The sequence below is a fragment of the Saccostrea cucullata genome, unplaced genomic scaffold (assembly GCF_032062105.1).
Source record: "Saccostrea cucullata isolate Sc308-1 unplaced genomic scaffold, CSIRO_AGI_Scuc_v1 ctg286, whole genome shotgun sequence".
In the NCBI taxonomy this organism is placed as follows: domain Eukaryota; kingdom Metazoa; phylum Mollusca; class Bivalvia; order Ostreida; family Ostreidae; genus Saccostrea; species Saccostrea cuccullata.
The window spans coordinates 1-51,887 of record NW_026929666.1 but is presented as its reverse complement, the minus strand read 5'-3'; the positions used below and the strand labels follow the sequence as shown (position 1 = coordinate 51,887).

General features: G+C 32.8%; 3 protein-coding genes across 3 annotated transcripts; all 3 read left to right on the top strand.

Annotated features, from left to right (window-relative positions):
* Positions 1-11,617: 11,617 nt before the first annotated feature.
* LOC134281686 (uncharacterized) lies at positions 11,618-13,701 on the top strand. Its single transcript, XM_062764120.1, has 3 exons — positions 11,618-11,651; positions 12,329-12,428; positions 13,480-13,701. Exons 1-3 carry the CDS (start codon positions 11,618-11,620, stop codon positions 13,688-13,690), a joined length of 345 nt encoding a protein of 114 aa, XP_062620104.1. The 3' UTR covers positions 13,691-13,701.
* A 6,446-nt stretch (positions 13,702-20,147) lies between these two features.
* On the top strand, positions 20,148-28,761 carry LOC134281685 (multiple epidermal growth factor-like domains protein 10). The gene is made up of 3 exons (XM_062764119.1): positions 20,148-20,453; positions 28,466-28,518; positions 28,631-28,761. Exons 1-3 carry the CDS (start codon positions 20,356-20,358, stop codon positions 28,759-28,761), a joined length of 282 nt encoding a protein of 93 aa, XP_062620103.1. The 5' UTR covers positions 20,148-20,355.
* A 10,626-nt stretch (positions 28,762-39,387) lies between these two features.
* LOC134281678 (uncharacterized) lies at positions 39,388-41,684 on the top strand. The gene is made up of 3 exons (XM_062764113.1): positions 39,388-39,495; positions 39,790-39,827; positions 39,963-41,684. The coding sequence occupies exons 1-3, from the start codon at positions 39,461-39,463 to the stop codon at positions 40,580-40,582; spliced, it is 693 nt and encodes a 230-aa protein (XP_062620097.1). The 5' UTR covers positions 39,388-39,460; the 3' UTR covers positions 40,583-41,684.
* The last annotated feature ends 10,203 nt before the right edge of the window (positions 41,685-51,887 follow it).

Here is a 51,887-nt window from a genome sequence, read left to right as displayed (position 1 = left end):
AGTTTATGGTTACCAGTTTCATACGAAAATTTACTTTTTGAATCGGAGTATTCAGTTGACAGATGACAATACAATGACTGTCAATTGACCATGAGTTGAGTTTTTGCCATGCAAATGCGGGAGCTTCAACTCATTTGCATAAAGTAAGCTTCAGGTGAAAAAATCCTATATTCTTTACTGTTGATTATTTGTTGAATATTCCTCCATACTATTTGCAGTTGACCATTAGTTGAATAATCTTTTTACTTTACAGTAGACAATTACTTCAATACTAATATATTTCTATGAAGCAATTAACCTTTAGTTGAATGGTCTCTTTTTTCCTTACGGTAGACCACGAGTTAAGTACTCCTCTTTTATTAAAAGTTCATCATTAATTGAATACTCCACTGTTAACTTTGTAGTTGACGAGTAGTTGAAAACGTCTATATATTCTGTTGAATATTTTGTCATGCTCAATTAGATAGTGCGCATGCATGTTGTATTTTAGAAAGTGGAGGGAATTTCCAAAATCTAAGGCAAACAGAGCAGAGGTATGGAAAAGCTCTCGTGTTTCTTGTGGATTTTGCTAGAAGCATTGACTTTTAAAGTTGACAGTTTACTTTGACATTTCAACCTGTATCATGTACGGAGCTACAAAATTAATAATCGATAAGAAAACCTCACAGGCTGTCAAGTGATCATAGGTATGGTACTAGGGGCACTTGCACGTGAAGGTCGGGAGCTGGGGATAGTGTGGTTGTCGTTTTCTTCAAGGGTAACTTATTTGTGCTTAGAAATAGTTCTATATTTTGGTTTAATTGAATGTTGAGCCTCACATTTTTATATACACTGTAGTTAAAAAGTGTAAAAGGAAACTGTAAAGGTTAGCGCTTCTCGCAAAAGCCAAAAAAGGCATACATGTCTATAAAACGAATTCCATGTCGATATCGACGATATCGACAATATTGTGTCGATATCGTATCGATATCAATCGTGATCAGCACTTTTAATTGGAAATACCTGGTGCCATATTTGAGACTCTTTATTATGACGATGTCGTCGATATCGACAATATCATGACGATATCGTATCGATATTGATCCTATCTGCACAATATATTTTCACAATGAGGTATAACATAATTTTACAAAGTCACAAATGAAGTCAAAATTGATTCATTATTGGCATGAATATGAAAATAAATTATGATTAAGAAAGTATTAGGGTTGTTATTGTTTTAGATCAGATTTAGAGTAAGATGTTGGATTAGGATGGCAATTCTTCAAAATGTTTTAACGACCATGATTCGATATCGATACAATATCAACTGTAAGGTTAACTAATTAAAACACAGAAGTGATGTAAAAATAAAGTTTTTGTATTAGGGTGAAGGTTGGTAAAGTAATATGCTTTCAACAATCATGATTCGATATCGATACGATATCGTCGATATCAACGATATCGATGGAAGGTAAAATCTTTGTAAAAGTAAAGTAATTAAAGATAAACACATTTAAAGTAACAGGGAATGTATTTACCAAGGGCTGAGCAAACATTATTCGATATCGAAGCGATATCGACGATATCGACAGTACAGGGAAAGTTTTATAAAGAAAGTTTTAAGTAACAGTTGTTACAAACACAATATTAAGGATGGAAACCATAAGTCTTGGAACATCCATGATTCGATATCGGCACGATATCAACAATATTGTCAGTAAGGAAATAGTCTTAAAACAGGAAGTATTGTAATAAACACACGTGAATAGAGAAATACTATAGTATTATAGAAAACTATATAAAAAAAGTAATGTATCGATAGCGTATCTACATCGTGTCTTGGACATAACTCCAAAAAGGAAGACAGAACAATTGGGCTACTAAATGTTATACATAAATATTTCCATTTCCAATTATTTTCCCTATGATAAACACTACAAAAGTGAATCTTGTTTATTTCGCTGTGATTCCTGTGGCATGTAAATTTCTCTGTAGATTGAAATACTACTGAAAGTTCAAATATCAAACTTGCATGGATTGGCGTATAAATATATTGAAAAAAAGATGTTTTGTTTAATTGTTTACTAAGTAATTTGACATGATAATTTTTTGTACAAACAAAATAAATAATGAATTTTCTTCGGATCAAAAGCAAGTCACTAGTGCAACGCTGTCCACTATCGCCGAGGCCTCGTGAGACCGAGAACTTCACTTCCGTAAGCATGATGGTAAACAGCCCATCTGAACCACGTGGAGAAATCAGCATTGCCACATAGATCATCCGATACAGACATCGTCCCTCAGTCATAACCATCTAATTTCTTACGCAGTTCAACGTCCTCTGTTATTTTAACACACACAATTCTGTTTCCTGACCATGCTGACCAACTCCTGTTTCATCAACTGCAACATTGCATTCAATATGGCGGCGGAGAAGTGACTTAGTGCCTATACACATGTTCTCGCTTCCGACAACCTAAATCTAGGTCACATATATAATTAAGGTTAGCAAGATTGCTTTGATCGTAATACAAATTTTTTTGGTTTATTTTATAAATGTTGATATTTGACTGCAGTATAATTTAATAATCATTAAGATTGTTTCGTGTTTGTATGGGACTATTTTTTTATAGTAAAATTTGACGTCACAGGTCGGCCAATGGAAAATAATATGGAATGCCTTGTGTTTTTCAAATCTACTAAATTGGACGATTACAAAAACAAATAAAATGAAAATATAAGGAATCACTGTCTAGTTTTGAGAGTATGCCAGGGCTATCAACAATAGTGGGAAACATAGGATAATTTTAGCAAAACGGGCTTCACCCGTTATGCAAATTATCCCATGTTTCCCACTATTGTTGATTCCCTTGCATACTCTCAAAACTAGACAGTGATTCCCTAAATAATTAAATATATATAATGCATTAAAATATATTGAAGTGGTGCACTCTCATATGCTGCTATAATTAAGGTGCATTCTCTATCCAGAGTTGTAGTTCCCGCTACGCTCCTACATACACCTCTGTCAACGCTCGTTGTACAAGATTCTTGTACAAATTTTAAACGGTGGAAATTTGAAGTTAAAATAGTAATTAATTATTGTAATTATCAATGACGATGATAATTTATCATTTATTTTATATCTATAATCCCTCACAACGACTTATTTTCAAAGTTTTAAGGGAACTATTATGCGGAGTAAAAATTAAAATCTTAATGAGAAAATAGTTTTAAGGTGTAATTAATTAAAATGAATACCGTTTTCATAAGAAATATGAGTTAAACCAATTATTAATACAACTTTTAATCTTTCACAATTTTTCTAAGAATCTTGTAAAAAAGCGTTGACAGAGGTCTGTGGGAGCGTAGCGGGAACGACAACTCTGGATAGAGAATGGTTAAGGTGCGCAATGGAAATATCGACAATATTTTGTAATTGAAAATTTATTAATAATCAGGATGCGGTTATTTTTAATACATTATGTATATCGGATAATTGTATTTATGGTTAATAACACCGTATTTAGGACGATAAGATTTTATAATTAGAATTGTCACATGATGCGGCAGTCACGTGATTTTAACACATTTACCTGAAGTAGTAATGTTACCTATAAATTTCACTAGTGCAAGGGCATAACCAAGATAAAATTCAAAGTTTATGTTATAAATATTTTCAACACGCCTTTTAGTTTCTGAAAAGTGCTTCGAGCCTATCTAAATTCTGCAATTTCATTGTTAAAATTATATTTGTATGACCGAATGCTGTATTTTGTGCTGGTCAACGGCATGAAATATTGACATAATTAAATTATTTTTAAATTTCATCAGGATCGCTGCACTTTTCAGATACCTTATTACTTCCAGAGTTGAATTGTAAAAGCTAACTATGATCCATTGGGTGTATGCCCTTGCACTACATCGATTTATTAAGACCCCCGCATTACCCTCGGATGTGCTTGCATACAAATATACGACAGTGTCAATTAAATACGTAAAATACAAATAAATATATTAATAAAATCATGAAGAAGACATTGAATCCAAGTTAATAGCCTAAAAAAATATCTGTAAATAATATTTTGTTTAATCATAGAATACATTTTTCGTTGAGAAAATATTACGTCATCTGCTTCTCACAAACTAAGTCATGTTTTACGAAATGACGTCACATTTACAAGTGAATTGCAATCATTGACTTTTTTATAACTTGTTATGTGGGATTTAACTGATTTTGTATGATGTCATAGTTTTCCCGTACAGGCTTCGCCCCCTTTTTGTAACCTTTTACTGTGCTGCGTATGCTTCCTTTATTTTCTGTCTGGAAAAAGTAATTTTAGTCTAAATAAAGCAAAGATGTACACACCGAGGATCTTTATCTGGGAATCATAGAACTAATACTTCATAGTCAGTATAAATAGAATAATTGTTTTACCAAAAGCACAATAAAACACTTGCATGACAAATAATCGGAAATCTTTTAAACAGGTCCACAGCAGTATGGACCCATACTAGCTTCAATATTCAGTATGATATCGTTCTAATATCAATATCTTTGAAATAAGATATAAGGCAAGAAAAATCTTTTAAGTTTACATCTTCATGGATTGCAAAAGCTTAATTTTGATCAGGAAAAGTATTATTTCAATTCAATTTCCCCCTTTTTTTTAATTCTACCTTGATATAATTTGAGGTTCAGGAAAAACCAAATGGACTGTTAGACCGCCCGCCAAGTTTCCAAACAACCCTCTTATTGACCTTAAGAGTTCGAAAAGTTCGATTATATAGACAAGTTCATGTTTTATTGTTTCCCTCTTAGTAATAGAGTAAAATTGTTAAAATTCAGAGTATGTACCTTATTTTTCATTAAATGATTTCTAATTACTAAAATTTTCAGAAAGGGAAACATCTGTTGTGATGGTTACTATCAAGAAAACGGGATATGTAAAGGTAATTAAAATTTGAGAAGAAAATTTTTACATCAGAAACTATAATTATACCTAACAACACATTCATTGTGCAATAATTGCACTCTGTTTCTTATTTTTGATAACAGTTTGTCCAAGAGGGTGGTATGGCAAACATTGCACAAGAATGTGCCCCCAAAACTCATATGGAGAATTATGTGGTGAAATATGTAAATGCACATTTGAGGAAAAATGTGATCCAGTACAAGGATGTATGTTAAATTCATTTTTTTCCATTAACAATCTATGATTCATGTCGAAGACACGAATGATTGGGTTCTATAAGTCTTTGTAGTATAATTCTAGCGTATTTTCTTTATTTAAATCAGGTATTCCAAGAGGAGTATGCACTGGTGTTGACGGGTAAGAAACCTTTCTTGGTATTCGTATTTATTCTGAATTATCAAATGATGCAAATTGTAGTTTTTTTTTTTTACACAGAATTGATTAACGTATAACATAACTTCATCATTTATCATATTCCATCTTTTTTTAGCAAATTCAGATGCTGTGTCAACTACTATCAAAGAGTAAAAAATGAATGCACAGGTGGGTTTTAAAATGAGTAACAAGAACAGGTACTATATCAATATATGAAAATAGACGGGCTCATTACATTCAAATATGTTGATAAGACATTGTTTCGCTTTGAATTGTCGGTGTGTGTGTGTGTGTGTGTGTGTGAGAGAGAGAGAGAGAGAGAGAGAGAGAGAGAGAGAGAGAGAGAGAGAGAGATTCAAATGAAACTGAATGGCAGTTTATAAATAAAAGCAAAAATAAAATTATGTAACACAACTTTCTTTTATATCTTCTCGAGGATAGATAAAAACAGCATGCTTTTAAGAAGATTCAATACTTGTCTCTGTATCTCAAGTTTCATTGTCAAAAGACACCAATGCTTGATTTAGAATCAATTAATCCTCCTACGCATTTGATATTTAACCTCTAGTGTTTGAATAGGTCATTGTTTTTGCGTTGTTCTTAATTCAGTTGCTTAACAATCACTGTTCCTTATCTGTATATTTTACATTTTAGTAAGATTACTCTTTTTAAATATCTGTCTTTGAACATTTAAAGTATGTTTTCCGGGCACGTTTGGCAATAACTGCAAAGAAATTTGTCCAAATGGAACATATGGTTATTTATGTCGAGAGATGTGCAATTGTGGCTCAGGTGTTACCTGTGACAAACAATTCGGTTGTGTTAATCAAGGTAATTTTCTTTTGATGTTAAAATAATTTTTTGATGAATCATTGATTGATTGTATGCTGTTTAACGTCCCATTTGAGAATATATTTTTACACGTATAGAGACCTCAATGAGTGGCGGTGATAAGCTTCAATTTTTTTTTTGCATCAGAGTCATTAAGTAGCAAGGGATTTGTTTTATCGTGCTAACCTTTTATCGCTAGAATGGCAAAAATTTGACCTGAGAATCAGGCGTTGAAAATGGCAAAGAACATAGTTCTTTCGCTTAAATCTTGGTATTGCTGAATATATTTCACCGTAGAAATCGAGATGCATGTGATATACATGTCAGTCTTGCTAGATGTAACTACAAGACCAGGGTGTTTTAACATTCATGCGTTACTTTTTAAAGGATTATCATCTTAGCACGCATTCTCTTTAAGCACCAAAAAATCTTAGACACGACATGTCTCGGATTTTGATGAAATTTTCACCATGGGTGTGTCTTGATTTTTTTATGAATTTAAAAATGAATACAGTCCGGTAAAACTGATTTAAAATTATAGAGAATTGATAAAAATGTTAGCACGTATTCTCTGTAAGCACCAACGAATTTACTATAGGGCTTGGAAACGACATGTCTCGGATTTTGATGAAATTTTTACCATAGTTGTTTCTTGGTACAAAACTAATAAATATGGTGTCGGAAGTTCCACACGTGCACGTGGTTGCCATGGAGACGGATCCATTGAATTCGGCCATTTTTGGCCCATTTTGACTAAATGAAAACATGAAAATTGAGGAATGTAAATGCCTATTTATCGGTATCTTATACACTCTAACAAAAATCATTGGATCATATGATAACATGACATTTTAAAGTACACAGGGCATATAATCGTTTATTCTAGAAATATTCTTCCTGTAAAAAAAGGTCATGCAAAATTACATGGTTTATAAAAATTTGAAAAATGGGGAAATTGGAATTTTTTGAGAGCTTTGAGGCTAAATAAGAAAAATTGTCCGCGGAAATTTCCCAAATCTTACATGGATTATTATACTTGGGAATAAGTAGTGTCATTTCATGAAAAACATAAGTGGGCTTTTGCTCCTATTTTTAGTAACATGTATCTAAAAATAGATATATTTTAGAAAAATGTGAAAAATCAAATTTTGGCAAAGTTTAAATTGTCATTTATGCATAATTAGAACGTATGTTGTAAAATTTGAAATTGAAATGACAGGATCTGGATACCACTAGGTGGTATCGATAACTGATGAGGGGAATTCCCATTTCTATTTTAAGTATAAGGTGCCTAAATATAGAGATGTCTCTGAATATTAGAAAAAATGGCATTTTTGTTCTAATAGGAAGCTTCATAAAAAAGTCCTAACAAATATAAAGCTTTCTATAATATGTTTACAGAATGTACATGTGTTTGTGCAATAATTGCCATAATATTGAGGATGGACTCTTGTTTCATTTTATGGCAACAATGACCTAAAATAGATTACCCAAATAATTTGAGAAAATGTAGATTATTGCACCCTTTCAGGCACTTTTTAGATGTAGTTGCTGCATAACTGGGAAATATTTTGTAAAATTTTAGATGTTAATGACAAGATCTGGATACCGCTAGGTGGTATGGATAATTGTTGAAAGGAATTCAATTTCTGTTTTTAGTATCATGTGGCTAAATATAGAGATGTCTCTGAATATTAGGAAAAATGGCATTTTTGTTCTAATTGGAAGCTTCATATAAAACGTCCTAACAAATATAAAGCTTTCTACAATATGCTTTTAGAATGTACATGTGTTTGTACAATAATTGCCACAATATTAAAGATGAACTCTTCTTTCATTTCATTTCAACAATGGTCTAAAAATAGATTATTCGAATAATTGAGAAAATGTACATTATTGCACTTTTTCAAACATATTTTAGATGTAATTGCTACATAATTAGGAAATATTTTGTAAAATTTGAGATCGATGTTAATGACAAGATCAGATCTGGACACCACTAGCTGGCCAGGTATGAATAATGGTTGAGGGGAATTCCTATTTCTATTTTTAGTATCAGGTGCCTTAATATAGAGATGTTTGAATACATGTATTAGGAAAAATGGCATTTTTGTTCTAATTGGAAGTTTCATATAAAAAGTCCTAACAAATATAAAGCTTTCTACAATATGCTTTCAGAATGTACATTTGTTTGCACAAAAATTGCTACAATATTGAGGATGGACTCTTGTTACATTTTATGGCAACAATGGTCTAAACATAAATTACTCGATTAATTGAGAAAATGTAGATTATTGCGCCTTTTAGGCACTTTATAGATGATATTGCTGCTTAATTAGGAAGTATATTGTATAATTTGAGATGTTAATGACAATAGCTGGACACCATTAGTCGGTGTAGACAATGGTTGAGGATGTTTCCCAATTCTATTTTTTGTATCAAATGGAGAAATATAGATTTGTCTCTAAATATTAGGAAAAAATGGCGGTTTTTTGCTAATTTGAATCTTCCTAGAAAATGTCTTAAATATAAAGCTTTCTACAATATGCCTTCGAAAAGAACACTTGTTTGTACAGGAATTGCTACAATATTTAGGCCTGACCCTTTTTTTATACCAACAATCGTCTAATAAGGTTCCTAGAATAATCGAGAAAATATGGGTTAATGGATCTTTTCAGGCAATGTTGGAAAGAAAAATCAATGTTATACCGTTAGTCTGGAAATTTTTGCTGTAGATAAATTTTTAGCAAATTTGCATTCGCAAAAATATTTTTCTTAAAAATAAATTACAAATAAGGAAATGTTAACAATCAGTGGTTATTCACAAAATTTTGATACGTAAAAATTAATAAGCACCATTTTGACCTTAATTCGCAAAATAAAATTGACGTAAAAATTTCCAGATTTACAGTAGACGTTGTGTGACTGAAAAATAATTCCAATCTATTTAGTGAAATGCACACTATCTGAACGTGGGGCTTTTTTTTCTTCTATTTTTAGCACATCCACTTATATATAGCAACTTTTCAGCAGAAGAAGAAAAATGACAAAGGATTAAAGGAGCTTCATTGATAATATATTTACGAAATATAGTGCTGTATTCAACATGTTCAATATGTTATGAGTATAATAAAGTTTTTCTAGTAAAATAATTATGTGACAGATAAGTATAAACTATATGTAATATCGGTAGTTACCGTCAATTAACAAGCATAAAAACAATGATGATATTCAATTCTACTTATATTTGAAATATGCGAAATCAATGAGGACTTCCAGTTCTATTTATAGAAACAAAGAACAAGGTACAGTTTCAATGCAAAATATTTAAAGCTCTATATTTTTCTAATATATGAAAGTGATATAGGAAATCAAAATTCACTCTTTCTAAATCATAAGAATTCCCTGCAGTTAAAATACACAAATCGTTTTTCTTATATGACCTCCTAATTGCTAATTGTGACGTCATTAACTTGTGTATTTTTCCATATTTTCTTAAAAAGTTGCAGAAGACATCAATTTTTAGTGGAATATTTTCTTTCAGAAGACATACTCTGCCACTCTCGCCCAGAGAAATTTTTAGATAACCGAAATGTAATTTTTCATAGCAGTTTACATAATCCAAAAATTAAAGAGGGCGACGGTGGCTAAAGGAAAATCAGCACAGAAATGAGTCATGTTGAGGCTTTTCTGCATTTAACTTAAAAGTGTACCAAATTAATGACGTCATATATCCTGAACGACTCCCTTCGTGTCATTTTCTTTAATGATCTATCATATTCATCTAATCAATGATTGTTAAAACCAGTTTCACAACTTTTTAAGAACATTAAATTTTTAGGGCACAATAAAGCTCAAACCGTACCTTCTTATAAAAGAGACCAGAGGGCATCAACAGTCATGAGAGTAACCCTGTAACAAATCAGTGAAATGACATTTTAACAAGGCCTTGTTATTATAGATTAGATTCCCTAGTGTCTCTTCTTGTTTAAAGAGAAAATCCCTATGTTTGGTACATTTATTAAAAATCCTTAGATACTCTGCGACAGTTTTGACAAAAAATTACAAAAGGTTCTTGAAATATGGTGACTATAAAAAAAAAAACAATGCAGACCACAGAGACTGTCATATAGAATATGCTCTTTGAGTCTTCGTCTAAAAAAATGAAAAGTCTTTGGACAAAATAAACTTGTAGATGAAAATACAGGTACATTGTCAAAGACTAGAATTAGGACAATCAGAAATTATTTTACAGAAAATTGAAAAGATTTTTAAAGTTTTCCTATAAATGGCCTAAATATCTGTATTTCGCCACGTGATACTGAAAATAGTAATAGGAACCCTCCTCAACTTTTGTCCGCACTAGCTAGTTGTGGCCAGCTACTGTCATTAACATCTCAAATTTTACAATATACTTCCTAATTATGCAGCTATGACATCTAAAAAGTGCCAGAAAAAGTGCAATAATGTACATTTTCTCGATTATTCCAGGAGTCTATTTTAAGACCGTTTTTGCTTTAAAACGAAACGAGTTCATCCTCAATATTATAGCAATTATTGTACAAACAAGTGTTCATTCTGTTGGCATATTGTAGAAAGCATTATATTTATAAAGACTTTTTGTACGAAGATTCAAATTAGCATAAAACTGCAATTTTTCCTAATATTAAGAGTACTTTATATTACGCCACGTGATACTAAAAATAGAAATGGGAAACCCCCTCAACCATTGTCCACACCTGCTAAATGTTGTCATTAACATCTAAAATTTTACAATATACTTCCTAAGTAATCAGCAATGACATCTATAAAGTGCTTAAAAAGGTGCAGTAATCTACATTTTCTCCATTATTCGAATAATCTATTTTTAGACCATTGTTGATATGAAATGAAACAAGAGTTCATCCTCTTGTCATTTACATCTAAAATTTTACAAAATATTTTCCAATTATGCAGTATCTACATCTATAAGAGCCTGAAAGGGTGCAATATTCTACATTTTCTCAAATTATTCGAGTAATCTATTTTTAGACCATTGTTGCCATAAAATGAAAGAAGAGTCCATCCTCAATATTGTAGCAATTATTGAACAAACACATGTACATTCTGAAAGTATATTGTAGAAAGCTTTATATTTGTTAGGACGTTTTATATGAAGCTTCCAATTAGATCAAAAATGCCCTTTTTTTCTAATATTCAGAGACATATCTACATATAGCCACCTGTTACTAAAAACAGAAATGGGAATTCCCCTCAACCGTTGTCCATACAAGCTAGTGGTGTCCAGCTCTTGTCATTAGAATCTCAAATTGTACAACATACGTTCTAATTATGCAGTAATGACAATTAAAACTTTGCCAAAATTTGATTTTTCAAATTTTTCTAAAATATATCTATTTTCTGATACATGTTACTAAAATAGGAACAAAAGCCCACTTATGTTTTTTCATGAAATGACACTACTTATTCCCAAGTATAATAACCCAGGTAAGATTTTGGAAATTTCCGCGGACAATTTTTCTTATTTAGCCTCAAAGCTCTCAAAAAAATTTGATTTCCCCATTTTTCAAATTTTTATAAACCTTGTCAGTTTGCATGACCTTTTTCTTACAGGAAGAATATTTCTAGAATAAACGATTATATATGCTCTGTGTACCTTGAAAGGTCATGTTATCATATGATCTAATGATTTTTGTTAGAGTGTATTAGATACCGACAAATATCCATTTACATTTCCTCAATTTTCATGTTTTCATTTAGTCAAAATGGGCCAAAAATGGCCGAATTCAATGGATCCGTCTCCATGGCAACCAAGTGCACGTGTGGAACTTCCGACTCCATATTTATTAGTTTTGTACCAAGAAACAACTATGGTAAAAATTTCATCAAAATCCGAGACATGTCGTTTCCAAGCCCTATGAAAATTCGTTGGTGCTTACAGAGAATACGTGCTAACATTTTTATCAATTCTCTATAATTTTAAATCAGTTTTACCGGACTGTATTCATTTTTAAATTCATAAAAAAATCAAATATGTGTAGTTTACTGCTTGTGTTGAATTTTTTTTTTTTTTTTGCTGAGAGTTTAACTAAGTATGAGCAGGAGTCCGTAGCTAATAAATACTGGACACTTTGTATTATGTTTGCATAAAACATTTATTGCAGATGAAAAAAGTATAAACTTGGAAGGAATCATCTTTGCATCTGTTGTGGGGGCTATCGGGATTGTTGGTGCAATAATGGTAATCACAGTATTCAGAAAATGGTATGTATTTAATAAATAAAATTATCCGATAATATTTTTGAGAGTGTCTTCAAAAATTCTGTTTGAAATTTCTTTGCTCCTGTACATCTAGGAGCCAAAGGCTTGGATGTGCATATTAACTGAATTAAAAAGGAAGCTCATCATAGTAGAAATAAAAAAAAATAAGACAAGCTTACTAAATCTTGTGCATTGTAAACAGTCACCCTTGGAGTTCTCTTTCTGGAAATAAGACACTATTATCTGTTTCATATCATTAGCACCCATTCAAAATAACCATATATATATATATATATATTTACATCAAACTTCATACACGTCTCCATATGAGTGAAAAATTCTCGAGAGGGACGTTAAACAATATACAAATCAATCAATCAATTTTGTTGTAGAGTTTAGATGAACTTAAACATCAAGGTACAAATTTAGTTCTCATCTGAATATATATTCTCTAAAATACTTAGATCAGTATAAATGGCAGTTATGAAACTTAATAATTATACCCCCCGTTTGAAAGGCGGAAGGGTTTATAGTAATCGGTATGTCCGTCCGTCTGTTACACTTTGGGGTACCCATCTCTTATCCGCAACTCCTCTCATACCACTGAATGAAATTTGATGAAACTTTCACAGAGTTTTTATTACATATTGCCATTGTGCACCTCCTATTATATCCGACACATATTTTGGGTTTCCCACAGCAAGACATTGACACTGTCATTATCTGGGAGGCGGTGGTATCCTTGATTGAGCACAGTGCTCACAGTACCTCTAGTTTTGTAATACTGTGCTTGTTACCTACATGTATCAATGTTTGTTGACTTAAACCCTGTAAGAAAAATAAATTTCTTTTCTGAATATCGAGTATATAAAGTCAAAAACAAAAAGAGGCCTTTATCATGTTTATTTATTTATAAACCGATAAAAATGACTTTTTATATCCGAAATACCTTCTTGCTAGATAGAAAAAAATTACGAAGTATTCATTCACATTGACCCTTATTTATTTCACATACAAATTTAGGAGTAATATTCAATTTATATTTTCTTTTTAGTTCCAGAAAGGGCCGTCCAAACATATATGACCAATCTATCAATCTCAGTAGAGAAGCCAATGAAGAACAGTATGATTATGAAGCACTACAGAAAAACAAGGAGCATGAAGAAGGATACGAGGAACCATTGACTGGACGAATAGACAATAACACTGAAACCACACAGCAAATAAATAATGTACCGAATGTATATATTGATATTTGTGGCTAATCAGACTTCCATGACATGCTTTTAAAAATGTTGTTCTAGTACATCGTGTTCTTGCTTATATATGTACCAAAGCTGTATATGAATAACTTCAGTCTTGGAATTTCAATATTTATCAAATATATTCATGTAGGTTGGCTATAAGTCTTTAAGTTTAACAAAATTGTAGTGTTACGTAAAATACAGATAATTAACATTTTAAAAGACGTAAATATTTGATTATAATGTAACATTTCCATTGTTTGCCAAAATGTAATAAAAATGAGTAAATAAAGTTATTCTTTGATCTTTTTTGCAAATAATAATTAGAACTGTATTTAATATTTGTCTTTTGAATATGAGAGAATGAAATTGTACATTAATTTTAGAATTTATTCTTGATATCCTACACATTATGCTATTTATAAATGGCCATTGACAAATTTTGCATTTTTTTCCGGCATGCACTATCCATGAGTTGTTTTAATTTGTACAAATCATCAGTATTTTCTGTCTGAACCTCCATATAACAGTTTTATAAGAATTCAAAAATGGCAAAGAGTCGAGATAATAAAAAAGGCGATAAGATAAAAATCAAATTAACAAAAAACGAATATATATGAATGTTACATTAGTCCGAAATATCTGACGTTTTCTAAGCTTTTTTTACGATTTTGATATTTTAAACGCCAGGCTATATAGGAAAAGGCAGAAAAACTTTTTTCGAACTAGAATTACACAAATTAACGAAAATGAAATGTCATAAGCGTTACTATAATTCAGTATGTGCCATGCATCAGTACCCATATGCTCAAATCTATAAACCAGTTAGCAAATCATTTACTAGAAAATTTTCATGAAAGATTTCATTAAACCATATATTTATAAATGGATGTTTTTTTTCTGACTATTTTCGATTAAATTTCCACTCTGAGAAATTAAAATACCTAAGACGTAGGTCATTGTTTTGAATTCAAAAGAATTAAATTTTCCAAAAGTTTATTCGTTGGAATGTGAATTACTTCAAGGTTTGCTTAAATGTGACCTTATTGATAATTAACCGGTTACCATTAAGCATCTATAAGACTTCTTTAATTCATTATTGAGTTGTATTTAAGCACCAATGTGGACTTTGCTATGATTTCCTAGTGACTTAATGATGATGGCTAATTTCTAATTACCAATAACTAATTAAGTACATGTAATAATTGATAACTTACTGGTGCTTGAAAATGTTTAATCGGCGTGTAACAAACTGATGACTATTTTATTCTCCTTGGGTTTTTTTTTTTGATACATAAATCAATATTAATATGTTTCCGTCGATTTTAATCAATTTGTTATTTCTTAACTTGCAATACTATATTATATTTTCGATATGATCAGCTTATTCATGTTCATGTGGATATTTGCAAAATCTGTCCTACCCGAGAAATATTTCCGTATATGATATATATAGTTTGAAATAGTTCCGGTCCTAGATATGTAAATACTGGTATATTTATTTCCCGATATGAGTCAAGTACATAATGATTTGAATATCACTAAAGAACACATTGATTCTAAAAGCTGCCTTATCTGATGTGAGATACATCAATTCCTTGGGGTCAATTTTAATTGCTAGAAAGATTAATACTTGTACTTTGTACTGACGAAAACATTTCTGAAAATATGCCCATGGTATGAGCAACACGTATTCATCGAAATTTGATTTTCAAAAAAAAAAAAAAAAAAAAATGTAAAAGGCTAAAAGCGTATGTTTTTATGTCCTGATTCATATGATTTATATACTTTATAATCAAAGTACTGAAAGCACTCATGGGAGTTGAACATGGTGTAAACAAAATATTTGATCGGGAGGTTAAGTGAGTGAACAATATTATATTATTTCAAATACAGACAACTGTTTCACATTTTTTGAGTTGCAACAATCTTGATCGAGAAAGACATTCAGAGACATTGAATAGCAAAAACATGCATGGGCCATAATGCTTGCCTGCGTACTTAAGTCCTTTCTTATACCCCCTGCTTGAAAAGTGGGAGGGTATTTATTAATCGGGATTTCCGTCCATCTGTTTGTTACGCTTAGGGTATACCCATCTCTTATCCGCAACTCTGCTAACATCACTGAACAAAATTTTCATAGAATCTTTATTATGTTCCCCAAAGGAAGTTGGGGAACATATTGTTTTTACTCTGTTTCTTCTTCTTATTATTATTTTTCCTGGGAAAATCTTTTCTGCGAGTGATCTTGTAAACTACACATCCGACTAAGGTGAAACCTTTTTAGGGTCAGTAGGCATGTTATGTAGATTTGCGGAACGAAGGTCATTTTGCGCGCACGTGCTTGCAAGAGCGTGAACGTGCAACACGTGAAATGACCAATATAATGAAATTTGCCGTAACTTTTTTAATTTTAGATGAAATGTTTTGAAACTCATAATATGAGGATATATTGGTAGCATACACAAGATGACATGGTCAAAATAGCAAGATCTTACGCGCATGCACGTTTGCTTCACTCTGATTGGCTGAAACAGAAGTCTCAATATCTTTCTTGTTTTCTGATAAAATCCTTTGAAATTTTGAATACAGTCATACATAAGGGAGATCTACAGCCTGATATAAAAGAATTATCATGAAAGAATGTGCAAGCACGTGTGCTTGCAAGAGCGCACACGTGCAACACCAGAAATGTCCAATATAATTGATATAGACGTAACTATTTAATTTTTTTATGAAATGTTTTAAAACTTATAATATAAGGATATATTAGAAGCATAGACTAGATGACATGGTCAAAATAGCAAGATCTCACGCGCATATACGTGCGCTTCGCTCTGATTTGCTGAAACTTAAGTCTCAATATCTTTCTTGTTTTTCGAGAAAATCCTATGAAATTTTGAACATGGTTATACATTATAAAGATCTACAGCATGGTATATAAGAATCATCATGAAAAGCATGCGCATGCACGTGTGCTGCAATCTGATTGGCTGAAAATTTAAATGTCTATAATTTTCTTAGTCTTCAACCAAACGGGATAAAATTTAGAATATGAATAGGTACAATGGATTCCTACATAATGGTACTATCAAAATTGAATGCCCGAACATTCATTCATGCATGTGCGCGCGCGAAATACGCAAAATGGCTAATATTTAAAAAAACAACAACATTAAAATGTATATTGTAAAGAATTTTTTTATTTATTCTCACAATATAATATTATAGATATGTTAATTGTTTAGACAACATGCTATGATCATCTTGCATGTACATGCAAGTGCGTGCTCGTACAATGCGCTAAATGACATATAGTTGATATCATTGTACGTTTTATGATTCTTTGATGAAATCCTTCGATACTGATCATATTTTTTTAAAAATGTCTTAAAGGAATTAGGCACAAAAAGGGACTTGGGGAGCGTTTGGGGAACATCTGTAACGGTCCCCGTTACAATTAGCACTAGTTACATATTGCCGTTGTGCTTCTTCTATTACTTTTTCATCCTACACATATTCTGGGCTTCCCATTGCAAAACATGGACACTGCCATTATTTAAACAATAAAATGCTTTCTTTGTTTGTTATCACTGGAATTAACGGAAGCAGCTGTTGCAGAAAAAATACATAACCCGCGGATGATCATTTATATCACTGCTAACAGTCTTCAAATTTGTAATATATTTTTCCTTTGCACCTTTACCCATGTGTTATGAACATTTCAGTTTGGCAGGGATGATATTAATATAAATGTTGATACCATGATTGCAAGAAATAAGGAAAAAGATGTCAAAAACTCTAATGCATCGAATGACACTACAAAATGTGATCATAAAATTGTCATCATCAACATACACGTGATTTTGTTTTTTTTTATCACTTCCCCTATGTGACGCCATGCAAACATGGTTAAGTTGTTTTGACAAGCGATTTTAGTGCAAAATAACAAAAATACACATATGACCAATTTTCATAATTTTCGGCCACAAAGTCAAAAAGTTTTCGTATATTATGTTTTTATGCGTTTCTTTTTCCTTTCAGTCAGGTTAAGGTCTTAGGTTTGACGCGGCGGCGAGAACGAGAAACGAACCCAGGCCTCACGAAGCGAACGTTCTACCTCTAGGCTACCGTGACCGGTCTCCAAATATGAAATAAATGTGTCAGACTCTGTAGTATCTTTTATTTCAAGCTCACCGTGATATGCCATGTCGACATAAGAATGGAAATCACAATAATTGTTAATTGACAATACGTGTTCGACATATCTAAATGTCGAGTTGAAAAGCCACGAAAAATTTTCAACCAATTCTGCTTCATATGAATACAAAATAGATCTGCTAATAGCAGGGTGCAATTGGTATCTATGAGAATTCCAATAGATTGCTGCAAAACCTGGTTTCGAACATCTTCCCATGTCAAGAGTTTCTGATCCGCTCCGTTCCACATAAACCCTTGACCGAACAAATTAAATTTGTCGGGGTTAGAAATGCGTTCTCTGATTGGCCTTATGGAAGTTTGCATGAACCAATCAGAATCATTGTTTTATTTAAACTGAAACTAAATCGTAAACAGAAAAAACCGCCAGTTTAATCCCAAGGATAGCGTCTTTATCATTAGATAGCCCAGCTAAAGCATTTTAGCTGAGTTATATTGAAATTATTGCCGACTTCCAATTTTATCTCGAATTCTCTGTTGAATTTGTTTATTCTGATTGGCTAATAGCAGAGGTCAGTAGAGTTCAAAATGTGTAATCGCACTAGATGGTCGTGACAGTAAAACCCGTCAAACTTTTAATTATTCGGTCACGGGTTTATGTGGAGCGGAGAGGAAAAAAACTATTGACTTGAAAAAATGGGTTTCGAAAAACCAGATACAGTATAGGGGACGCAGTATTCTTTTTAATAGCAACTTCAGAGTACTTGTTTGTACAATCAGGATGTGTTTTTAACAAAGTAATTTTGCAAATGACCAGTAAAATGTTAAGTAAATTTACGAATCTCATTTTTGATAGGGAATGAAAAGAATAAAAAGCAGCAATTAAGTACTCAGTAACAAGAAATAATAAATAAGAAAAATAAGATACAAATTATGTTATGACAACAAATTAACAAGATATTAACGCAAGAAACTTAGTAGTCACAACTGTACATGTCCTGGACGTTAAACAACAATTAAACAAACAAAAACACAGTTAAAATAGGAATTAAAATATCATTTCAATAATAAGTGTAAGCTAAGGTTCACATAGTCTATTACTACGTTACACGTAGTTAAAGTCAGTACAAATAAGTCACACCAAATAAATTACAAAATATTTCCATTTATAGTAACTCTTAGAAAGTTAGGTGAGTTGATTTCTTGATAATTCAACCTCAATGTAAAAATCGCGAAGAGAAATGTCAGGAACTATGAAAATTTTAATATGCATGTAAATCTCGTGAGTCTGACTTTGTTCTGACGTCAGTGGGCGGGGATTTTTGAAATTGACATGAGAGGTTTCGTGTAATTCAATACAGTATATTTGACAATTCTTAGATCTACATTTACAGTTTTATTAGTCCCCTATCGATGAAACCGGAGGGGACTATAGGTTTCCTCTGAGTCTGTCCGTCTGTCCGTCCGTCCGCCTAGCTGTTCCTATATCTGTCTGTCAGTCTGTCCTACTTTGTTTTCAACACTTTTATCAAAAAGCCTGCAAATATTGAGCTGATTTTTGGTATATGAGTGTATCTTGATGAGTTACAGATCAATTTTGAATTTCCTTCCGCTTCATTGGTTTTTGACTAAATAAGGGCATTTTTAATTTTTCATAATTGGAATTACGATTGGGTTTGTTACAGTATGCACTAAATTAATCTTCCAAACAAGTTTGCATCCTAAAGAGAAAGGGGAACCCGGTAGAGGACATGTATTGCTTGAGCAGTACTCTCAGAATGCTTGTTTCATATCAATGATATGGAGATATAAGGAATTTGTTGGGTATGCCAGGGACATCAACGATAGTTGTAAACAAGGGATAATATATGCACAACGGTCTTCGATATGACATTTAAGTTAGTCGGTGTCCCTCCAGGGCTCCCGTATTGGACCCATGATCACCAAATAAGAAATTTTAAAAATGACATAAATGCAATTTTGTTCTAAAGATATATTCTTAGATTTTTACATTCGTGGATTTTCTTGTATATTTAAACGACCATGGTTTTATTTGTCAACTTCTATATAAATGTTTCAATTTATTTAAATAAAGATAATATGTATATAATTATTAATTATAGCTTTAGTGAAAAAAAAGTTTATAAAATTAATGGGCTTTATCATAAAAACAAATATAATATACATAGTGCTTGAAATATATTTCCGTATTTATATTCTAAGTGGAGACTTTCTAATTACAGATATGTTAATGTTTTTGAGTCTACTTCCCCAAATGAGTCATGTATACATCCAAGTTTTATCAGCAGAGAACGCTTTGGTTCCAATAAGTGGGACATCGTAAAATTAATTTGGTAACAATCTGTATCGTATGGATGTGCTGGAATCTCAATTGCTTTTTAGCGATACTTACATGGATGCTTAAAATGCATATGACATGAACCGCACCTAATCATCAAAGGTTGATTTTAAAACTATTTAATATGTTGTAGACGGCTTCCTGATTCAACAGAGTTGATTGATAGGCCATGAAGATTGTCAAAACATTCTTGTTTATAACCTTTTCTCCATTTTTCTTTCCATTAATAAGTGTAGCCACTGAACCGGGCTTAGGGATCTGTAAAGGGTAAGTATTTCTTTTAAATTTCCAAATCCATGAAATATTTTAAAGAATACTTTAACATTCTCTTTTTTAAAAAATAAAGAGAGTATTGTTCATCTTCGATAATAAAATTAAATCTTAAGTCATATACTTTTAAGATATGGAAGCGTTCTGTTGACTGCTCAGACATTTAATCGGATATTTTAAAGAATTCGATACTGTGCACAAATTTATTTGGTAAACATTATTGTATCTTTAAATCAAGTATCCGTAAAGAAAACATAATGCTCAAAATTGCTTTATATGCATAATTACATAGTCATTTTCTACTTGAAAGTGTTTGAGGTTAATTTTCCATGGAGAACTTCCAAGAACTACAAAGTTGCACCTGCATACTCCATGTTAACGACCAACCTCTATTCTCTATTGAGGATTTCCATCCCGAATACGACCCTGAAATGTCCATCAAATACATAATAGTCTGATATTAAATTAAAGCATTCTATAGTAGAAAAGGAATGCCCGCGGGATACTATTTGTTTCAAAAATTTGTTTACTTAACCGGTATTTAATTAAAAATTTGGAAGTATGCATTGAAGTCAATGGGAAAAAGCGTTTTTTTTTCCCAATAAAAATTCAAACGATAAGAATATCATTAAATAAGTGGCGGAACGATGCATTGAAGCATTAGAAATAGAATGACAATTGAACATAGGTTTTTAAGTAGATAAATTTTTTAAAATGGATTTTTTTATTTATTAAAAAATAGAGGAAGATAACTCTTACCAAGATTCAAGGTCATAAATTAGGGCACATCCCACCCTTGCATGTACATGCATATAGTAATAAATAGGAATATTCTCTAAATATACCGAGTATTCATGATCAACATCTACACACCTGTTATTCAATTTCATTGAATCTGTTGCTATTAGAGACTGATTACCTTTAAAGCGTTTTCCTGATGGATCTCTTGTATATTATTATTTCGTCAAAAAATAACATGTCTCTTTCTGTAACCGCTCATTTCTAAAACTGTTTCTTTTTTTATTTTTACCTTAACTCATTCCACCTCATGAATCTTTTCCTGTTTTGCTGGTCTTAAAGCCAAACCCCTTAACTTGTTGTGAAACTCTAGTTTGTTCATCTGATCATACTCTTCTTTGAAGATGCAAATCCAACATCAATCTGTAGAAAAAATCTATACTGGTCGTTAAACTTTTTTTGTTTGTTTGCATAATTAAAAAAAATTGTTAACTCATATGGAGACACAACTACTTGCTGGTGGAAGGCTGCAATTTTAACCAATGCTCGCAATTCAAAACATTTGAGCATTGAGAGACCCCTTTCGTGCCAATACCTACTGCGACACGAGATCTTTGCTTATGCAGTCTCATCCGAAGGACTACCAGTAATCTCCACATCCCGAATTGGATTCGAACCCACTACGTACACTGTACGGATAACTCTTTACTCCGAGACTCTAGAGCAGACGCTCTACCAACTGCGACGGTCATTACATGTTAGAAAGAATGTACGAGCGTCGTTCAATAAATAATGCAACATGTCATCTGACAATATGAAAAAGTACATAATACATATTCTTAATAGTTTCAATTCTTCAAGGCGTTCCCTGTTACCCTTTACGTCTTATGTCTTTGTATCCATGCACAGAAATCTTCAGCATACTCATCTTTAGGGATTCCCCAAAGGCACTGATGAATATCATTTCCCATGACATATTTGACATTATACAATCTATTTTTGATTGTTTTTATGTGTTTTGAGAATAAAAAAAATCTCACAATGTCTTAGATCTATCTAATGTGACCGATGGAAAAAGTTCTGTTTACTTTGTTAGACTCCTACCTGTGAAACCGGAGTATCCATCTGAAAAGTATACAGCATTTAAGATAACTTATTTCTACATATAAAATCATATCTTAAGTATGAGTTCGTCGGGGATTTATGTAAAAAGCTCTGTTTTCACATACGCTGTTATTTTCATTTTCTTGGTAGATATAATTTATAAACAGTTTTTTGCTCAGTGTAGTGACCATATTTACCTTAAAAGTGAATTTCTTTGCGAAGACAAGAGGAAAATTCATGGGCTTTTCTGTCTTCAAGACCTCTTAAGTAGACCTTTTCAACTGTGTAAAAAATAAAATTAAATGCCTCAACATTTAATATGATAAACTGTGTGTTGCATTACTTATTGAACGACCCTCGTAAGATAATTGCACCATTTGATACATGTACGACTTCATTCGAGGTCAAAGAAGGTTCCCAAACGACATGCGTAAGGGAAACATCACTATATATTTTGCCTCTGATAAAAAAAAAAAAATCTTAAAATTTAATCCGTCGGGGAGAATACTGTCAAGTCATATTTTAGTGCCTTTTAATTCAATGTTGTTAACATCCTTAATATCAAAGTGTCAAAGTTATCACTAGAGTAAAATAAAATTTTCAAAGTGATCACTATAGTGTCAACGTGATCACTGTAGTAAATCAAAGTGTTCAAAGTGATCGCTATAGTGTCATAGTTATCACTACACCAAAGTGTTCGAGGTTTTTACTATAGTAAATCAAAGCTTTTACCATAGTAAATCGAAAACTAATTGCTAATTATATAGCTGCATGCAATAGATCAAGGAAATTTCGTTGGCATTACTTATTTGGATTTTAGCAAAGTACCTGATCTCGTAAATCATGATATACTTATTACTAAACTTAAACATGTTAAATGCTACAACTTTGATCCTATATCAATTCAATAATGGTTTGAATCATATTTAAATGATCGAACTCAGAGTGTTAAAATTGGTGCGTGCACATCTGAATCACTGCCTGTCACAACAGGTGTGCCAAAGGGCTCTATTTTAGGTCCTTTGTTATTCCTGTTATATAGTAATGATAATTATCTGTTGAACATTGTAATATTGATATGTTTGCTGATGACACTACAATACATTTTCATGATAACAATATTTCACATATTGAAGCAACTCTGAATCAAGACCTTTATCAAATACAAAACTGGTGTCAACAAAATCAGATATTTTGAATACTGACAAAACTAAATGTATGTTAATGGGAACACAACAAAATAAATCAAAATTAGAAAATGCTAATCTTCGTTTACAACTTTCTGGCCAACCCCTTGAAAATGTTACAACAGAGAAATTATTAGGTGTTCACATTGATCATAATCTTCAATATACTAGTCATGTAGATGCAGTTTACAAAACTCTTGCATATAAATTACTTACTTTACGAAAAATAAAAAAGTTCCTTCCATTGCATACTAGAAAGCTGTTTTATAACGCATTTATTTTACCATCAATTTTATATTGTCTATCTATTTGGGGTAACTCTCCTAAAACTCACATCGATAGAATATACAAACTTCAAAAACGAGCAGCCAATATTTAAAATGAAAAATATTACGCACCTTCAATGCCCTTGTTTAACATTTTAGACTGGTTAACAGTTCACGAACTTTATAATTACAGAAAAGCATTCTGATGTTCAAAACATTTCATGGTATATCTCCTGATTATATACATGATTTTTTTGAATTTCAGAGTTGTGGATCATACACGCTACGCTCAGAGACAAATTCAGAACTTCGTTTACCAAAATATAAAACTAATATATCAAAAAATTCTTTACAGTATTCAGGGGTTTTTATCTGGAAGGAGTTACCTATAAGTATAAAGAATTCCCAATCCCTTTCAATATTTAAAAGTAGGGTTGAAATTTTTTTACTTATGAGACGTTCTTCATGAAAAACAAAAATGTTTTCATTCCTCTTAACTTCATAATGAAACGAAAGTGTATAATTTATTCTATTGTAACATAGTGTTTATATTTAATTGTTCCATGTTTGTGATTATTAAGGTCTTCCGTCTCCAACAGAAGACCTTATTGTTTTCGTTCGGTTTCTTTTTCCCTATTATTATTAAGGTCTTCCGTCTCCAACGGAAGACCGTATTGTTTTCGTTCGGTTTCTTTTTCCCTATTAATATTATTATTTTTCTTACCGATTTTGTGCACGCGATTTCTTGAAAACAGCTGGCCCGATTTTCACCAAACTTTCAGATCTGATAGATATTCATCTGAACCTTGTCGGAAATTTTCGTCGTTGATGACGTCACTTCCGGTCTTGAGATATGGACGGTTTTCAGATTTTAAGAGGGTAGGCTTGTCCTGAGATCTCCTCCTAAACGACTTAAGATATCGACTTGAGATTTTCAGTGAAGGTAGAGGAAGGATAGTAGTTGTGACATTTTGCATATAGACCTTTCCAGGGGAAAAGGCATCGACGCTCGCCTGGGCTCGAAAAATAGGCTTATACGCATCTCGCAAAAATTGATACGTTTTCTTTTATGTCTTTTTACTGGTAAATATTTTGTTAAGATATATAAAATAAAAAATTTGCAATATAGTAAGGCCTTCCATTTGATATGAAGAAAATGGGGTTAGCCCTTCAGATTAGGGGCACAGAGGGGCCAAAAGTCTCTCGTCTTTAACTCTGTAATGATCAATATTTTGTGATACATTACTGAAGCAAAGATATTCAACTTAACGATTTGCAACAATATTTACTAAAAAATTGATCATATGCTACGTAACAAAGGGCCACAAGGGGCTAAAATGCTAAATCTTTGACGCTTTATATCTCAAAAAGCGTGAATATTTTGATAAGCAATATTGAACAAAAGATGGTCAAAATAATGTTCCCAACAATATGCATACTTTTAATTTGTTCATTTTTTCCGACGACACTTCCGTTGTAAACCGGAAGTACATGTAATTTAATTACATGTACATGTATAGCGATTTATTTTTTTATTTTCTAATGAATGTAATTGTTCATTATAGAGATTTAAAAAATGCGTAGCATCTTAATATTTCCACCGGAAGTACGGTTCGTTCAAACCGGAAGTTGTCTAAAACTGAGTATTTTCCATCGAAACTTTCAGGGATGATTACTGCATGCTTGATGCAGAGTTGAAAGTAGTTTCGAGCACATACGGGCGCACCGGAAGTGAAGAAGTAGTACCGAAAGTTGATTGGAATTGATAGATCCTACAATTTTTTGTGTTTCTAAACATATTTTGAAGAATTCTTGTGCGTTTTTGACATTTTTTATCCTATCAGTGGAATTATCCCAACACAGGTCTTATTCCATCAAATATCGGACGGAAGACCTACTCGTTGCGTGCAACGAGATCGCATCTAGTTCTCTTTATTATTGTATAAAACATTGTATATGTGTTTTAAAGAAGGTCCCAAGGAAGACTAGTGTTCGCACTAATCGGATTACCTTCTATAAATTATTATTATTATTATTATCATTATTATCATTATTATTATTATTATTATTATTATTATTAATTTGGCATAGTTGATCACTATTGTAAATCAATGTTTTCAATGTAATCACTTTAGTAAAGTGTCAAGTTATCACTATGTGTATAGTAATTGAAACTTTCAAAAGTTATCATTATGCTAAATAAAATTTTTCATAGTGTCAAAGGTATCACTATAGTTAACTGTAATAAACTAAAGTTTACTACAGTATTTTTCTAGTCGTATATCCCCCCTCCACGTTGAACCACTTACTATTATTATATCAAAGCAATATCTCCCTCCACGTGCAATACTTTCCAGATCATTTTCAATATGTTGAGTTAATTTGAACACGCATGGAACTTAAAACGCTTGTCAGCTAGACACCAAAGGACGGCACAATATAACATTTGGAATAAAGAAAACGATTTACTCAACTTGATAAGAATAAAAGAACCTGTAATGATAATAGGATAAACTCTTTAATAATAACTTTTTCATCATTTGATAATTTTTATTTGTTAATTTTGATACTTAAGGAGGTGGGCTCCAGCTGTCATCAAAAGTATTGAGAATGTTTTGCCATGTATATTTTATAATCTCCACAGATAGCTTAATAAAAAAAAATAAAACAAAAAATGGGCTCATCGTGCAGTGCGCTTTTTTTCGGAGCGATTAATGTGACCTTTTTGCACTGATATTAATACTTGATACTTTCAGGAAATGCACGAAATTTACGAGGGGTATGCGAAAATTCTACGTTTGTCAATTTTCCTCTTTGTGCGTCATTGTATCTCTTTTAAAAAAAAATAAAATCATTTGAAAGAAATGTCATTTGCCTGAATTTGAGCAGAATGATTAAATCTATCTCATATTTTCAGAAAATGAAATAACAGATGTCAGATTATTAGCATAATTTTACTAACATCCAAAAATTAACATCACCGACTCCAAAGTGGGAATCTGTAATGTTAATTTTTGGATGTTAGTAAAATAATGCTAATTTTAGGCTTAAATTTGGCTCTTTTTTTTCAAGGACTCTCACGACATATTTGATATATTTGCCAAATATAATGATAGAATTCATAAAAGTTAATTTGATATATAATTTAAGATCAGTACAGAACAGTTCATTACACAAAATATTTTTTTGTGAAGGCTGCATAAAAAAATAGGAATCCAAACTTAACAATACTGAATACTTCAAAAGATGAAAAAAATGATATTTCTTCTAAAAAAAAAACCTTCCGCCACAAAAAATAGTACATAACTTAATGTTTTGTTATGGATTTTTATCATGGGGTTTTAATTGAGTATAGTTAAATTAGAATTATAGAATCCAAATTTATTGTTAGAACTAAAACGAATTTCAGATTTTTTCAAATAGAAGTCAATACAAAAATCTTCTTAAAAAGCTGAGTAGCGAACATCGTTAATAGTTAAATTCTTATTGATATCTACAGGTGTCCGTAATTTTTCCGATCAATCCTCTTATATTAGAGTTTTGATTTCGAATAATTTGATAATGAAGACAAATCAAAGTTTTATTGTTCCTTGCAAAAATAAAATGTCGAAATTTAGAACTTGCTTTTGATATCTTTAACCATATGCATGAACAGAGTGTCCAAAACACATGTTACACTTTTAAACCGTTATGAAAATTTTATGCCTCAAGTTACATTATTGAAATTTAAAATATATTATAAAATTGTTATAAAAATTTATTATCAGACATACATTTGTCACAGTTTTCCTATTAATGATCAATATTTCTTCCTTAGAGTAACATATGTCATTTTACAACATGTTCCAAATGACGTACCTTTGAATTAATATATACATTATTTGAACACGATTTCTAAGTTCTTTGTTCAAGTTTTAAATAGAACATTCCAACAGTTTAGAGGTTTTTCCACAGAAAAATTGGGTTTCACTAAACAACAGAATTTAAGATTCTATTTCACAACATAGTGCGCTTCATCGGAAAACCATCAGAGATGCATCTGATAAATTTTAAGAGTTGGGTCTAATTAAAATCCAACTGGCAAACTCTGAATCATTTCTAATTTATGTCTCTTTCAAAAGCTGCTTTACATTTATCTTGTAAGGAATCAATTTAAAATCAAATGTGAGTATTTAATGAACACTAGATTTACAAAAGGTGTTATCTTGTTCATGCAGGACCCATATAAGGGATTTTTGTCAAGTTTCATTAATAATTCTATCAAATGGTATTAATGTTCTTTTTGGTACGGGCATTTCTGGGTCATTTAGTACCATTAATAATTCATTTGTCATTTTTGTTGCCTTTAACTTCAAATTCCCTAACAAATTTGTAAATTGTATTCTGATGAGCACTTTTATTACAGTAAGGATGTTGTTTTCTCATGGTTCTAATGATTAAAGTAGCAGATTTAGACCCATAGTAAAGTTTCACAATTTTTACCAGCTGTTCACATGACGGTTCTATATTAAAAATATGATGACGTCATGAGGACATCATTATTACCTGACCTTGTAACAGAATTTCTCGAAAGTTTGTCAGATAAAATGTATGCTAATCCACTAGATGTTGACAAAATATTTTTGTGAATGCTTTTGGTTTGATAAAGTTATAGATGATTAAACGTGTAACATATGTTTTGGGACACCCTGTATATAAAAACTTTCATTAACAGGAAAGAAAACATTTGTTGTGATGGTTACTATGAAGAAAACGGAACATGCAAAGGTAATCAAAATTAGAAAAAGAAAGTATTTAGAACAGAAACATTTATCATACTTGTACTTCACAACTCATTTATTGTGAAATAATTACACTTTCTTGTTAATTTCAATGACAGTTTGTCCAGGAGGATCATATGGAAAAAATTGCACACAAACGTGCCCCGAAAACTTATATGGAGAATTCTGTCGTGGAAAATGTAAATGTACCACTGAAGAAACATGTAATCCTGTTAAAGGATGTATGTGATATTAAGTTTCTTAATCAATATATAATTGTTTCATTAATTCTAAAGTTTCCTTTATAAACCTTTGAAGCATATTTAGAGCTTCTTTATGAAAATTATTATACTTGACTTAGGTGTTCCAAAAGGAGTATGCACCGGTTCTGACGGGTAAGAAAAGAAACCTTTCTATTTGTATTGATTCTATATTGTCAATTCAAATTATACATTATTCAGTATTCTAATGTAATTACGCTTTACACTCAAGTTTTTACTCATAACATCACCATGTATCTTAATCCATCTAATTTCAGAGAATTTAAATGTTGTTACAGTTACTATCAACGCGCCAAAGAAAAATGCTCAGGTGCGTTTAAGATTTATAAATGCTTTGCTGTACTCTGTTTGCAATTGGGTTTCATATTCAATACTCTTCTAGACCCTTTTTAGTCGCCAGCGTGCGGCAGTGGTAAGAGCGTCTGCTCAAGAGTCGCGAAGTAAGGAGTTGATCCTTAATTACGTCGCAGGTTTGAATCCCACTGTGGGACGTGGAGACCAGTTCTTTGTGTGAGTCTGTATAAACCGAGGTCCCGTGTCACAGGAGATGCTGGCACGAAAAATATCCCTCCCTGCTCAACAGCCCTAAGTTCCGAGCATAAGACAAAGTTTGCTCTCCATCGGCAAGTGGTGGAATCTCGATATAAGTGAAAAATTCTCGAGAGGGACGTTAAACAGTATACCATCGATCAACCTAGACCCTCTTTGAGTGAAAAAATAAAAAAAGGACAATCTATCAAATAAAAAGAGTCATATATTTTAATAAGGGATTGTTATGTTTAAATGAGAGAGAGAGAGAGAGAGAGAGAGAGAGAGAGAGAGAGAGAGAGAGAGAGAGAGAGAGAGAGAGAGAGGAAGAAAAGTTGTTTTCATCTCTTCGAACAAGTTTCATTTCTTTCTTTTTCACCATTCTTGTATAATGATTTGTGTTTGGTAAAAGAAATAGTCAAGTGTTATATCGCAGAAGGCACATTTAAAGAGGTTTTCAGTACATCTAGAAGTACAATATCATACATGTATTTTAACCATGAAATTTAGATACTGGCTTTATGTTATTATTTCTTCCTTCAATACATGAATAAATATTCTTTTAATAAGTAATTGGGGGTTTCTCCGCTGGAGATAATGTTCAAAATTTTCAAGCAGTGATGGTACAAGATCACATTCCAATAGTATATGTTCAATTGTCTCTTTTTTTGGACAAAAAAAAAAATACACTGCTTAGAAACTACCTTTCTTATTTTCAATAAACAAAAAAAAAAAAAAAAATAGTTTCAAATTTTTCGTAAGAATTCTGTTTAAGAGTATAGTTTATTTTTGTAACTTAAAATGGTAATTTATTAAGTATTAAGATTTTCTATATGAAACTACTTGAGTTAACTTTTTTTGTAACTTAGAAAGGTAATTCAGGAATTATCTTGCATTCCTTGCTATCAAATTCAGACAAATAATTCAATCACTTCTTGTAACCAGCTGTTAATGAAGAAATTTACTTTAGAATTTCATAAAAGTTTTTTTTTGTTTTGATACAAGATAGCAATAAAACTCAGCAAGAGGATTTTCTGATTTTCCTAAATTTTTTTTATCAAAATTGCTCCTCTTAAAGAGGCTGGGTGGTCGTGGCCATTTTTAGACTATTTCAGTATTTTGATCTCCTTTAGAAGAAGAGCTCCATATAAAGATATAATAAACTGATCAAATTTTCAAACTAAAGTTTATGAAATTTTTCTTTGCCAAATGATAGTTGACAGCTCAAGATATCATATCTAAAAAAAAATAAGTTATATCTGGTGGTTAATAAAAAATAATCTGTTGACCCCCTAGCCTCTTTAATAACAACATTGTCTTCGTTTCTAAGGTTCATTGTAAAAATTGTATTTTAAAAGAACTTGGATTTAATTCTACAAATGGTAATCCAACTTATACTCAGAGTGTCCTTTTTAAAGAATACATTCTTCAAAATAATGTGTCAGTTTTGAATATAATTAATATCCCAAATTAACAAAATTGAATTTGAACTACCATTATTGGATTTTGAAATTTCATAAGAATCCTTACAATCAAAGATACATGGAGGGTTCGAGTAAATATTCAACTAAGCCTCTTTCTTTACTTCTAAGATATTAACAGAAGTGAAAGTGAAGGAGAAACTTCAATAGTACGGTGCAACAATATATTCAAGAAGTGGTGTAAATCAGATGAGGGCATTACAAATTCCAAGGAACTTTTGGATAATTTGAAATCACAAGATTTTACCAAAATCAACAGCTTCTTAAATACTTACGACTTTTCGACTTTATACACAACCATTCTTCCACGATAAATCAAAGTCCAGGCTTTTTGATATCAATGACAGCTGCTTTTTCAATCAAAATAGAACTCGTCAATTTTCTTTACATTGCCATTGCTCATTTGCCAAATTATTTTGTTAAAAAACATTCTTATTGTACACACACAAGATCCTGAAGTTGACATCAAAAACATGCTTGAATTTCTGATTGACAATATCTATAATGTTTTTGGAGACCAGGTTTTCCAAGAATAAATTAAAAATTTTGAATTCCCATGGGTACTAATTGCGCTCAGTTATTAGCAGGCCTATTTTTGTAATCATATGGAGCAGAATTTGCGCAAAATCGTATATGTAAAAAGAAGAAAACACTTGCTGTGACCTTCAACTCAACATTTAGATATATCTATGACGTATTGTTAATTAAAAATGGGAATTTTCATTCTTATGCAGCTCTGGTGAGCTTGAGATCAAAGATACCATACGGAGTTTATGATCTCAGTTGATTCGATACGCAATAGCATGCTCGATGTATGAACAATATCTGAAACGAGGTAAATATTGACAAACATGTTATTGAAGTAAGAATATCAGCTGTCTCGTTTAAAGTCATCATTTCGTAAGTTCTATAGTCGATATACAATAACCTTGTCAGGAAATACAATTTATCACTGAGTCGAATGCTGACTGAGATTTTTCATACTACGTGTATTATTTATACACTGAATTGACGACGGATTTTTCCGTTATTTCTCTTACATGACCGGGAAAACACGGCGGGTGTGACAGGTCGGCAGGGATGCTCACTTCTCCATGGCACCTGATTCCACCTCTGATGTTTAGGTGGTCAGTGTTTGCTCTGCTCTGATTTTGAATTGTTTTTACCATAAAAGGTTTCCCTTCAATATTGATATTAGGGTTTAAAAATCAATGGTGAGTCTACAGTAACAGAATCAAAATTTTATTCATATTAACCACTAACTTGATCGAATCAATCCAGAATTCATTTTAAAGTTTTCATAAGTTGAGAAATGTATTCAATTCCGTAAGATGCAAATTTATATATATTCATGTTAAGGATAAATTTCTCCCACCCTTTATTTGCAAAAATCCAGATGTTTTAACCAAAAAGAAGCAAAGAAAGAATTTCAATTCATCATTTTCAGTTCTCCATCGTCATATATTTTAATAATGACATCTTTCTTAACTATTTGGGTTGAATTATTGCATAAAAATGATAAACTTTTTGATACTTAAAATAAAAGTTAGATAGGTCTGGGATTGACATTAATACATGATTTAATATAATTAAAGCCAATGCCTTCAAAATATTTCCAAATTGAGTTTGAATCCTTTTATATTTTACACCATTGAATATAAATAGACTTGATTTGTACTATCTTCGGTTGATATTTTATATCAGGCACTATTATAGTAAAACTTGAGTTTCTTTTTGTTTTGGCATGTTTAAATAATTTTGTGATGTTTTGCGATGAAAAAAATGCAAAAAAAAAAAAAAAATGACATTTCAAATAGTTAGGGCGTCTGCTCTAGAGTCGTGAAGTAAGGAGATGATCATTCGGATGAAACCAAGCCGAAGCCCTGTGTCGAAGTAGGTGCTACTATGAAAAAGATCCCTCCCTTCTCAGTGGCCCTGAGTGCCGAGTATAGGACAACATTTGCAGCTCTCCACCGGCAAGTGGTGGCGTCTACGTATGAGTGAAAAATTCTCGATAGGAACGTTAAACAACATGCAATCAATAAATCAATCTTCACAAAATTTAAACAATTTGCGTTAATCCCATTCGATAATAAAAATGACGCAAAATGTTATAATCTAAATATTGCATTATTACATTTTGTGTTATTACATTAATTATTGTAAATTTTGCGTTGATCTCTCGGCAAAAAGTTACAAGAAAAATTTAATTATCTCAGTTAATTACATCTCATTTTTCGTCTTGTCACATTGCTGTCATTTGGCTACGAAATAACGTTTAGTTGGAAAGTTATGACAGAACTCTCCTATCTTTCCAAATAAACCTTGTTTTTTGAAGTCATCTGAGTCACTCCGATGACCTATTGCTATCTGTTTTCCTTCGTCGTCGTGATCGGTCACGGTAGCCTAGTGGTAGAGCATTTATTCCGTGATCGGGAGGCCCGGGTTCGATTCTCGTTCCTGCGCCGCGTCAAACCTAAGCCGTTAACATAAGTAGTGACCGTTCCTTCGCCAAGCACTCAGCACTAGACGAGAAAGTCACGGGTTTTTCCGATATGACCTTAATAAACGTAGGTCCCGTGACACGTTAGGCGTTGGCACGTTAAAGAACCCTCACTGCCCAATGGCCCTGAGTGCTGAGTATAGGCCTAACTTTGAAGCCCTTCACGGAGACGTCTCCATATGAGTGAAAAATTCTCGAGTGGGACGTTAAACAATATACAATCAATCAATTCTCCGTCGTCGTAAACTTTTAAACATGTTAAGCTTTTTCTCTAGAACCAAATTTGGCATATAGCCAGTGAAGGGGACCATATGTGAATTCCATGGTCCCTGCCCCCCTCCTTGTGGCCCGAGTGTTGAGCCAAAACCACTAAAATTAATGCAATCTTTAACAATCTTCTTTACTCCTTGACTCCAAGCGGTCAAACTGTTTGCAGGATTGTAATAAGCATTGAGCCCTCTACCAAACTTTTGAAATTCATTGTCTCAGGGTCAGGGTTTCTAGTGCTAGGGCGGAGCTATATAGATTAATTAGTGAAAATGCATTATTTCTTTGAAAATCTTCTCCATCCTGGATATTTAACAAACAAACTTAATGTATAGTTATGAGGAGCAAGGATGTTTCTTCCAAAATTGTGAATTTCATGGCATCTGGGTCAGGATTTCCGTGGTCGGGATTTATTGCAACTGAAAATAATAAAAAATGCTTTGAATATCTTTGTATTAATTAAACAAACGTTATGCATAGTTATGATGAGAAAGGGTATCTATTCTTTAATTGTGAATTTCATGGCCCCTTGGTAAGAAGTTTTTGAGCTTTTGATTAATTTACAAAAATGCATTAAAGCTTTGAAATTCTTCTCCTCTGCCCCTGAGTTCTAAAAAAACAGAGTAATGCAAATATTTCAATGTAAATATTTTAGATATAACTATAAGTAAATATGTTTTTTTTTTTGGCTCCTGGGTATCTAGGAGGCAAACAGAGTACACAATTACAATAAGCAAAGTATATAGGACTAATGACCTTTGCTAGAAGTTTTTAATCAAGAAATCCTTGTATGTAATTTAATAAGCAGGTAATTTTTTAATACAACAAAGAATGTTATACATATTTCGAAATAAAATGAAAATAAAAGTTTGGTTTAAATGAGGAATGCATAAACAAAGTCACATTCTTACCAAAAAAGAAATATAAAAGATTGATTTAAAAGATTATGTATGTGTTTAGCAAAAGCTGTTACTGTACACAGTTAGGTTAAACTGTATTGCAACTGGTAGAATAGTCAAGGTTGACAAGAGACTCGAAGCAACTGTTGTTTTTAATTATCACAGTGAACAAAGAATTACGGAGACCCAGGGAGTCATTATAATTAGTGACAAGTGGCAAACGGCCACTTTGTATACCCAGTCTATATGTATGCAATTGTAGCTCTAGGCAAGTGACAAAAACATTTGTGTATATATGAAATACCTTACACAACTGGCAATTGTCGATTGTATTTGTATGTTTTGCATTCATTATCATCCCTGTAAGAATTGGGAAAACCAAGTATGATCCCACGGGGATAACTTGAGTCTAGAACGTTACAATAAGCAAGGGTATTTTTACCAGATTTTTTAAATTCTTGGGCAACATTATTTCGTTTATCAGTTTAATTTTGCTTTATACTTCTACGTATCCATTACAGTGTTTTATAATACTCAGGTGACCGTTAAGGCTTTTTGATGAGATATTAATCTGTAATTTTTTTTTTATTAACTATTGTAAAATATATTCACATTTTACATTTTAGAAACTAAAATGATTCTTTTTAAATGCCTTTTGTTGAATATTTACAGCTTGTCACCCAGGCACTCATGGCTATAATTGCGAGAAAATATGTCCGAAGGGAACGTATGGCTATTTCTGTCGAGAGAAATGCAATTGTAGCCCAGGCGTTACATGTGACAAACAATTCGGTTGTAGCGATCAAGGTAAGTTTTTTTGTAGAGATACAGTTACATTGGTTGCATTAAGTGAATGAATATATGATATTTAAGTCCCTTTCCACACATATAAAGACATTAGTTTGTGTAATGAATAGTTTCAAATTAATTTCGCATCTAAATTAAAAGATGAGAAACTCTTACTTCTTATCCATGACGTTTAGCAAAAGAAGGGTCTTTTACATATTTTGTTTGTTGCGTCGCGCTTAACAAAAGTCGAACCCGGTCCTTCGGATCAAGAAGCCCTACGACTAAGCAACAGAGATATTAATTAAAAGGAAAAGGCTGATCCATTCTTATCCAAGTAAGGTTTTTATCATACTTTTTAAATATTGAAAATAAGAAGCTGGCAAACACCATCACAGTTATTCCACTGAAACATTTGATTGAAATCCTATTAAAATTTACAAAATAAATTTCATTTAAATAGTGTATAAACAACATTGAACTTGAAATCATTCTAATGACTGATCAAAAAACAACATCCAAGAGAATCTGATATTAAAGAAGGAAATTGAAATATTTGTCACAAATACAATGAAATATATATATGAATAAAATGATAAAAATATGAGCTTAGTAAAACCGATTTTGGCCAGCCAAAAAGTTCATGAACATGACATAAACATAGCAACTCGTAAACTGTGTCTCTAAATGCCTTACAAAAACAACCTTTATTTCAATATATGCTTTATGAATTTAAGTATTATTAGGCTCCTCAATTTTGGAAGGAGCTAGATTAACGCGTGCAAGATGTGAAAATTTGATATATAGCTTTAAATCTATTAAAAGTTATGAAACCAAAATGAACTTTCCAAAATCAAACCGTATTTTTCAAAATAAAATACCTTCGAGTGCCCAGTAGTCGTGCTCTTAAGAGAGTATCAGTGCTAAGTACAAATTAAATGAAAATTACGGTTATTTCATCTGATATTTTACCTCACCGTGTAATTGTCTAATTTTCTTGTTATTAAAAATATTTCTAAGTGCTTTATCAAATTTAATATCGGGGCACAAAACAAATGAGATTTCCGTTGGCCATATTTGTTTTGGACCAATAGTTGTGCGCTAAAATGTAGCAGCAAGTATTGGGCCAAGAAAAATGAAAACAAAACAAAAACAAATTTCAGGTGACTAAGATGTTATTCTTCAAGGATTCAATTTAATCATTTTTAGAATTTTTTTGATTTAATTAGGTTTACGATGTTTTTGTAAAATAAGTCACAAGCTTTTCATCACTCTTTATTTACAAGCATTCCTACGTAATAATTACGAATTTCAGTATAAGGACAATAGCATTTTTATGAAGTCAGTTTTTAAAATTCTTGACAAAAGAGAAAAAATGAAATACCCAGTGACCATCATGTATGATTATGCTAATTAGCCATGTGCTCGCCGTGTCCATAGGTGGCGTTTCCGTGTAGGTTGAGTATATATTTAGCAACTTTAAAAAGAGTATTAGCAAAATGGCGGCTTTTATTGATGCTTATGTTTATTTGATTAATTAATAAATTTTTCCTCTGCGTATTTAATTTTTTGTTTTAGAATAGGCACTTTCTTCTCTCTTCTTTGAAAATCAGTTGTTTTCGACGTAATATCATTGCACGTGACCAACTTTTGACAACAAACAAAATGGTGCACGACTACTGGGCACGCACTACTATAGGACCCTCGACCATAAATAAAGCAGCCACACTTCAAATCATTATACAGTATTTATCAAAATAGAATAAAGCAGCTGCGCTAGTGATTTGTTTTCTAGCTTGCCCTCCTGGATTGTTTGGCTTAAATTGTTCACAACATTGCCCTGTTGGATGGCATGGTTTATTTTGTAAAGAAAAGTGTACCTGTGAAACTGACTGTGATGAAGAACATAACTGCAACATCTCAGGTTAGAAAGCAGATTATTCGGCCTCAGTTTGTAGTATAGTTTGAATTTATGACATGTATTATTAAATGTAAAAAAAAATATGTAGAAATTGGAAGCAATACTTCGAGATATGAGAAAGAAGAGTGATCATGTACTGTTTAACAGTAATCATATTCAAAAGACTATTGATGCAATATAAATATTGAACAAAGCAAACACGGACGTCTATCAACTTCAGTGTAAGAGCATCAGTAGGAAAGCACAACTTTTTTACCAATCACATCCGCTTTGTGAGCTGCATCCATTTCTAACTAATATTTTGAATTGTAAGAGAGGAATTTGTGAAGGTGTGTTGACAAAACCTTTATCTCTTTTTTTCTAACCTTACATGTCTCGAAGCTATCTTCGATCTCATTAGAATTCTCAGACATGGCCATACATTTATTTTATTCGCTACAGTTTTGGAGAAAATAAGAGTAGACGCTAGCTACGAAAGATGTTAGTTTTGTGATTAATTATGTAAAGAAAGTTTAATTTGTTAAGATGTAATTGTCAGATTACATTTTTTAAAGAAAAAAAATCTTACTTGTTAAATGTGTAGAGCAGTTTTACGAGAGCCCGAACCCTCACTTAGTATTTTAGAACCAAAAATTGTTTAAATGTAACCGATAACAACCAAAAACCAAACAAAAAAAAAAAAAAAAAAAAAAAAAAAAAAGAAACCTACAATGTTTTAATGTAGAATTACCTGGGGCCGCATAAATGATAATAAAAAAGCCTCTTTTGAAAATTCAAGTTTAATTTTTTATAACCTGAGTTTTAAAAAAAGTTAAATTAGAGGCTTTCTAGTTTTCCTGGGCATCCGACCTCAAAGTCTGCAAAGGCAAACATGTATGCTAATATCTTACTACAGAGCATAGGTTAGTAAATATACAAAAATTAAAACAATGCACACTATTTTATGAAGAATATGGAGATAAAAAACAGTATTCAATATCAAAGGCCAACAATACAAAATACAACATGTAGGAGCAGAGCAGAGCAAACACGGACCTCTAAAACATCAAAGGTGGGATCAGGTGCCATGGAGGAGTGAGCATCCCTTGCTGACCAGTAACACCCGCCGTGTGTTCGTTGTCATGATCAGGAAATAACGGAAAAATCGGTCGTCAATTCAGTGAATGAATAATGAACTAATAATGAGTATGAAAAACGTCAGTCGGGATTTGACTCAATGATAAACATGATAAATTGCTTTTGCTGACAAGGTCATTGTATCGACCAAAGAATTTACGAAATGCTTATTTCGTGATAGCATCAAAAATATTGATTTTGAATTTTTTCACTTGCACAAGGATAAACGATCGATCATGATCAATATTATGCCACTCTGCTTAGTGCATTTTAGACCATTATTGATTTCACTTGGGTAATTTAAAACAAAATGATAATTAACGAGCGTCATAAATATTTTCACTACATATATACGGGATGCGCAACCCAATCCGATGGTGCTAGGTTTATAACAATGCTCTGAATAGGGATATTCTATTTCCATCAAATAACAGGAGTTTTCAACTTCCTGTAGTATCTTTGAAATTTACATACCGCTGAAAAATACTATAAACCAATAAGAAATAAATAAACAAAATATATTTCAATAATTTCAAGTTGTTTGAATAAATATTTTGTGTCTGGCGTCGTTCAAACTATACGAATCCATGATTTTATGATTGGACGATGATTCGTTTGGATAGCCGAGGTAGCTTTTCCTTTCAATTTTTATAAAATAGGTCTCGCAGTTTTCGCTGTATAATCTCACTGCACACATGCCTATTTGGTTTCTATACTAATTGTATCAGAAATATTCATCAAGCTTTTTTCGTTTTATATAGAAAGTGATCATTTTACTCAGAACTCTTTATTAAAAAGCATTTTAACCCTGGTTCTTGTGCACTTTCGGAGACCGTAAATTAAGTTCAACCTAAAAAAACCCAATTTCTTTTTAGGACAAGTGGATTTTCATATCTAAAATTCAGGTATACATTAAGTATATCTTGAACCATTCATTTAGACAAAAACGCCATTGCCTACGAAGTTTTTGTTTAAATAAACATTTAAATAGTCATATGCTTCGTACGTTTAAATTCCAAATTTGAATGTTTCTTTGCATTTCGTTCTATTAATATTTGCGTTGACTTTTTTTTATTTTCAGGTTCATCGGAACCGTATAAAAGATATCAATTTGAAATTTTGATTTATACCCTAGCTCCAATTATTCCAGCAATCATATTTTGCCTGATGATAGTCTTTGCGGGAAAATATATGCAACAAAGGTAAATGCATTTCCTTTTGTGAAATAATAATTACTGAATTGTTAATTAATGTTACATTTTTATTTATTGTATAAATTTATTCTAATTGCACTGCTAATTATAACATACCTGATAAAGGTTGTTGCAGAGATGCATACATGTAACAAAGATTAAGGCAAAAACATTTTGTAGGAGTATCAAAGGCATCGGTGAAATGAATGATTTAATTGATTATATTGAAGACATAATAGTAGATACATGTATACGTATTTCTATTTATATTATGATTTAATATCACTAAATTTTAAAATACAGGTTTAGGCGGAGAAAAACAACTACAAAGAACTTTGTTGGTAAAATTCATGATAACTTTCAGCCATTTTTACGAGGATTTTAATTTGAAATACTTGTATTTTTCAAACTATAGAGCTAATTATCCAATCCTATAAATTTAATGTGTTTCTGATTTTTTTTTTGTGTTTTAAAAGATATTCCTCCGTATGACATAAGTAAACACAGAATGCATCACTCGAACGGCAATCTTCAGAACTCAGCATATTATAAAACAGAAACTGAAAATTATAGTACCATAAAAACAGAAGTAGACGAAATCAAATTATCCGCATTTAGTCAGGAGGAGAAATTCGATGACGGGGTGTATAACAAACTAACTCTCCGTGTAACCGGATATGAGGAACCAATCGCACGGAAACAGCTCACGAGGAGATATTCCGATTCCTCGTCGACATATATGAAAAGTTCCGACTTCAGTTTACGACGAACTGAGGAAGTACACAATCCCTTCCAGAAACACAGAAGATTCTCATCATTACGAATGAAGAACATACATAAAGAAAACACTGGCGGTGAAATGAATCGTTTACATACAATGGAAGCTGGAGAACGTAATGTATGTCTATCTTCAACGAAAAGTGAGGAATGCTTTCCTTTAGCGTTAGATGGGGAATATGTTTATGATATGGCTAAATTTGAAGAACGTAATGAGACAGTAGGTCTTAACCACAGGCTGTTGTTCCTCAAAGAGTTATCATCTCATCTTCTAAATCAAAAAAATAATATAAAGAAAAATATGGAGATTCCGGAGTAATTCAATTTCTTTTCTTTAGTTTTTGTATTTAAAGATTGATACTAGTATACACATTGTACAACCTGCTATTTTGATCGTAAGTAAAAATACTGTTACATATCACAGTACATATATGCTAAAGAGTCTGACTTTGAAAACCTGAAGAATTCTTTCTTTAAAATTTCAAGTCCCTATATATACCTAATAATTTAATTCTTTCTAGTTCTTACATATTCTTACTGGTAAAATGATCAATATTTACCTGTACATTCCTTATTTAACGGGTCTTTCAGTCTTAAAACAAGTATCAATGCTCAGTGACTATAAGTCTCATATGGTTATGTAAATAACATTCTACATTAAGATAAACATGTGTAGTGTAGAAAGACCACTGATTATAAAATGCGCACCGTTATTAGCAGATTTGTTTTTGTTTTTTATATAAAAGCAGAATTTATTAAAAGAAAGCGTTTCTTGTTGCTTTCAAGTCTATATTTAGTTATATCGACGACGTAATCATTTGACAATGAAAGCTACTTCATTCATTTGTAGGCCCGATATATTCCTGTAAACTTGAAATGACAGTAACCACAGAGGCTGACACATTTGTTTCATATGTAGATATTTTACTACAGAAAACCGTTAGGGTAATGCTAACAAGTTAACAACTAAATGTAATGCTAGCGTGATGACTAGTTTTGTTTTCATCCCAAACTTTCCCTAATATAATCCATCAAAAAACTAGCTCAGTTGACTTGGCTTCGGCCTTTCATTAATAACAGAGGAACATAATATACAATATATCCTTACACCAATACATGTATCTGGGGTTTTATTTCACATTCGATGCACAAAAGCTTGTTAAATGTACGTATGTTTATTAATTCAGACAAATTATTGACAAACAATTTGATGAAAAGTCTCGTTTATAAAAGTCTAAAACTAAATTGTTTAAGGATTTCTCTGTCACAAAAATGACAAGGGACACGCGACGCGTAATTTGTAGGTAATGGAATGCTTTCTCTTTCCTCACACCTGCTCACACCCCTGCTGTTTTAAAGGTTAGTGTTTGGTCCATTTCTTATTTGAATTGATTTGATGGACTTTTAGGCTTAAGGTCATTCCCTATCTACTTATTATTTTCATATCTTTTATATTAACTTATTTTAACGCTATTTAAAGCCCTTCATAGATTGGACACTCCATATAACATTTATATTAAAATTTCATAGAATTTTCAGAATAAAGAAAAATTTGCAACTTTTACAGAAAAAATTGCCATTTTTAAAATGACAAATGCTCATATCAAAAGAGTTATTTTTAGAAACTTACAGATAGAAGAATCGCCATGTTAAAGGTTGCATCGCCCGGCATACCAATGCTTATTAAATAAATAATTCATTAAAACAAAAAAAAATGGAAAACATAATCTAGGATTTATGCTATTGATAAAAGAGATTATTCTTTATTCAAGCCAAAATTGGTCAAATTCAAATTCAGGTTTATATTTAATGGCCTTAGTCCACTAACTCCATTTTCACATTCCATACGTAAAGTTCGGAATAAAATAAATTCTTCAGAAGAAAAAAAAACTTATTTTATCCTGAAACCGTCATATTAATCGAACATGTTTAAGGTAAACATTGGATAAAATAAGTATAAACACCTATAAATATGACTTTGTATTTTGGTTTCTATTTCACAAAGGGGATATATTTGATAACTGGAAATATTTTCAGTACAATCCAAGCATGTCTTACGTTTAAAGTTTTAATCTAAAATTTAAGTGATCCATTACTATCTCTTAAACTTTAGATTTGAATTTCTAAAGTACCATATATAAACTGTTGTTAATGTAGAATTTTAATTGTGACTCTTCTGTTCTTAAAAGATTTTTAGACATTAGAAAACAATGTAGAATTTATTAGTTTTTAAACACTTTAAACTCCGTTTCTTCCTTTGTTGCATAATTCTTTAAATCTTGTCATATGGCTCTTGTGAAGGCGATGGAAGTAGAAAAATTAGATGTGATGAAAAGGGCTGTATGGTACCATGAATAGAATACAGAGGAAACCGGACGCCAGGCAACCTTTGATTCGAAATGCTCACTTTAGAATTTAAAAAAAATGTAGAAGATGGGCTCAAAATGCAAAGTTCATTCGGAAAAGAAAATTATCTGTCATCATGTGGTCTAGCTTTCAAAATTTGAAGTGGTAACTTGAAGTGAATTTTAAAAGGATACAAGAAGGATGATTTCACTTTAAATTAAAAGGAACTTTGAATATGATATGTACATTTTATGACGTCTTGGTTTTAAAAACATGAAAAGATAGGTACGGAATATTTTTTAACACTTCTTGATAATCATATGAATAATCTATAGAACAATTTCGAATTCAATTTTTTAAATTAAAAAAAAGTCAAGATTAATTCAATTTCCAACAGCAAAATTATTAAATTAATTTTCAATACTTTTATTATATTTCCTATTTGTATACTTCCCGATTTTTAGTATATTAATTGTACATGACTGTATATATAAAGTTACATTTCATTTAATTGAACTAAAATTCCATAAAAACGAACACAATGATAAGAATAAATATATCCTTCTACCTGGTAATAACTATACATGTATTAATGGAGGAACAAAAACAGTCAAGAGTGAAACAGGGGTGTGTTCCATCTTGACAAAGTAAGAAATTTTAAACAGATAATTATCTATAACAGTTTAAAAACAAACAATTTAAAAAAGAATGTTAAATAAAAAGAAATAATAAATAAATAAAACAAAGAATAATAAATGTTATTATCAAATATTTTTTTTTCATATTTTATCAACGTTACCCAAATCTCGTGACTTTGACTGATAAGTCATGAGTTAGTGAAATCTATATGTCGATACTCCACAAGAATTTAAATAAAAATCTTCATCGTCTCCCTTGCACAACAATAATAACCTTGATTCTCCTGTGCATTGAAATCATCAGAGCATTTATCTTTCTCATAGAATTGTTCTTCAACCAATGGTTAGGAGTAGCTGTAACATTTTAAAGCCAACAAATCCCCCCCCCCCCCCCCGCCCAACGAATCCCACGAATTTTTGATTTAGGATAGAATTTACAGAATCCAGCTGGTTTGGTACATGATAATGTTTGTCAAAACTCGTCAAAACTGGCTACTTTTTCCCAGTCTGAACATGCTTAAAACACAACGCATACGACGCGTACGTGTGCGTGTAAGTGTAAAATTGACGTAAAGTCGCCAAGCTCTCGGACCAAATTAGTGCAGAAGGTTTCTGCCAGTTTTAGGATAAAAATTATTAGTATGATTGTCTACTGTATGAATGTCGGTTTCAGTGATAATGCCTCGACGATAACAGAGATGGCATGATGAAAAACCCTACCTTGATGTGACGTTGTTACGTGCCAACGTCACCTTAATGGTTGGTTAGAATCTCTTCAAGTTACTTCCTGACAGCCGAAAAAAAACTTTTTGGTTGAAAAGTTAAAAACAAACTGCACAGCAATATGTTGTTGTCTCTATATACACTTATGCAATTGAATTACCAGACCCAATGTAACTTCCGACAGCCATACCATGATTGCAAGAAATTTATACTGACTGTAAATATGCAAAAACGATGTCTATCATTCAAATGTATCTTTTGGCACTACAGATTGTGATCACAAAATTGTCAACATCAATATGAGCGTGTATTTGGTTCTTTTTTCACTTTTCCCACGTGACGCCATAAATTTCATGATTGAGTAGTTTTGACAAGTGATTTGAGTGCAAAGTAACCAAAAGACACATTTGACGAATCACGTGATATAGCCGGTCACGTGACCCCATCCGTAGCGTTCTGTCACAAAAGCTGAAAGATTTTTCTGAGTTTTATATTTCTTTCCATGTAAGTTAATTTTTATAACAAGAACAGTTAATTTGCCAGAAATGGTCAATTCTCTGCAACAGAATGGGTGGATAACAATATCCTTTCAAAAAATAAGCATGGCGACCATCAAAACTCAAATCTTCTGCTGCGGGAGAGACGTTTATTTAAGGCGGATAGAGAATGGATGTCTCCTTTTAATCATATCTAATATGTTTAAAATCTTAAGTGAACGATATCTTAGGTATTTAATAATTATATTATTTTTGAAATGTTCAGCTATTTTTCAAAGTGTAAATTGGAGGTCTTTGATAGTTATCTCGAAAGAATAAGCAATTGCAAATTCAGAATGGCAGTATCTATCATGGCTTTGTTTTGTTTAATATAGGGTCATTACATAATGAAACAATGCTATAAAAACAATGGACAATGATCAAGTATTATTGCAAGTGTCAATGAGTAAGCGCCGATCCTCAATCTGGCATTTGGCGCATACGGTTTGCAGAAACGAGGAGCCATATGGTGCTGACGACCCTAGAGGGTAAGCAGAAGTTGCCAGCGATGGTTTGTTGCAAATTCTGCCAAGTGGATTGCTGTACGTGAATATCAAGACAGCAATCCATCCGCCAACAAGTGGTGGACAATTTGGCAAGCAAGCCATTATGTCTTACGCAACTCAGTGATTCACAAAGCAATTCAAAACAATATGCAGGGTAACAACAATGGTCAATGTGGCAAAGCAATACAGTACAACACAACAATGCATCATCAAACATGATTTTTTTTTTTGGGGGGGGGATTATTATAGGGGATAAGAAATGCAATTCAACTCGATACAATGGTGACTACTATAAGGAATAGGATTATGGGATAGTGTGTGGGCTTCTTTTATAAGCCATGCACAGATACTGTAGTTTAGGGGAGGATAGGGAAAACTTTTTGACTGGAAGTCATAAACTTGGACAATGCCGTTTGAATTGTAGTTGTAAATATAGAATTTCCAAGATCTGAAAAATGTACACAATCGAGGAATAACTTGGGCTGATCAATTTTTATATCTGGGTGACGTATGAGAGTCCCATTTAACTTCTGCACAACAAAGCAACCAATAGAATTATTAATTCTTTTTCTAGCTTTCTCTGCAGCTTCGCTTGAAATCATGTAACGCCAGTATTTGCGAGGAAGTATATTTGACCATACAAGAAGAAAGCTAGGTAATTTTTTATGAAGAGAGGCTAATAATGACTTCATGGCTATTTGTAGTTCTTTAAGGGACTGAAGGCCAATACTGTTGCCACCACAGTGAACTAATAGTACTTGAGGCATGATTTCATTATGACAATTTAACAAACTGCTGATGTGTTGATCAAGTTGCTCCCATTTTAGCCCCCCTGCTCCAGACCAGGTTATATCTATCTTAAGGTGCTCCAGAGACAAGTTTTGGCCAATTGTTGAACGTGTGCAGTAATCTTCGGCTCGTTTGTTAATGGAAGATCGAACAATCCATACCTTACAGCGAGTTCCTGCAAACTTAGCTTACAGTTAGTAAGACTGACTACCTATAAGACTATATTACTTGGGCGAACATAAGACTTAAAAGCGTTGGATTTCCATCTACCCATGGTTTTAATTTCTTGCTCTGGAATACCTTGCATATATAATGCAGGGGCGTACTTTTTTTTCCAAATCTTACTTACACTATAGGAAATGTTAATTCCAAGCCTGTTTGCCCCCCCCCCCCCACTTTTAGAAATGTACCGAAAATGTAATTTAAGAATTGGTACTAAAAGTAGTTGACACTGAAAAAAAGTGTTGATATATCAAGCTTGAGGAATGATAGAGCTTTCTTTAGTATTTGATTGAATTGATAGTAGGTCAAGGGTGAGCCGTCCATGTCGCATAAGAACTGTGATGTTTGAGTTTGTGATGGTCTATGGGCCATGAATTCTAGTATGTTGTGGAATAGGACCTGATTTTGTTTTGTGCTATTAATTTGCATTGTTGTGCCCTTGCCATGCTGATCTGTTTTTGTTTTCCCTTATGTGATCCGAATGCATGATTGAGATATTGATACATTTTCTATTGACAATGGGGAACTGCAGGAATTTGCCCTAGTGGTAGTTATCTCACCGACTCTAGAAGAATGCAAGGCCATATACAGAAGAGAAGAGTAATTTTTCATAATAACTGCGGCAAACGTGTTGCAAAGAGTCTATTATCTTGACTAATAGGGGGAATGTTATCGGACTTCTTGAATCTTTTCTATGTTTAAGTTGTTTAAAGCCATTGAGCATTTTTTTTGATTATGAAAAATTGGCATGGGTCTGGGAAATTACCAAGTTTTATGTTGAAGCTCAAGCCTGTTAGGTAGGTTTTGGCTGTAGAGTATGATGTCCCCTTTGACGATAGGTAAGCGATATAGTTTATTAATTGGTCTATGGGAGGGGGCCACAGTTTCGTTAAGTTAAATTTTTTTCTAAATTGTGCAAATGAGTCAAGACCTTTCTGGTATATTTCTTGAGTGTTACGAGAGACTGATGCTGTGAGTAGCTTGTTCTACTTCCTGCTCAAATGGTTCCAGAATTCCCAAGGAACTTGGCAGGGATAGTAGTCTGCGTAGGGGGCCAGCTTCCTGAACTTTTGCCACTGAAAACGAGATATGGCATCAGCAATAGAATTAGAATGACCTGGTATATGTTCGCAGCGGACTTAGATATTGTATTTTAATATTTTGTAAAGGAAGAGCCTGAGGAGGGACATAACTCTAGGTGACTTTAATGTTTTTTGGTTGATTATCTCGACAACAGACATGTTATTGATATGCAAGATTTTTTTTTGCCTTGGAGTTTGTGGCCCCATATGTAAATTGCAAGAGCGACAGGGACTAACTCCAGATAAGTCAGGTCTCTACAATCGTGTTGTGTTCATTCTGAGGGCCATTGAAGGCAGGACCAATGTGTACCGAATATGACCCCACACCCGAGTGAACCAGAGCTATCTGAGGATATGTGAATAGTGTCCTTATCTGACCAGTGAATATCTGGGAATACAGTTGTGCCATTAAAGTCGGACAGGAACTCTAGCCATATATCTACGTCTTCGCGAAGTGCCCTTGATATAGTGATATAATGGTGTTGTTTGTATCCCTGTGACAGGCTGTCATAAAATCGCCTACAAAAGGGTCTCCCTGCAGGTATATTGCCTTGGAAATAAATGCCGATCCGACTAACGATTGCATTTCCTTAAGAGTAATTTTGCGACGTGAGGCAACATTTTGTAGTCGGGCTTTAAGGGCATCAACTTTATCTGTAGGGACAAATATAGTTTGGGTGATGATATTAATCCCTAAGCCTAGAAATGTTAGACATGTTGTAGGACCTTCGGTTTTTTCCTCTGACAGAGGAACACCTAGTGTTTCGCAAGTTATGTCAAATGTTTGCATGAGGTTTTTGCACACAAGAGTGTTTGCAGGGCCTGCAAAAAAACTCATCAAGGTAGTGGACTAGGGTGTCAATATTGGCTCGATCTTGTACAATTCAATGGAGGGCTGTAGCAAATTTTTCAAATGTGGCGCATGCTATGGAGCAACCGAATGAGACGCACTTATCGAAATAATAATTGTAAAAATGAAAACCAAGCAAGGAGAAGTCTTCGGGGCGAATAGAAAGTAGTCTGAATGCATTAGAAATGTCTTTTTGCCTAGCAAAGCTCCCTTGCCAAGTTGTTTTATCATTCTTACTATCGAGTCGAATGATGTATAATGAACGGTGCATAGATCTGGGTCTATAAAGTCATTAACACTATTTCCCTCCGGTGCAGATAAGTTACAGATCATACGCCACCCCCTTGCTTTTTGGGAACAATGCCTATTGGGTTGCACTTGATATTTGACATAGGGATATTCTTGAATGGCCCAGCTATTCTACCTAATTTTACCTCTTGATCAATTTTTTCTTGCAGCTGATATGGATTTGTTTGTGCCGATTTCATGTTTTTAGATTTTTGGAATTTCCGTATACCCGAATAGCAAATGTTGAAACCATATTGAAAACCATTGATTAATTCCTGAGCAATGTGTTGCAAGGGATAGTCTTTTAGCATTGATTTTAGAATGTTAACGTTGACTGGAGTTGGGGCCAAGTCTCAGAGGCCTTGGTTGGTTTGGAGGGAGCCCTCAACCCTGAAATCTGCTTGGGGCTGACGGGGATGTTCGGCTTGGGATGAACAAAAGTACTCTGAGCGAAATGCCTGATTGTTTTGCCAGCGGCAATTTATGAGTGGATGATTATTGGAGCATTTAATGCAGTTGTGTTGATAAGTGCAGTATGGTCTGCCGCATGTGCCTTTGTAATTGAAGTCGAAGCATTTTGGAGATTTAGATGTATAATTTGGTGCTTGATGCGATAGAGGGCTTTGGCCATGTGTTACATACAGAAACCACAATTCTGTATCGACAGACCCCCAGTCCAGAGTATGGTTTCTAGCACGCTTTAGTCTGAACTGTATGTCGTAATTGAGCCAGTTTAGGTTTGATGATCGCTGTGCAGCAGTACGGATGATGTTAATGTATTTCAGAATTGACTGAATGTGTTCAGGGTACTTTGTTAAGTAGATGCTACTGAATATGAGAAATGCATTTGTCCATGTTTCGATTGAAGTAATTTTGATTTCCTTATGCTTAGCCTTTAACAATAGCTCGCCAGCAACAAATGCGAGCTGTTGCTGGGGCTCATCGTTTGGTTTGAGTGGTAATAGTTTGTGAAGATGGATGATTACATTATCAAAAATATTTTGTCTCAGGCTATCTGATACATGCACACCCAATGCGTCTGAGATGCTATTTAATGAATTTGGTGTTGATGCATTTGAATTAGAAATTGTATTAGTACATGGTGTACCTGCAGAAAACACTGTTGGTGATGCCTCCGATTCTGAGGGGCCAGGAATGTATTACTGATGACGTTGTAGGCTGGTTTGATAAGGCTGGAGGGATGACCGCAGGAGTGACCTGGATCGCTTGAGTCACAGTGCTTGCAGCAGAACCGGTTGAGTCACAGTACTTGTAGGTCTGAAGCCAGTGGAGGGTTTAGCCTTCCTGGCGGCAGCTTGTGCACGGCCCGGCCTGGCACAAGGCAATTTTGATGCCCTTTTTGCACGGAGCATCTTTGATACAGTAATCCTCTAATTTGGTCGAAACTTGGAGCTGATTTTTCTTGCGTCTCAATTGATCGAAATAGGTGAAGCAAAAAGGATGTGTGCGCAAGCGCATTAGGGGACGACCATTTGGTCCTGAGGGGGGGGGGGGGGGGCCTGGCAAATTTTTCTGTGACGGATTATTTATTTTCATGCCTGTCGAGGACAGATTATCTATTTTCAAGATTATCAAGGACAGATTATTTATTTTCTTCTATGTCTTACCGTACCTTGATCAATTGATTCTAAAAAACTAATCATTTATATACCATATTCGGATACAGGATTTGGGGAGGGGACAGGTGTAACTTTGTTTAGGCAAGAGGTCTGGGGCTGCCGTAAGGGCCCCAGTGGGTCCTGGGCGAAGCCCTGATGGAGGCCAAGGGAGTACACCCACCCCCACCCCCCTGACCCCCGAAGCTCTTGGGGTTTCGTGTATTTTAAGGGTAAAACCAGGCACTATTATAGTGGTATTGGTTAATATGAATCAAAGTATGACATAATTAATACTGGTCATACCGTACTTTGAATGAAGTAAGTTCAGGGAGCAAAGCCACCTGAAGCTCTTGGGTTTTTCAATACCGGTATGTATAAGAGTAAACTTTTGTAGGAATTAGTTAGATGTGTACCAAAGTATGACATTATTTAGTCATATCATACTTTGAATGAAAAGGGCCCAGGGGGCGAAGCCCCCTAAATCTCTTGGGTTTTTGTGTATTTTAAGAGTAAAACTAGGCACAAGAATATTGGTATTGTCCCAAAGTATGGCATTATTATTATTATTCGTATCATACTTTGAAATTTGAAGGGAGGGCCTGGGGTCGTACACATGTACGTCCCCCTTAAATCCGCCAGTGTATATTTTGTATTAATTTATCTGGAAAGTATAATTATTCGACAAGAAAATTTATCTTTTGTGGTGTATAAGAATTGGTTTGTATTTAACGGTAGTCATCACACCTACTAATTAAGTGCACATTGTCATGTTGATAAACTGACTTAAGTATCCAGTCTGGTAATCTGATTTTAAATACTATTTGGTTCTAAAATGGCGAGCGAAGAGAGCCAAAAAAAAATTTGAATTGAAGACTTTTGAGATTAAATTACACGTAAATAAAAAAGGTATTTTTATAATATTTAATTATCAGAAGTAAAGGTCAGATTATTTATTTTCTCTGTAGTGGAGGACAGATTATTTATTTTCAACATTTTCAGGGACAGTTTATTTATTTCCAAAATCTGCCAGCCCCCCCCCCCCCCCCCTCAGAATCAAATGGTCGTCCCCTTACGCGACTTTGTGTTATTTTGGAAATTTGTTTGAGGGCAGAGGGAGTTATTGCACTTAGACTATTCTTCTTCGATAACTGGCATTTACCGCACATAGCGGTAAATGCAAGTAATTGCTTAATTAAAAACACACCTGTTTTCAAAATTGTTTTCACTGGGCAAAATAACAACCATTTTTAACCATCTGCCTTCCTTCACTAAAACGACCAATCCAATCATTGATGGAATTTATAAGAAGTTAGTTGTCTTATTAAACTATGTACAACGTGTACAAATTATTACAGTCTACTTCAAAGGGATTTCTAAGACCTACCACAAATTTTACACTTGTTTGTTGAACGAGTATGACTTAAAAAAAACTATTTTTCGTCATCTGCATAGTGACGTCATTTTCATATTGTGACGTATCAAACAAGAAGTAAAGCGTTATTCAGTATATGCTTTTTATAGAACTTGTGTATGGCTACATGTGTACATGTGTGCTTTGGTATTTCGAACCCTATCATCACTTACATGTAGTCCAACAGATGTTCAATGAGAAAAAGAGGGAGTTTACAGAGACCAGTCGTGTGGGTACATGTGACAGTTTTAGAGTAAGCTTTGACTAACCTTGATTATATTTTGCCGGGGATAAACACGCCAAAAAATTAGGCAAATGACATGCTCTTGCGCCAGTGAGACGAACATCAACGTAAAATTGCCCAGCTCAAAAATCTAAAGCACAATCAGTTTCTTTTAGTTTTAGGGTAAATGTAATGTTTATGAAAGTCTACTGTATTAAAAGCAGTTTTTGTGGTACTTAGTTGGCGATTCAACATGCGGCAGGATGAATTAACTTATCTTAACGTGGCTCTGTTACGCGCCAACATCAGTGTCACGGTTGCGCAGGTATGTTAAAGTTACAACCAAATATTGTACTCGCCTATATGATATGACGTCATAATAAGTTATATG

What these genes read in the sequence shown, in the direction of transcription:
- LOC134281685 (XM_062764119.1), top strand. Translation starts at nt 20,356, where the DNA reads ATGAAGATTGTCAAAACATTCTTGTTTATAACCTTTTCTCCATTTTTC. An exon ending in GGCTTAGGGATCTGTAAAGG is followed by an intron (nt 20,454 to 28,465) that starts GTAAGTATTTCT and finishes TTTCATTAACAG; the next exon opens with GAAAGAAAACATTTGTTGTG. An exon ending in AGAAAACGGAACATGCAAAG is followed by an intron (nt 28,519 to 28,630) that starts GTAATCAAAATT and finishes TTTCAATGACAG; the next exon opens with TTTGTCCAGGAGGATCATAT.
- LOC134281686 (XM_062764120.1), top strand. Translation starts at nt 11,618, where the DNA reads ATGACACTACTTATTCCCAAGTATAATAACCCAG. An exon ending in TCCCAAGTATAATAACCCAG is followed by an intron (nt 11,652 to 12,328) that starts GTAAGATTTTGG and finishes CATTTATTGCAG; the next exon opens with ATGAAAAAAGTATAAACTTG. An exon ending in ATCACAGTATTCAGAAAATG is followed by an intron (nt 12,429 to 13,479) that starts GTATGTATTTAA and finishes TTTTCTTTTTAG; the next exon opens with TTCCAGAAAGGGCCGTCCAA.
- LOC134281678 (XM_062764113.1), top strand. Translation starts at nt 39,461, where the DNA reads ATGATAGTCTTTGCGGGAAAATATATGCAACAAAG. An exon ending in GGAAAATATATGCAACAAAG is followed by an intron (nt 39,496 to 39,789) that starts GTAAATGCATTT and finishes TTTAAAATACAG; the next exon opens with GTTTAGGCGGAGAAAAACAA. An exon ending in AACTACAAAGAACTTTGTTG is followed by an intron (nt 39,828 to 39,962) that starts GTAAAATTCATG and finishes GTGTTTTAAAAG; the next exon opens with ATATTCCTCCGTATGACATA.